Source organism: Tamandua tetradactyla, chromosome 2 (genome assembly GCF_023851605.1).
Source record: "Tamandua tetradactyla isolate mTamTet1 chromosome 2, mTamTet1.pri, whole genome shotgun sequence".
NCBI classification, from domain to species: Eukaryota; Metazoa; Chordata; class Mammalia; order Pilosa; family Myrmecophagidae; genus Tamandua; species Tamandua tetradactyla.
This window is the reverse complement of record NC_135328.1, coordinates 92,789,761-92,841,224: the sequence shown is the minus strand read 5'-3', so window position 1 is coordinate 92,841,224 and position 51,464 is coordinate 92,789,761. Positions and strand designations below refer to the sequence as shown.

At 36.6% G+C, this 51,464-nt stretch overlaps 2 protein-coding genes and 1 pseudogene across 2 annotated transcripts in view; 1 reads left to right on the top strand and 2 right to left on the bottom strand.

The window, feature by feature from the left end:
• The first annotated feature begins 295 nt into the window (after positions 1–295).
• On the top strand, positions 296–795 carry LOC143661099 (dnaJ homolog subfamily C member 15-like; annotated as a pseudogene).
• Positions 796–12,609: 11,814 nt separating this feature from the next.
• Positions 12,610–44,772, bottom strand: INSL6 (insulin like 6). The gene is made up of 2 exons (XM_077148264.1): positions 44,421–44,772; positions 12,610–13,013 (listed from the first exon to the last, which is right to left on the bottom strand). Exons 1-2 carry the CDS (start codon positions 44,692–44,694, stop codon positions 12,655–12,657), a joined length of 633 nt encoding a protein of 210 aa, XP_077004379.1. The 5' UTR covers positions 44,695–44,772; the 3' UTR covers positions 12,610–12,654.
• A 6,539-nt stretch (positions 44,773–51,311) lies between these two features.
• The window catches only part of LOC143657026 (uncharacterized), a 2,667-nt gene continuing 2,514 nt past the window's right edge, over positions 51,312–51,464 (bottom strand). The window contains exon 3 of the mRNA XM_077128932.1: positions 51,312–51,464. This exon is cut by the window's right edge and continues 234 nt beyond it. The gene's annotated coding sequence lies outside the window, so the exon portion shown is untranslated.

Below are 51,464 nucleotides of genomic sequence, written 5' to 3'. Positions count from 1 at the left end.
AAATACAAATGGAAGTACGTATGTGATGAAGACCTTGGCTGACCTTTTTTTTTTTATCCCCTTTCAAGCACAATGGTATACAGATGAAAATGTTTATAGTACTTTTAACAAAAAAAAAAAATCATAAATAAGTGGATAGTATTTTTTTAATGAAAAAGTTTAGAGCCCTTTAAGTATATATGAATCTCAGAGTATGAAATTTCTGGTAGCATGTAGAATAAGACTGTCAGCCAGAATTTACTTAATGAAATTAAAAACAATGGAAATTAAATGGGTCTCCCTAGGCCACATTGTCATGGCTGCCAGGTAAGGCATCCCCGCTGTGGGCGAGGGGCTGCACTACCATGAGTTCTCGGCACCTTGGGCCAAACTGCTCGACACTGACATTGAACAGAGACTGGCAAGACACTTCGTAACTGTAGGATTGGGTGTCACAGCTTTTGCATTTGCAGGTCGCTATACATTTCAGATGCGGAAAACTCTTGGACAAGTAATCACAGAAACCGCAAAGATTTCAACTCCTAGCTTTTCATCCTCCTATAAAGGAGGATTTGAACAGAAAATGAGTAGGCAAGAAGGTAGTCTTACTTTAGATGTAAGCTCATCTGTAACAAGGCCAAGATTAGAACAGTGCACAGAAGAATCATGATCTTGAATCACCCAGATAAAGGTGAATCTCCTTACTTAGCAATGAAAATAAACGAAGTGAAAAACTTGCTAGAATCAAAATACCAGTGAACAATGCTCAAGAACCACACTGAAGAAAAAAAATGGGAACGTTAAAAAAAAAAAAAGTCCTGCAAATTAATTATACTGTGGCCTTTACAATCTCCATACATATATTGACAACAATCATTTCTTCTACCACTATGCTATTTAACAATAAAAGATTGTCTTGCTTTTTATTATACTTTTATAGGACCCCCTTAAAATTATCCCCCTTTTCTTATTTTCTCTGTAATATTCATACATTTTAAGATTTTTCTTGTTAGTCCTAATCCCCCACCACCCCCACCCACACACATAAAGGAATGCAAAATCTGAGTATCAGTAATTCAGTTGGGTTTTGTAAACAACATGCAGAAATTTTTCCTTCTACTGTCATCTATGTCCCTTGTTTCCTTAAACGACTTTGGGGCTCCACCTACGTAAGGTGCTTTCAATGTTGTATGAACTCTGGCAGCTACCCTATGGGAAATCACCTGAAGCTTACTGGAACTCACTAAATGGTATTTTGTTAAGTAGTGGCTGGCACTTGTTAAAGAACTCTACTCTCTAAGACCCTATAGCTGAAGCATGAGAACTTGGAGAGCTGCTAAAAAGATGGAAGATTTACCAAATGTGCACTATGAGGAAAGGTGGAAAACAGCTGGGAGATGTCTAAGTTTGTATTCAATAATAATCTTTCAGTACTGTATGTTTATTCAAATATTCATTCTATTTATTGAATACCTCTGATGTATAAGGTATCGTAGTGGTTCCTTTGAGAATTAGGAATGTGAACCAGTCATGGCTCCTGACTCTTTAAGAACTTTCATTTAAAGAAAAGGTAAATCACATAAATAACATATACTATTAAGATAGGTATAGATTATCTGTTAAGGAAGTTCAAGAGAAGAAAAGAATACTTTAAACTGAATGCTTCAGGGAAGCCTTTGTGGAATAAGTGGCATGGAACTGGGCTTTAAAAAAAAAGTTAATGAGAGATACCATATGACTGATGAATCAGTGTTGTTTCCCTGAGATCAAAATTAGCAGAAACAGAATATATCTAACCAATGTGAATAGAGTGAAATGCTTCCCCAAAACAGTGACAGACAGATGACCTCAAAGAGCCAGCCCTGTGATTTATACTGCATTAATTCATTTCTCCATTAAACAGCCTCTGGTCCATCATCACTTTACTATTCCAGGGGAGGTTAAACAGAATTCAGTACTGTGTATCTGCAACATGACCATTATAACTCCTGGGTTCATTCCCATGAAACCAACCTACTATATTTCATCTAAAACTACATTTTTAAATATTCTAGATATGTCTTTGAATGTATGAATCCCTAAGTAGTTCAGGTGTTCTCCACAATGACACTATTGACATATTGGCCTGAATAATTCTTCTTTGTTGGGGGCCACCCCATGCATTGAAGGATGATGAGCAATATCCCTGGCTAGTACCATCACCTTTGTGATAACCAAAAATGTTCCCAGACATTGATAAATGTCCACAAGACCATCTCCAGTTGAGAGCCACTGTTATAAAGGTTTAATTATTATATTTTTCTTTTGGTGCAGAGAATAAGGGTCTGAATTGACATCAATCAAATCTTAAAGTCAAACACAGTTATCACTTTAAAGTCCTCATGCATGGTCCCATATCCTCCTACTTCAGTGTTTTTCATTTTTCTGCTCAGTTATCTTTCTACCTAGACTGTTCTAATCCCCATATCTAAGCATAATTCAAGCCAAGCGAAAATGTACGGTCCATTTTTGGTGCTTCCAGCAAAAATAATATAATGAGTAATCAGCAATGACCAAATCTGTCTTTTTCACTGCTACAGAGGCAGTGAAATATTTGTTGAATGAATGAAATAAATCACAGACTTTAAGGAAAATGAAAATAAACTGAGAAAGATAAGCCTAACACTCAGCACACTCAACTATGAAAATATTTAGTGGCTGTCTATCTGAAATACACAGGTGACACTTCTTCTTCTGCCTAATTGTTTTGCTGAAGGTTGCTTTAAAATTGAATTTTTATAGATATAGCTATCGTAAGTGTTTTAAGTGTTTATGAGCATATGCTCTTGGTAAATTCAAGAACCCTCAATTTGGGGTTGGAAAGAGAGTAAAAAGAAAGTTATTTGCAGAATCAAAGACCATCTTGATTCTTAAGAAAAAATAATTGAATTCTCTAGTAAAACCAATTAAAATACTTAACTCTGGGAAGATGGCTGACTAGAGCAGCTTGAGATATGTCCTGCTCCATGGAAAAGTTAGAGAAGGGACAAGAGGGTGACTGAGGCAGCAATTTGGGAGTGCGGCTGACCTGGGAGAGCCTTCTCCACCACATGCAGCAGCCCTGGTTGCACAGGCCAAGGAAATGAGAGGCAGAAAGCTGGAGCCTGGTGTGGAGGCACAGAGCCTGTGGGAGTGCACAGACGGGTATGCGGGACTAGAATGTAAACCAGGCCGTGTTCCTTGGGCGTGCTACCCTCACCAGCGGACCCCACACCCCATGCACCTGAACCCTGTCATCTGCTCTCATTCCCCAAGTTCCAGGCGCCCCCACCCCACCAACCCCCAGTGCACGTATTTGCCCCACACCCCCACCCCAAGTGCAGACCAACCCACCTCTTCTACACCTTTCCCAAGCACTACCCCCCCCTCCTTATTTCCTGCAGGCTGTTACCAGTGCATAAAGGTTGCAGGCACTGACCTCCATACCTGGGCTACCGTAGCAGTGCCCCCCGCAGCCACCTCCCCCCACTGCCACCACCACCACCTGATCCCAACTTCGCCACCACCCCCTGCCACCACCCCACCCCATCCCCGCCCTAAGTGTCACACAGCCTCACCCCCCCCCCCCCGAGTGCAGCAAATCCATTTATGGCACCCCCAGACCCACGCATGCGCACAAAGGGCCCTGTGCCTTAGACCAGCTACATCCTCCCTGGCTGCTGGGCGCCCATGTTAACAAGCATAAGAGTAACATCCTCAACCTGCGCGCAAACCTTCCCTGAAAGAAGTCACAGTACTGAGTGCTCCACCCTGTGCCCTGATCCCTGCTGCACAACCATCCCACAAACACAAGACCTTAGACTGCTGAAAGAAATCAACTCCCCAAAGTAAATCAATCAAGATATCTACATATGACAAAGACAGCAGAAAATTACTAAGCATATTGCAATGCAGACATAGCCCTGCCTAAAGACCAAATTAAAACACCTGAGGAGACACAAACACTGGAACAACTAATCAAAGATGTTCATACAACTCTACTTAATAAAATAAGCACGACAGCAAATGACATAAAGGAGACCAAGAAGACAGTAGAAGAGTACAAAGAGGAATTTGAAAGAATAAATAGAAAAATAGTGGAAATCACAGAGATTAAAGACTCTGTTGACCAAATAAAAAACATACAATACCAGATTTGAAGAGACAGAAGAAAGAGTAAGTGATATAGAGGACAGGATAATTCACTTCGAAGACTCAAAACAGCAAATGGCAAAAAAAGATGGAAAAAACTGAATGGTAACTCAGGGAAATGATAGAAAAAATAAAGCATGCAAATATAAGAATCATTGGTATCCCAGAAGGAAAAGAGAGGAGTAAAGGGCTAGGAAGAGTGGCTGAGGATATAATGGGGGAAAACTTCCCAACCATCACAAAGGACATAAATATACAAGTCAAAGAAGCTAAAAAAAACTCCAAACAGAATAAATTCAAATAGGCCTTCCCAAAGGCACATACTAATCAGTTTGTCAAATGCTGAAGAGAAGCAGAAAACCTGAAAGCAGCAAGAGAAAAACAATCTACTACATACAAGGGAAATCAAATAAGACTGAGTTCAGACTACTCAACTAGCACCCTGGAGGCGAGAAGGCAGTGGTATGATATATTCAAGATCCAGAAAGAGAAAGACTTCCAGCCAAGAGTTCTGTACCCAACCAAATTGTCCTTCAAAATTCAGGGAGAGATTAAAGTTTTCACAGACAAGTCCTGAAAGAATTTGTCAACAAGTGACTGGCCCTACAAGAAATACTAAAAGGAGTTCTGCCGGCTGAAAAAAAAAAGACAGGAGAGGGAGGTCTGGAGGAGGGCACAGAATTAAAGAGTACCACTAAGGGTAATTTCAAGAACACAAAAGAAAGAGGGAAAAGAATATATAGATCTGACAAATAAAATTAAAAAGATGGTGGAATCAAGAAATGCCTTTTCAATAATAACTCTAAATGTTAATGGACTAAACTTACCAATTAAAAGATACAGATTGGCAGAATGAATTAAGACACATAATCAAGCTATATGCTGCCTACAAGAGGCTCATTTTAGACACAAGGAGACAAACAGATTGAAAGTGAAAGGATGGAAAAAGATTTCCCACAAAAATGTAACCAAAAGAAAGCATGAGTAGCTATACTAATAAAGGACAAAATAGACTACAAATGTAAGGACCTCATAAGAGTCAAAGAAGGACACTATATACGAATTAAACAGTCAATTCACCAAGAAGATATAACAATCATATTTGTTTATGCGCCCAATCAAGGAGCTCCAAGGTACATGAGACAGACATTGGCAAAACTGAAGGGAGCGATAGATGTTTCAACAATAATAGTAGGAGATGTCAATACACCACTCTCCTCTATAGACAGAAGATCAACAAGGAAATAGAGAAGGTAAATAACTTGATAAATGAATTAGACCTAACAGACATATATAGGTAATTGCACCCCAAAGCACCAGGATATACATTCTTCTCTAGTGCTCATGGAACATTCTCCAGGATAGGTTATATGCTGGGGGACAAAGCAGGTCTTTATAAATTTAAAAATACTGAAATTATTCAAATCCCTTTCTCTGATCACACTGAGATGAAGCTGGATCTCAATAACCACTACAGAATGAGGACATTCACAAATACATGGAGATTAAATAACACACTCTTAAACAACCAGTGGGTCAAAGAAGAAATTGCTAAAGAAATCAGCAGCTACCTGGAGATGAATGAAAATGAGAATACATCTTATCAGAATTTATGGGATGTGGCAAAGGCTGTGCTGAGGGGGAAATTTACTGCCTTAAATGCCTATATTAAAAAATAAAAAGAGCAAAAATCGAGGACTTAGCAGCTAACCTGGAGAAACTTGAGAAAGAACAGCAAACTAACCCCAAAGCAAATAGAAGAGAAATAACAAAGGTTAAAGCAGAGATAAATGAATGGGAGAACAAAAGAACAATAGAAAGAATCAATAAAACCAAAAGTTGGTTCTTTGAGAAAATCAGTAAAATCTATGGATCACCAGCAAGGTTGACAAAGAAAATAGAGAGAGGATGCAAATAAAATAAGAAATGAAAGGGGGGTTCATTATCTCATTAACACAGACCCTGAAGAAATAAAGAAAGGAAAACTCTCTAATGAACACAGATTCAAAGATTCTCAACAAAATACTAGCAAACTGAATCCAACAACACATTAAAAGAACTATATACCATGACCAAGTGGGATTTATACCAGGAATGCAAGGATGGTTCAACACAAAAAAATCAATTAATGTAATACAGCACATTAACAAAACAAAAGGAAAAAATTGCATCATCATCTCGGTTGATGCTGAAAAAGCATCCTTTATGATTTTAAAGATCAAATCAAGGGATCTCCTGGTTCTGTCCTCTAATGCCTTTAGAACCATATTAGCAATGTCAATAAGAGTTTTTATAGCTTTTGGAATATGTTTGATATCTCAATTTTAATTAACAATAAGTAAAAACAAGAAACTACACACATCAATAGCCTGTCTTGCTACCTGGAGGATTACCTGTACATGTCTTTAATATGTTTTGTATGTTCTTATTGTTTGAAGGGAATTTTTTTAGATCTGTGGATTACAGTTTTTTCAATCTTATTTTACAAATTTCTTCTCTATGAATAATAGATTTTTGTAGATTGAGAAACTTAAGGCATTTTGCCATTAGGTAATGAAAAACAATCAATGAAATCCACCATATTAATATGATAAAAATCCTAAAGCTAACATCATATTTAATGGTGACATAATGAACACTTTCCCCTTGGGATCTGAAAAAAGGCAAGGGATGTCCACTCTCTAGTCAACCTTGTACTGGAGGTCCTTGGCAGTGAAATAAGGGGGAAACATACAAAAGAAAGAAAGGACATCATATTGGAAAGGAACAAATAAAGCCATCTTTACTCAAAGATGTCATGACTATGTAGAGAATCCTAAGAAATCTACCAAAAAAAAAGCTACTAGAATAAATGAGTTTACAGTATTGCAGAATGGCCAAAATACAAAAGTTAACTGTTTCTATATATCAGTAACAAACAGGAAAAAAATGAAATTTTTAAAAATATCATTTACAATCACATAAAAAATAAAATAGGGATACCTTTAATAATATATGGCAATACTGTACAATAAACTATAAAATATTGCTGAAATGAAAGATGACCTAAGAAATCCATGTTCTTGGATCAGAAAACTCAACTGTCCTCAAGCTGATCTGTAGATTCAATAGAATTCCAATAATCCCAGCGAAATTTTATGAAAATTACAAGCTGATTCTAAAGTGTATATGGAAACACAAAAGGCCAAAATAGCCAGTAAAATTTTGAAAAACAACAACGCTGGAGGACTTACACCACCTGATATCAAGACTTACAAAAAGCTATAGTAATCAAGATAGTGTGGTACTGATATAAAAACAAACATAAAGATTAATGGAATAGAAGACAGAGTCCAGAAATAAACCCACTTATATATATGGCAAATTGATTTTTGACAAGTGTGCTGAGGTGACTGGAGGAAAGTATAGTCTATACAATAAATGTGCTGGAACAATTAGCCATTTGACTAACAAAACAAAAACCTTGGCTCCTATTTCATGCTACACAAAAGTGAACTCAAAATGGACCACCGATCTATTATAAAAGTGAACACTACAGGGGTGCAATGATAGTTCAATGGTAGAATTCTTGCCTGCCATGAGGGAGACCTGAGTTCGATTCCTGGTCCATGCACGTCCAAAAAACAAAAATTCAACAAATGGTGCTGCAATAACGGGATACTCGCATGGAAAAATAATGAAATGTGACCCCACCACACAGCATACAAAAAAAAAAAAAAGAACACTAAAAAAACTCTAGGAAAAAAACATGGGAGAAAATCTTTACAACCTTGAGGAAGGCAAAGATTTGTTTCATGTAAGACACAAAATCACAAATCATTAAGAAAAAAACTGATAGACTGAATGCCATCAAAATTAAAATTTTCTGCTCTTCTAAAGACAGTTAAGGAAATGAAAGAGCAAGCCATAGAATGGGAGAAAATACCTGCAGTGCATATATCTGATAAAGAACCTATATTCCTGAATATAAAAAGAACTTCTTACAATTCATTAATAAAAGAGCCAATTAAAATGGAAAAATATTTGGACACCTCAAAAAAGAAGATATGTAAATAGCCAATAAGCATATAAAAAGAAGCTCAACATCATTAGTTTTCAGGGAAATACAAACTAAAGTTACAGTGAGATAACAGAACACTCTCACTGGAATGGCTAAAATTTGACAATTCTAAATTTTGATAAGGATGTGAAGCACCTGGAGCTCTCAGACATTATTGGTAGGACAATCAATTTGGTTGAAAATCTCTTATGAAGTTAAACTTATACCTACCATATGCCACAGCAGTGTCACTCCTACATAATTACCCAAGAGAAATACACGTCTACCAAACTAAAAGTTACACACGAATGTTCATAGATGCTTTAGACCTAATATGTGATACTATGACAAAAAAAAAAAAATGAAGGCATAAACTACGGTTTCATGCAACAATCTGGATATATCTCAAAAACATTATGCTAAGTGAAATGATCTAGATTCCATTTACATAAAATTCTAGAAAAGACTTAAGTATAGCGACAACAGTTGCATAGGGCCAGGATTGACTGAAAACGGGCATGAGGAGCTTTTGGGAGTAAGGAAAATATTATACATCTTGATTGTGGTGATGGTGGTTATATGGATGCATTCATTTGTGAAAATTCATCAAACTGGTCCTTAAAATGAGTACATTTATTGCATAAAAATTATACCTCAAATAAAATTAATTTTTAAAACTGAGAATGCAAGATCTACTTGCATTTCTTGCAAACCAGTAAACCAAACTGTAGCTAACTTAAGATGAAATTTATTTTGAAAATGTTTGGAGGAGCTCAAAGAAATGAATAAAAGCTAAAAAAAAAATTTGACCTTGGCATGCAAAAAACAAAAATTAACAAAAACAGTTGTAAAGGGTCTATGTACTTAATGGGTAATCTCTTCTGAATACTTCTGTAAGAATGAGTTCATTCCAACTCTTTCATCAAAATTCCAGAAAGAGTCTGATGACTTAGACTGAATTGAGGACCTCATCTCTGTTCAGAGGAAAACAGGGCCCTTTGATTAGGAATCCAACCAAAATTACATGTGTAGAAAAGTAGCTCCCAAAGGAAAATCAAAGTAGTTTTATACATAGAGCAGGGGAAAACAAAAGATGCGTATTCTGTTATATTTCTTACCTGCCCGACATCCATACACATCTGCTAGACATACATAAAATTTCAAAAATACAATTATCAAATGCAGTAACATTTTATCAGGAAAAATTTAATTCTTTTAACAGCCTGGTCAATAAAACATACATATAAAGCACAGGTTTAGCTGTTTTCATTTCTGTTATTTCTAACCACAGTCATTATTATGAGTTTTATAAAAGGCTAATTGTTCACATTTCTTTCTTAATCAGTCTATGAGATGACTCTAGCAAGTTTTAACAAAATAAACACGATCCTTATTCTCTATGGAGCGCAAAACCTAATAGTGGATACAGTTAAACAGTGTTAATTCTTTGTGAGAGGGCTATGATGAGGGAAATGCAAGATCTATAGGAACACATAAAAGGGATGCAATACAAGCTATAGTCCTGGAAATGTAAGTGTTTCCAACCCCAGAGATGTTTATTTTAAAAATAATAATCATTGATCTGAAGTTGAGAACTTGCAATACAGGATTACTCTTCACTACAAGCTTATTGGGAACTGCTCATTTCTCATTTAAATCACTCATCCCTAGAGCTGTCCTCAGCAATCACTAAGCATCTTCAGCCTATCAGAGGGTTCCAATATTCAAACTCTAAAGAGTGCTCTAATTCAAATACTCCTTGCACACAATTACGTATAACTTCAACAATGATTGGTTATTTATCATCACTGATTAGTCTTCCATATATGGATGCTTGGAGAAAAGAACCATCTCATCAAAATAGCAGGGTCAAACCTCCTCCATCAATCACAGTGCTCTTGCTCCATCTAAAAATCATTCCAAACACATAATTGCAGGTACTTATTAATCATTTTGAGTGCCCAGCTAAGATGAAACCCATTTGTCATCCTTGCCTAAATCAATTAAGGACCACTTTCTGAACCACTGTCAGGTGCTTTATCATTCAACCTTTGTCAAGAACACAGAAACCACAGATTTTTAAAAACAGATTTTAATATAAGAAATTGATTAGGTTTAACCTAAAGGACTGTAAAGGGAAAAGTAGAACGCTGAGGCAAAACAGAGGTAAAAACTTTAGGAAACAGCTACAATGTCTAAACAAAGGAAAGAAGTTGAGATTATCAAGATCAAAAGCTTGGAGGATGGCACCCATGGAGCTGGAACCCAGACCTCTGAGGAAAGGGTACTGCCCAGCTGATGCTTGGATATCAGGAGCTTGGCAGAGCTGGGATTCAGACCTTTGAGGAGGAGGCACCAATCAACTGGTGCTGGTATGTCTGAGGGAAGGTGCTGAGACTGGTTCTGGGAGTTGAGAATAAACCGGAAATCGCTACTACGGTGTGCAGAAATGCTGTTTTAGGTGATGCTGAGAATAGAAGGCAAAAGTGGAAGACTTCTCCCTTTAGTACCCCCTACTGGCAGAACCTAACAGGAAGCCAGCTAGTAAAGGATAAGGTTTACAGAATCCAAATGTGGGCATCATAAAGCAGGGTAAAGACTAGGAGATATGGGGCTGAGAGCCAATAGATTAATAACCAATACATACGCCAAACAAAATAAAGCAGAGGTGAAAAAAAAGAACTCCAAACAAAAATGCAAGGGTAATTTCTGCTCATGATTTTATTGACATATTAAGAGTACTGGGAAAGATAGAGGATTAATATCTTGATCTTCAGCTCTACCACTAATTATCAAGTAACTTAACATTAAAGAGCCTTAACAAGTTCCTTAATAGCAAGGTCTCTCAGCTTTCAGTTATTTTTTTTCTTCCGCTTATGGAATTGCTCTAAGGATTCCATAATATAAATGTGAATTCTATCCAAATGTACAAAATCATTATTAGCATAATTCTATATATCAAAAGACAGACACTAAGCCCTAACATAAAATTATTAAAATATAGGGAAAGTATACAGCTATGCAAATAACATACTTGGTTACTTTTATGACTTCAAATTTGGACTTTTGATGTAGATATATCAACAGTTATAAGGCCAGTGATACACTGACCTAAGTGCATCACTGTATTTTGGCCTAAACATGGGCTATTCTGAATTAATGGTATATTTTCATCTAATTCCTAGGAGATACAATCTGCCATTTTGTATCTAAACAGCTCCTTAGATTTACAAAGATAATGGAAAGTAGACTGCACTTTGGAACAAAAATTTTCAAAACATATTTATACACTGGAAGAGTATATAATGTAGATAATACGTAGAAAAGAAATTGTCCTAAGAATTAACAGGGCCAAAAAGAAATTTAAAAAATTAAGTGAAAGAATGTTACAGCATATATTTGGGAAAGAAACTACAGAAAGAAATTTCAACTGATGCTTACCACTAATATATGGGTGGAAAGTGGGAATAACTTTCTATAGGTTGAATTCTGCTATAACTTATAGCACTTAAAGTAGAAAAATTCACCAAAAATTTAGTGTTTAACATCTACATTGAGTTGAGATATGCAAGTACATAAATAGCAGAATTTCAACAACATCCATACAGTGGTTCTCGAAATTTGGTATACTTCAGAAAGACGTGCAGAGCCTGTAAAAAACATAGATTTCTGGACCCCATACTCAGAGTTTATGATTCAGTAGGTCTGGGGGTGGCATTTCTAAGAAGGCCCTTAGGTGATGCTGATGCTGATGCTGCTGATTTGGTCAAGGACCACACTCTGAGAACCACTGCTAGAGATTTCTGAATAATATTGAGAATTATGCATTGATTCACGTATCAGTATCTTCAAAGTAAAGGCAGGGTGTCTTAGAAAGATTTTACATCTATACCTAAAGATATTCATAGAATTCTCTTTAAGTCCTCAAGAAAATTGTGAAGAAAATCTGACCAATTACTATAATAAAACTCGAGGAACTGACAGTGTACCTATTATTAAAGTACAAGGTCTCTTATCAGAAGTGCTAGTTAGTTAGTTATTTTTAAGTTGGTGGGACAGAGGTATTGGCACACTGACGTAAGCCAGCATATATTTGGGAAAGAAACTACAGAAAGAAATTTCAACTGATGCTTACCCACTAATTGCCAAGGGGCATCAATCTATTTGTCATACAGAGAGAATGCAGAACATTCCATAATCTATTTAAATGCAGCAATGGCAAGAAAGAACAGGTAACTCTTAGATGTACGCACCTCCAATAACATCTGCAAATATAAAAAATATATTTAAAATAAGGATCGCCAAGGAAAATACTAAGATTCCTATGACTACCATATTGTCAAGTGCTTGCAAGTACATTCAGATATTGCTCACAGCACAGAACCTACAAGCACAACTACCAAAAAAAGTAAAAAATAAAATAAATATATTAAGCTTTTATTAAGGTAGTATAATTCCTATGGTGGTTAGTATGACTCAGTCACAACTGATGGTGTGTTTTTCTTTATGTTTTTAGAATCAATATAAGGAATGCACGCAATGCTAAGTTCTCTTTTTGTACATCCTCTAAGACAACATTTTTCTGAATATCCTCTGCGTTTTCTTTGGGGATGATTCCCCCAAAACAAATTGCTTAAGTTTTTTATTTTGTTCATATTTTTCTTCTGAAATTCCACAATCTCATGAATATATGGATTGATATTATGTAATGAGGGAAATTCTCTTGTCTTAGCAGGTGGCAACGTGTCTTTTTTAGACTGATATTCAGGCAGTGACTGCACCTCCACAGTGTTTATTGTTTTGTCCAGAGAGGCAGCATTAGAGACTGTTGAGACAAAGAAAAAAAATCCTACTTTATTAAAATCCTCTTTAGATGAAAATTTAAACAAAACAGTAGAATGCTAAAGTCAGCCAATTATTGAAAAAACAAGAAATCACATTTTAAATAAGGAATAGAGAGAATGGTTATTAAAAAACAGTTTATGTTTATAACCAAAATAGTTGTAGGTAGACTATTTTATACTTTAAAAAACTTAGAAACCTTTGTATATTATTTTGTATTAACATTTTTATTGAGATATAATTGATATGCCTTAAAATTCAGCATTTTAAAGTGTACAATTCAGTAGTTTTTAGTGTATTCACAGGGTTGTGCAATTATCACCACTATCTAACTCCAGGATATCGCCATCAACTCAAAAGAGAAGCACTGTCTCCATCAGCATTCATTCTCATTTCTCCCTTCCCCCAGTCCCGGACAACCACCATTCAGTTTCTGGCTCTATGTCATGGAAATGGAATCATACAATATGTGGATGCTTGTGTCTGGTTTTTATCATTTAATTTATTTTCAAGGTTCAACCATATTGTAGCACCTTCATTCCTTTTTACATCTGAATAATATTCCATTGTATGGATATACTACATTTTGTTTATCCATTCATCAGTTGATAGGCATTTGGCTTGTTTCTACTTTTTGGTTATTGAAAATAATACTGCCATGAACGTTTATGTACAACTTTTCTGAGAATATATGCTTTCACTTCTTTTAGATATACAGCTAGGAGTATAATTGCTGAATCTTATGCTAATTTTATGCTAATTTTATGTTTAACTTTTTAAGGAACCGCCAAACTGTGCTCCCCAGTGTCTGTACAATTGATGTACAAAGGCTTTAACTTCTTTATATGCTGGAGAATACCTGTTATTCTCCACTTTTTGATTACAGCCAAGGATCCCAGTGGGTGTGAAATGGTATCTCATTGTAGTTTTGATTTGCATCTCCCTAATGACTACTAATATTGAACATCTTTTCACATGCTTACTGACTATTTGCATATCATCTTGGCGGAAATGTCTATTCAAATCCTTTGCCCATTTTTTAAACTGGGTTGTCTTTTTATGCATATTCTACAATTAAGTGATTGTAGAAACTATTTTGTTCTTCAATGAAATATAAAAAAAATGGAGGAGTGGTGATATGCTTAAGGTACAGTGAACTGACTTGTTGGTAACATCAGTTAATAGTCAATCTCCTCTTAACTCATTCAGTTATTCTGGAAAGAAAATAACTTCAGAAGGTAATTATTCAGAAACTTGTTAGACTTCCATCATGATCTTTGCCCATCTACAGTCCCTTCTAGGAGAACATACATATTTGTCTACAGCTCCTGCTATAGAAACAACCTCTGGCAGCTATGTTCTGAACCATGTGATTCCAACCTTATACCACAATCAAATAGACCAGAGGTTAGCATCTTACCCCAAAGAAACCAATCTATTACAGTGGCCAACAATCCATGCTATGCGAAAATAATGAATTGACCCAATCAGTTTTCTTCTCTTTGAAATTATAACTAAGAAATAATGAGAAAATGAGGTGTTCGTGAGAACCAAAAGGGTAGAGTACTCTGCAAGGCTTACCACTACAAGCTAAAGTCATAAAGTAACACACATACAGAAAGAAGCAAAAATTCAGAGAGAGGAAGAGAGGTGATTTTTAGTGCTGATATAATTCCTAAGGCTTTGCAGAACCTTTCCAGGTCCATTTCTAAACCTTATTTGTTTTTACAATAACCTTCCCTTCCCCGTTTTCTTCAGGTTATTAAGGCGAATCCTGTCTGTTGCAGTTAAAGAGTTCTATCAGAACACTCTTTAATAACTCTGTATTTAATAAATACCTAAGCTGAACTATGGAACATTAAACATTTGATAGATATTAAAAAACAAGTAGCCAATAAATAGTAGTCATTGAAGACAGATAACTATGTAATCAATTAAAATGTATCATACTGAGTATACCGAAGGGAAAAGGAGAATTGGGTTGTCTTGGCAGGTTGAAGAAAGGGTTTTGTGTATAAAGTATGCCGTGTTCTGTGACTTAAAGGGAAAAATAGGCAGCTGAGAAGGACTTTCATGAATGAAGATGATTAGGGATTAGTTAACTAAAAGCTACATGTTAAAATGGGGAGGCACAACTAAAGCTGTACTTTAAAGCGAAACAAGCTGTACTCATTAGGAAACAAAAAAGGTTAAAAATATGTATTCAATTCAATGAATTTGAAAGAGCAACAGAAAAAACCTAAAGGAAAGAAAACAATGAAATACAGAACCACAATGAAAAATATAAAAAAGGTTAAGAAAATCAAAACTTAGTTCTCTAAAAAGATTAACCGAATAGATAGAACTGTGGGCAGATTACTCATGGAAAAAGAAAGAAAATGAAAATGAAAAAAATACAGTGGATAAGAAAGGAAATAACTACAGATACAACCAAAATTCTTTTTATAAATAATAAGTGCTTAAGCCAGAAGTAAAAACCTAAAATTGTGGAATTGTAACCCAAATCAAATTCTGAAATCTGTTCTACAAATAACTGTTGCAATGTGCTTTGAAATTTCTTGCTTTTTTGTATATGTTATTTTTCACAAAAAGGAAAAAAAGTCGATTGTGATTATAAATGCACAGCTATATGATGATACTGTGAACTACTGATTGTACACTTTGGATGATTACATGGTATGTGAATATATATATATATATATATATCAATAAAAAAATAATTTTTTTAAGAAGATCAAAGGAGAAGGTTGAGTTATAAAAGAGAAGATAGGATTTAACAAATGAGTATGACTCCTTAATTATTATAATATTTCTTTTATTCTCCATTGTCTTGGAGTGGCCAGAAGAAGAAACCTAAAATAGTGGAACTGTAACCCATACCAAACTCTGAAATCTATTCTATATCTAATTGTTGTGGTGTGCTTTGAAATTTATCGCTTTTTTGTACATACGTCATTCATAATAAAAAAAAATCTATTGAGCATTAAAAAGATAGTTATTTAAGTGGGCAAGGGAATAAATGAATAAAAGTGTTTTTTTTTAATTCTGCTGAAAAGTGACAGAATAGTTCTTTTCTATTATGAACACCTCAAAGATCAAAACTTTTTATTTCATCTCTGTGTCTACTGCAACTTGCAAAACCTAACTTACAGAAGTTCTTTGACAAGTGTCCACTAAATTAAAGGGGTCTTCATGCCATTCAGGTTGCACCCTACACTAGGTGTCCACATCAGGGGCACAGTTTTCACAGTAGCATTCTGTTATTTGAAACATTTTTGTCATTTTATTATAATTTGTCAAATCCTCAGTTGGGCCACCTGATATTTAACATGCTAATCTTTTGGTTAAAGGCAATAAAGCAACTTGTTCTAAAAAATTTACATAATTACTAAATCATGACAATTATTCAAAAGATAGGAGAAAGTGTCTTGTTCTAAAAAGGTCAATATATATCACTGCATTTTAACTTATATAAAGAATGAAGTCAATAGTACCAAGGGCTTGTTGGTATAACAAAACATAAAATAACCATGTTTCTCAAGAAGGACTTGTTTTATGACTTCTGAACTATAAGTAGGTAATTTTTAAAAAATGTATCAGTGTTAGAGCACACAAACTAAGTTTACAGTTCTTATGGATTGGTCATTTGTTTATGGTGCCAGAAAGGTAGTGCTGAGCTCCTATGTTAAAGAGAGTTTTTTTTTTTAGTGACACAAATCAACCATGCAATAACTAAAATTCATTTACTAAATGTAATCTATTTGATTTAAATTAAAATTAAATATCCACTTTTATAAAGAAAAAAAGAGTGCTTATACATTTAAAAATCTAGATTAAGTGGATGAATTCCTAAAAAACACAAGATGCTAATACTGGCACATGGAGACACATAAAACTTAAACTCACCAAAAATATTCAAAGAAATGTCTTCGGTAGGCATAGTGATGCCCTCCAAAATCAATCATTATACCTTATCACATTATCAGATACCCATCTCTTTCAACTAATCTTCCCTTTCACTTCATGAGAAAATTGAAGCAATCAAAAAGAACTTGAATTTGCTCCCTTTACCTTTTAAAAACTCATCTCTTAACATCTGTACCATATATTTTGCCTTCCTATCTATTTCCAAAGATGAATCATTCCCTCAACAGCCAATTCTTACACTTATGTACTAGATCTCAACTTCTGCCTACTCAGGAACATCACTCAGCAATCTTTCCTTATACCCTGCAACTTCAGTTTTTCACTTCTGTTGAATAACTCCCCTCAGCAAACAAATTTATTTCTCACTTAAAAGGAGAAACACTTTTCTTGGTCCCACTTATCCTGCCAGCTACAACACTGTTTCTTTTCTCTCCTCTGTAGCAAAACTCCTTGATAGCTTTCTCTATTCATTAATTTCATATCTTTCCTTTCATTTCATCTTAAACCCACTCAAATAAGGCTTTTGGTTCCAGCCCTCCATAAAAACTTTTATCCAGTTCACAAATTATCTCCATGTGGCTAATATTCAACAGCCAACTCTCATTTTTACTTGACTTATCAAAAACACTTCTCCTTGATATACCTTCTTCACTTGGTTTCCAGGACACCACACAGTTGGTTCTTCCTACTTGACTAATTGCTCCTTTTTGCATCCTTTGCAGGTTCTTATCCTTCTCATCAACTTTGTAACACTGGGGTCTGCTTTAGTTTGCTAAAGCTGCTGGAATGCAGCTTTTTAAAGGAGGAAATAGTTAAGCTGCAAGTTAACAGTTTTAAAGCCCTGAAAATGTCCAAATTAAGGCACCAAGAAGAGGTTACCATCACTCAAGAAAGGCTAGTGCCATCTGGAACATCTTTGTCAGCCAGGAAGGAAGACCTGGCTGGCATATGCTGATTCCCTTGCTTCTGGGCTCCACTGCTTTCCACCTCTGTTTCCTGTGGGGGTTCTTCACATGGCTTCTCCAGGGCAAGAGTTCATCTCTTGGCTTCCCTTGACTCTCTCCAGGTTCTGGTTTGTTTAGCATCTCATGGGAAAGCACATGGTGATGCGACCTCTGCTGGGCTCTGCAGCTCCAACATCTGGGCATTTTCATCTGAGGTTTCTCCAAAATATTTTCCCTTTTAAAGGACTCTAGCAAACTAATCCAGGCCCACTTGTAACCCACACATCTCTATCTAATCAAAAGGCCACACCCACAATTGGGTGTGTCACATCTCCACAGAAGTAATCTGACCAAAAGTTTCCCACCCTAAACAGTAGATTTGGTTCCACAAGACTGAATCAGGATGAAAACATGGCTTTTCTGGGGTATATAATAGTTTCAAACTAGCACAGGGTCTCTGAGGGTTCAGTCCTCAGTAATCTTCTTTACCTATACTTAACCTCTTAGTGATCTCATCCAGTAATATAACTTAAAAAATCATCAATATACCTACATCTGTCAAATTTATATAGTCAAACAAGACTTTTCTCACTAACCCTAGATTCACAGTCCTACCTCCTAATCAACATCTCCACTTCGATGTCTCACATTCAACTGGAACATATCAAATGTAACATATGCTTTGGTTTGCTAATGCTGCCAGAATGCAATATACAAGAAATGAAATAGCTTTTGTTCTAGTTTGCTAGCTGCTGGAATGTGATATATCAGAAATGGAATGGCTTTTAAAAGGGGGAATGTATTAAGCTTCCAGTTTATAGTTCTAGGCTGTGAAAATGTCCCAATTAAAGCAAGTCTATAAAAATGTCCAAATTAAGGCACCAACAAGAGGTTACCTTCACTCAAGAAAGGCCGATGAAGTTCAGGGTTCCTGTCTCAAGTGGAAAGGCACATGGCAAACATAGCGACCTCTGCTAGCTTTCTCTCCAGGCTTCTTGTTAAATGAAGCTCCCTTCAGAGGTGTTTTCCTTCTTCATCTCCAAAGGTCTCTAGCTACATGGGCTCTTGTGGTTCTCATGCTCTCTTGGATCTTTCCAAAATGGTTCCCCTTTTAAAGGATTCCCGTAAATGAATCAAGATCCACCTTGGAATGGGTGGAGTCACTTTTCCCTCTAATAAGAGTTGGGCGCATCTCTATGGAGATACTCTAATCAAGTTTCCAAACAACAGTGCTGAATAGGGATTAAAAGAAATGGCTGCCTCCACAAGTGGATCAAGATTAAAACATGGTATTTCTAAGGAACATAATCCTTTCAAACAGGCACAGCTTAAAGAAAGGAAATTTATTAAGTTACCAGTTTACAGTTTTAAGGCTATAAAAATGTACAAACTAAGGCATCCAGAAAAAGATATCTTGATTCAAGAAAGACCAATGTCTGTCACATGGGAAGGGAACAACTTGTTCCTGGTTCAGTTGCTTCCAGCTTCTGATTCTAGTGGTTCCATCTCTGAGTGTCTGTGGGCCTTCACTTAGCTCTTCTGGGGTAAGGTATGGGTCCTGGCTTGCTTAGCATCTGATGGGAAAGAACATGATAAAGTCTGCTGGGCTCTGCATCTCCAAACGTCCTTGTTTAGGGTCTGCTCTGTTGGCATGTTAAGTATTGCATGTCTGCATCTCTGCATGCTCTGAGCTCTTTGCCTTTCCGTGAGCTCTCATAAAGACTCCAGTAAACTAATTAAGTCCCACCTAGAATGGGCAGAGTCACAGCTCCAACTAATCAAAAGGTCCAACCCACAACTGAGAATATCACATCTCCATGGAAACAATCCAATCAAAATTTCCACCCTAACAACTGTTGTTCCCAAACAATATAGGTCTGCTCCCACAAAACTGGATTAGAAAAAGAACATGGCTTTTCTGGGGTATATAGCTTCAAACAGAGCAACATGTTAAAAAGACCACCTGAATTTTTCAAACTCAATATATCTAAAACTGAACTCCTGATAGTCTCCTCCAAACCTGCTCCACCTGAGGCCTTTTCCATTTCAGTGAATAGCCACCCCATCCTTCCATGTGTTCAACACAAAACCTTTTTCTACTTTTAGGAGCCATTCTTGATTCTCTTTTTTTCTCTCATATCTTACCTCAAACTTGTCCAAATATATACAGAATATGATTATAACTTTCTCCACAGTTACTATCCTTGTGCAAGATGCTATCATCTCTAATACTCTCCTCTAACAGGTCTCCCTGCTCCATTCTCACTTCCCTACAGTCTAACCTCAACACAGTAACCAGGGTGATAACTTTAAAGTGTCAATTATGTCACTCCTCTGCTAAAAAATTTGAAATGACTCCCTGTGTCACTCAGTAAAAGCCAAAGTCCATGCATAGCCTAAATTGTACCCTACTGTATCTTCCCTGCCATTTATCTCTCTGAACTTATCTTGTACTACTTCTCCCTCTCTCTCTGCTCCAGCTAAACTTCTTGCTGTTCTCTATGCACACCAGGCAGGAGGACCTTTACTTTACTATTTTCTCTGCCTAAACATCTTCCCCAGATATTCACTTAGCTAGTTCTTTCACCTCCTCCATTCTCAAATCTCACCTGTTCAATAAGGCCTACCCTGACCACACTATTTAACGCCATAACACACCCTCCAACCCCCTGGCACTCTTGATCGCCCTTATCTTGTTTCAATTTATATCTTTCCGTAACTTTCAGCCCTCTAGTATTTACTACTTTACTATGTTTATTATTTATACAAGCCCCATGAGGTCAGCAGTCTTCATCTGTTTTGTTCACTGATATATTCCAAGGATCTAGAATAGAACCTGACAGTTAGCAGGTACCCAATACACATTTGATGAGTCAAATAATAAAAGAGAAAAACCATATGTCATCCAAAAAAGATGGGAAAAAAGGCCTTAATGAAATCCAGCCCTATTATGAGTAAAAGTTATATAGTACAAACCTATGAACATTATACATAATGGAGAAATTTAGATGTATCCTCTTCAAGATTGGGAACAAACAAGACAGTCCATTGTCACTGCTACTTAACAGCACTAGAGGTACTAGCTACTAGGGAAAGAAAAGGAAAAGGAAAGTAAAGACTGGTATAAGGTTTAGAAATGATAAAACTACCATTATTTGTAATAAATGGAAACATCTATAGAATCAACAAACTAAGATAGTTCAGCATGGCTACTGGATAAAAATCAACCTGAAGAAGTGAACTGTATTTCTCAAACCAGTAACTACTCATTAGAAAATCCGATTCACAATATATTTACACAGTAGCACTCACAAAAGCAACAGAAATAAGAAAGCACTATGTATTAACAACACAGAAAATCTCCGTAAAGTTTTATTAAATTAATAAAATTAATTTAATTTTAATTATTAAATTAAAAATTTAATAATAAATTTTTCTATTTATTAAATTCTAATAAATAGAATATGAACACATTCCTTCTGGTTAGGACTTCATATAATAAAGATGTCAATTCTCTTCAAATTAATCTTTATGTTCCATGCATCCAAATTAAAATTCCAGGTGGATATTTTTATAGAAAATTCAGTAAGCTTACTCATATATATGTATATCCATATGTATGTGTATACATACACACAGAAACATACACACAGAAACACACACACACACATATGAAAGAATAAATGTTCAGGATTAACCAATCTTAAGGGGAAAAAAAAACAAAACATGGGGATTTGTCCTTCCATATAAAAATACCCTATAGAAAACAGTGTCTATATTTTAGAACCACACATACTCTTTGACACCAGTGGAAAGGTTTATTTGGTCTGGAACTGAAATTTTCTGTAGTACACAACCTAACTCAACCTATCTGTACAGCTCATTTGAAAACTGAAACACAGGGATCCCAGAATAAGAAAGAGGTCCTTTAATCCTGTATAGATTACTGTAATGCCTGGATACATCCTAGAGTATATGAAGCAGATAATCAAAAAGTATTGGCAAAGTCTCCTGAGGGATGGGAGAAAGAATATAGAACTATTAAAACTCATCATCAGGGAATTCCTTGATACTGTATCAAACTTTAGGGATATCCAAATCAATAGGCCATGCCCTCAATCACGAGGCTTACTTTTGTGAAGTTTATATAGATAGTGGAAAAGCTTTGACACCTATATGCATGCATGAGAGTTACTTCTGGAGGACTTCTTTGGTTGCTCAGATGTGGACTCACTCTCTCTAAACCCAACTCTGCAAGTGAAATCATTGCCCTCCCCATGGGTGGCATGACATCCAGGGGCGAAATCTTCCTGGTGATGTGGGAGATGACGCCCAGGAATGAATCCAGAACTAGCACCATGGGATCAACAATTCCATCCTGACCAAAAGGGGGAAAAGAAGTATAATTAATAAAGTATCAATGGCAGAGAGAGTTCAAATAGAGTTAAGAGGCTACTCAGGAGGTTGCTCTTATGCAAGCTTCAGTTAGACCTTGCTACCCTACCTATCATAACCTGCCAACCCCCAACCAGGACCATTCCAGCCAATCCTAAAGAACACCTAGGGCAATATATAAGATTCCACAAGGTTTCCATGCACTAGAGTACCTTTCCAGAAACCTAAAACCTTCAGATGGATCCCTGGTCCAGATAAGTCCTGAAACCTAGCCCAGCCTCTCCAGGACATCAGATAGTTTCATCTCCCTACCCCATATTAAGTGACAGACTCTTGCAAAATAAAAAATTTAGAATGACCATAGCCCAAACACCCCTAAAGAGAGGGATGGAAAGATCAAAGGTGATGGTGGCGTTATACAGAGAAGATAGGATTTAACAAATGAATATGAACGCTGAATCATTAAATTATTAAATCTTTTAGTTTCCAGTATTTTAGAGCAGCTAGAAGTAAAAACCTAAAATTCTGGAATTGTAACCCATGTCAAACTCTGAAATCTGTTCTACAACTAACTGTGGTTGCTGGGCTTTGAAATTTACAGTTTTGTGCATATGTTATTTTTCCACAAAAAGAAGAAGGAAAAAAAGTCGATTGTGATAATAAAAAAATATTTAAGCCTTTTTTAGTCTCCTATATTCTGGAGCAGCTAGAAGGAAAAATCTGAGAGGATCACATGGTAGCCCATGACAAACTCTGGGATCTGTTCTGTAACTGCTGACGAGTGCTTTGAAAACTATTGCTATTTTATTTCTTTGCTTTGTATATATGCTATACTATACAATAAAAAAAGTAAAAAAAAAAAAATCCTATAAAGTCACAGTATTAAAAAACAGTGCAGAAATGCTACAAGGTCAAACAACTTGTTCAATTAAACAGAACAGGAAGCTCGGAAAGAATTTTTTTCATAAACAATTTAATAAACAATAAAAATGACCCCACAAATTAATGGGAAAAGATAAATTGTTTAGTAGATGTTGGAAAAACTAGCTCCCCATGTAGAGAAACATTAAGACTATTCCTACTTAGAACAGAGTCAAAAATGGGCCCCAAAAGAAGTAAGGACCTAGTGTAAAAAGTAAAACTACAAGAGAGGGACAGATTTTGTCCCTTAAACAAAATCTCAAAAGTATGAACTTTTTTTTTATAAGGCAAAACACTTATTGTCTGATTATATAGAAATTAAGGCTTTGGAACTTCCGGAGAAGATGGTAGCTTAGTAAGGTGCGCGGGTCTTAGTTCCTCCTCCAGAACAACTACTAAAGAACTAGAAACAGTACAGAACAGCTCCCGGAGCCACGACAGAGACCAGAAACACAGCGTACCCCATTCTGGACCGGCTAAGAGACTCCGCTGCGGTGAGGTCCCTGAGAGGCGCACGCTTCCCAGGGCCGTGGCGGCTGGTGGCCGGAGCCCCTCCCTCCCTCCTTCCCAGACCGGCTGGGAGCTTTGGATCAGGTTCCCCAAGCCTCGGCGGCCGGCACCCCTCCCCACACACAGCTTCCCGGGCCGGCTGGGAACCTTGGATCGGCGGTTCCCCAAGCCGCGGTGGCCCTCCCATACGTGGCTTCCCAGGCTGGCTGGGAGCTTTGGATCAGGTTCCCCAAGCCGAGGCGGCCGGCGCCCCTCCCCCACGCATGGCTTCCCGGGCTGGCTGGGAACCTTGCATCGGCGGTTCCCCAAGCCGCGGCAGCCCTCCCACACGCGGGTTCCCGGGCCGGTTGGGAGATTTGGATCGGCGGTTCCCCAAGCCATGGAGGCTGGTGCCCCTCCCCACGCACGGCTTCCCGGGCCGGCTGGGAGCCTCAGAACAGCAGTTCCCCAACCCACGGTGGCCGGCGACCACAGCCCCTTCCACACACGCAGCTTCCCAGGACAGCTGGGAGCACTGGAACAGCGGTTCCCCAAGTCGCGGCAGCTGGTGACCCTCCCCCACAGGTGACTTCCCAGAGGGAAAGGAAAGAGTCTCCAACAGTAGTAGAGACTGAGCCCAACCTAACTCCAATAGTGGCATTAATGAACAACTTCTGACTACTAAAAATAGGCCCTCAGCTCAGGCGAAACTGATCAAGGCGGAAATTGCCGATTGGGCTAACTGAAAAAGAGGAAAGGGGGCGAAACAGAGCCTTCTGCGGCTGTTTCTACGGAGGCTTCGTTGCCTCTGGGCTCAGTGCTGGGATTAAATAGGTTACAACTGCTCTAAACACAGAAAAAGGCTGCTTTCAGGGCTCTCTACCAACTGAACCTTCCCCCCGTGAGGGGTGAAACGCAACTCAGGTGGAGTTCCTCTCTCAAGGAATTCAGATCCCAGGACTTCACAATTTGAAGCCATTAAAACCAACCTACAACCTTTCCTCTGTCTCCACCACACACCCAGAAGCGACAGTCTTCCAAAGTTAAAGGAGACACAACATCTTTTGCTGGTGGGACCCGCAGACAGACAAGCACCACATACTGGGCAGGGTTTAAGAAAAACAGAGCCCAGAGACTTCACAGGAAAGTCTTTCATTCTGCTGGGTCCCACACTCAGGGAAATCTGATTAAATGCCCAGACACCAGCTAAAAATAACAAATCGCACCAAGAAAATTGAAGATATGGCCCAGTCAAAGGAACAAACCAATAGCTCAAATGAGATACAGGAGGTGAGACAAATAATTCTGAATATACGAACAGAAATGGAAAACCTCTTCAAAAACCAAATCAATAAATTGAGTGAGGACATGAAGAAGGCATGGGATCAACAAAAAGAAGAAATGGAAAGTCTGAAAAAACAAATCACAGAACTTATGGGATTGAAAGACAGTAGAAGAGATGAAAAAAAACAATGGAAACCTATAATGGTAGATTTAAAGAGACAGAGGCTAGAATTAGTGAACTGGAGGATAGAACATCTGAAATTCAAAAAGAAACAGAAACTATGGGGAAAAAAATGGAAAAATCTGAGGAGGGGCTCAGGGAATTGAATGATAATATGAAGTGCACAAATATACATGTTGTGGGTGTCCCAGAAGGAGAAGAGAAGGGAAAAGGAGGAGAAAAACTAATGGAAGAAATTATCACTGAAAATTTCCCAACTCTTATGAAAGACCTAAAATTACAGATCCAAGAAGTGCAGCACACCCCAAAGAGAATAGACCTAAATAGTCGTTCTCCAGGACACTTACTAGTTAGAATGTCAGAGGTCAAAGAGAAAGAGAGGATCTTGAAAGCAGCAAGAGAAAAACAATCCATCACATAAAGGGAAACCCAGTAAGACTATGTGTAGATTTCTCAGCAGAAACCATGGAGGCAAGAAGACAGTGGGATGATATATTTAAATTACTAAAAGAGAAAAACTGCCAACCAAGACTCCTATATCCAGCAAAATTCTCCTTCAAAAATGAGGGAGAAATTAAAATATTTTCAGACAAAAAGTCACTGAGAGAATTTGTGACCAAGAGACCAGCTCTGCAAGAAATACTAAAGGGAGCACTAGAGTCAGATACGAAAAGACAGAAGAGGAGGTATGGAGAAGAGTGTAGAAAGAAGGAAAATCAGATATGATATATAAAATACAAAAGGCAAAATGGTAGAGGAAAGTATTACCCAAACAGTAATAACACGAAATGTTAATGGACTGAACTCCCCAATCAAAAGACATAGACTGGCAGAATGGATTAAAAAACAGGATCCTTCTATAGGCTGTCTACAGGAAACACAATTAGCCCCAAAGATAAACATAGGTTGAAAGTGAAAGGTTGGGAAAAGATATTTCATGCAAATAACAACCAGAAAAGAGCAGGAGTAGCTATACTAATATCCAACAAATTAGACTTCAAATGTAAAACAGTTAAAAGAGACAAAGAAGGATACTATCTACTAATAAAAGAAACAATTAAACAAAAAGACATAACAATCATAAATATTTTCGCACCGAATCAGAATGCCCCAAAATACGTGAGGAATACACTGCAATCACTGAAAAGGGAAATAGACACATATACCACAATAGTTGGAGACTTCAATTCACCACTTCATCAATGGACAGAACATCTAGACAGAGGATCAATAAAGAAACAGAGAATTTGAGTATTACAATAAATGAGCTAGACCTAACAGACATTTATAGGACATTATACCCCACAACAGCAGGATACACATTTTTCTCAAGTGCTCATGGATCATTCTCAAAGATAGACCATATGCTGGGTCACAAAGCAAGTCTCAACAAATTTAAAAAGATTGAAATCATACACAACACTTTCTCGGATCATAAAGGAATGAAGTTGGAAATCAATATTAGGCACAGTGCCAGAAAATTCACAAATACGTGGAGGCTCAACAACAAACTCTTAAACAACCAGTGGGTCAAGGAAGAAATTACAAGAGAAATTAGTAAATATCTCGAGGCGAATGAAAATGAAAACACAACATATCAAAACTTATGGGATGCAGCAAAGGCAGTGCTAAGAGGGAAATTTATTGCCCTAAATGCCTATATCAGAAAAGAAGAAAAGGCAAAAATGCAGGAATTAACTGTCCACTTGGAAGAACTGGAGGAAGAACAGCAAACTAACCCCAAAGCAAGCAAAAGGAAAGAAATAACAAAGATTAGAGCAGAAATAAATGAAATTGAGAACATGAAAACAATAGAGAAAATCAATAAGACCAGAAGCTGATTCTATGAGAAAATCAATAAGACTGATGGGCCCTTAGCAAGACTGACAAAAAGAAGAAGAGAGAGGATGCAAATAAATAAGATCAGAAATGGAAGAGGAGACATAACCACTGACCACACAGAAATAAAGGAGGTAATAACAGGATACTATGAACAACTTTACGCTAATAAATACAACAATGTAGAAGAAATGGACAAGTTCCTAGAAAGGCATGAACAACCAACTTTGACTCAAGAAGAAATAGACGACCTCAACAAACCAATCACAAGTAAAGAAATTGAATCAGTCATTCAAAAGCTTCCCAAAAAGAAAAGTCCAGGACCAGATGGCTTCACATGTGAATTCTACCAAACATTCCAGAAAGAATTAGTACCAACTCTCCTCAAACTCTTCAAAAAAATCGAAGTGGAGGGAAAGCTACCTAATTCATTCTATGAAGCCAACATCACCCTCATACCAAAACCAGGCAAAGATATTACAAAAAAAGAAAACTACAGACCAATCTCTCTAATGAATATAGATGCAAAAATCCTCAACAAAATTCTAGCAAATCAAATCCAGCAACACATTAAAAGAATTATACATCATGACCAAGTAGGATTCATCCCAGGTATGAAAGGATGGTTCAACATAAGAAAATCAATTAATGTAATATACCGTATCAACAAATAAAAGCAGAAAAATCACATAATCATCTGAATTGATGCAGAGAAGGCATTTGACAAGATTCAACATCCTTTCCTGTTGAAAACACTTCAAAGGATAGGAATACAAGGGAACTTCCTTAAAATGATAGAGGGAATATATGAAAAACCCACAGCTAATATCATCCTCAATGGGGAAAAATTGAAAACTTTCCCCCTAAGATCAAGAACAAGACAAGGATGTCCATTATCACCACTATTATTCAACATAGTGTTGGAGGTTCTAGCCAGAGCAATTAGACAAGAAAAAGAAATACAAGGCATCAAAATTGGAAAGGAAGAAGTAAAACTATCACTGTTTGCAGACGATATGATACTATACGTCGAAAACCCAGAAAAATCCACAACAAAACTACTACAGCTAATAAATGAGTACAGCAAAGTAGCAGGTTACAAGATCAACATTCAAAAATCTGTAGCGTTTCTATACACTAGCAATGAACAAGCTGAGGGGGAAATCAAGAAACGAATTCCATTTACAATTGCAACTAAAAGAATAAAATACTTAGGAATAAATTTAACTAAAGAGATAAAAGACCTATACAAAGAAAACTACAAAAAACTGTTAAAAGAAATCACAGAAGACCTAAATAGATGGAAGGGCATACTGTGTTCATGGACTGGAAGACTAAATATAGTTAAGATGTCAATCCTACCTAAATTGATTTACAGATTCAATGCAATACCAATCAAAATCCCAACAACTTATTTTTCAGAAATAGAAAAACCAATAAGCAAATTTATCTGGAAGGGCAGAGTGCCCCAAATTGCTAAAAGTATCTTGAGGAAAAAAATGAAGCTGGAGGTCTCAAGCTGCCGGACTTTAAGGCATATTATGAAGCCACAGTGGTCAAAACAGCATGGTATTGGCATAAAGATAGATATATCGACCAATGGAATCGAATAGAGTGCTCAGATATAGACCCTCTCATCTATGGACATTTGATCTTTGATAAGGCAGTCAAGCCAACTCACCTGGGACAGAACAGTCTCTTCAATAAATGGGGCCTAGAGAACTGGATATTCATATGCAAAAGAATGAAAGAAGACCCGTATCTCACACCCTATACAAAAGTTAACTCAAAATGGATCAAAGATCTAAACATTAGGTCTAGGACCATAAAACAGTTAGAGGAAAATGTAGGGAGATATCTTATGAAACTTGCAATTGGAGGCGGTTTTATGGACCTTAAACCTAAAGCAAGAGCACTGAAGAAAGAAAGAAAGAAAGAAATGGGAGCTCCTCAAAATTAAACACTTTTGTCCATCAAAGAACTTCATCAAGAAAGTAGAAAGACAGCCTACACAATGGGAGACAATATTTGGAAACGACATATCAGATAAAGGTCTAGTATCCAGAATTTATAAAGAGATTGTTCAACTCAACAACAAAAAGATAGCCAACCCAATTACAAAATGGGAAAAAGACTTGAACAGACACCTCTCAGAAGAGGAAATACAAATGGCCAAAAGGCACATGAAGAGATGCTCAATGTCCCTGGCCATTAGAGAAATGCAAATCAAAACCACAATGAGATATCATCTCACACCCACCAGAATGGCCATTATCAACAAAACAGAAAATGACAAGTGCTGGAGAGGATGCGGAGAAAGAGGCACACTTATCCACTGTTGGTGGGAATGTCAAATGGTGCAACCACTGTGGAAGGCAGTTTGGCGGTTCCTCAAAAAACTGAATATAGAATTGCCATACGACCCAGGAATACCATTGCCAGGTATCTACTCAAAGGACTTACGGGCAAAGACACAAACGGACATTTGCACACCAATGTTTATAGTAGCATTATTTACAATTGCAAAGAGATGGAAACAGCTAAAATGTCCATCAACAGACGAGTGGCTAAACAAACTGTGGTATATACATACGATGGAATAATATGCAGTTTTAAGACAGAATAAACTTATGAAGCATGTAATAACATGGATGGACCTAGAGAACATTATGCTGAGTGAGACTAGCCAAAAACTAAAGGACAAATACTGTATGGTCCCACTGATGTGAACCAACATTAGAGAATAAACTTGGAATATGTCATTGGTAACAGAGACCATCAGGAGTTAGAAACAGGGTAAGATAATGGGTAATTGGAGCTGAAGGGATACAGACTGTGCAACAGGACTAGATACAAAAACTCAAAAATGGACAGCACAATACTACCTAATTGTAATGTAATTATGTTAAAACACTGAATGAAGCTGCAAAAAAAAAAATTAAGGCTTTCTCTTAAATAACACCGATAGACAAGAGACAGAATGCAAGAAAATATTTTCGACATCAAATCAACTAGAGAATAAAAATTCCAACAAAAATGGGCAAAATACACAAACTAGATATTTTCAGGAAAAGGAAACCTAAGATACATATAATTACATCTCAAACCCAGATGAAATTAATACAAAAATGAAGTATCACTTCATGCCTATCACACTGGCACAAGTTAAGAATGGCATTATGGTAATTACTGGCATTGATATGAGGACACAGAAATCCTCATGCTTTGCTGGTGCAACTATAAATTGGTGCAGCCATTCTGGACAGCAATCTGGCACAATTCAAGCAAATCAAGCCTACATATACGTCCAGACATAGCAATTCCATCCCTGGGTATATATCCTAGAGCAATCCCTACATAGGTGAGTAAAGGAGTAGATGTGATATTCACTGTAGTGTTATTCACAGAGGCAGGGACTTGGATTCTATATAGGTTAGGTGCTCATCACTGTGTTGATGTGAAGCTGTTATATATCCCCAGAAAAGATCATGTTCTTTTAATTCATTCCTGCAGGTAAAGACCCATTGTAGGGAGACCTTTTGATTAGGTTATTTCAACTGTGATGTGACCCTCCTCATTCAAAATGGGTCTTAATTCTCTGACTGGAATCCTTGATAAGAATATAAAAGTCACACAGAAAATCCAGACAAGTTCATGAAAAAAAGCCCCAGAGAAGCTCAGAAAAGCCCCAGAGAAATTTAGAGAAAATCCCAAGATGGAGAAGCCAGAAGCTGGAAGCAGAGAAACCCGAGAGAGAAGGCCCAGCAGACATAACCATGTGCCTTACTATCTGACAGAGGAGCCCAAGCTCGCTGGCAACTGGTCTTCAGAGATGGTATCACCCTGTTGATGCCTTAATATGGACATCTGCACAACTTTAAAATTGTGAATTTATAAGCTAACAAATCCCCATTGTTAAAAGCCATTTCTGGTATGTTGCATTTCATCAGCTTTAGCAACCAGAACAAACAACATCAAGAGAATGAATATGTAAAATGTGGAGAATGCATAGGAGCACTCAGCAGCAGTTAGAAGCAATGGACTAAATGTTCACATATACAACAATAAAATAAAGATCTTAAATACCACTTAGATATATTAAAAGTAATACACAGGAAGAAATATATACTTACAAAAGCATATACAAACAAAATTATATATAATAAACACACAGGAGTGGTTGTCTATGGGGAGGAGAATGGAAGTGGAGAATGGGGTGACATGGGACAAAAAATAAAAGAATTATAGCCACTTAAAGTACTGTAAGATTTGATTATATTTATTGTGTATCTTCACTATTCTGTAAGCTTCATGAAGGTAAGAGATTTTACTGTCCACTATTTTATCCTAAGCACTAAAAAAAAATGCCTGGCACATAACAGACACTCAAATTTTGTTGAATTAATATATAAAGAGAAGGAGCCTTCATGGACCAATTAAATAATGATATACATACAAAAAAACAAATATAAGTGAATGAAGACCAATCAGAATATGGTCATTATTGGTCTTCATTGACCTATACTCGAAAAATAACCAAAATGGGCAGAGCAACTTTCTCAGAAGTCTGGAAAACAGTCAAAAGCGGGTTTCGGGCCAAGATGGTGACTTAGCAATGTGCGCATTTTCATTCATCCTCCAGAACAACTACTAAATAATCAGAAACAGTACAGAATAGCTCCTGGAGCCACATCAGTGACCAGACACACAGTGTACCCCAGTCTGGACAAGCTGGACTGGCTGTAAGCAGCCCCCAGAATCGTGAGTTCCTCAAGTGCAGTGGCTGGCACCCCTCCCCCACAGGCTGCTTCCAGAGGGGAAAGGAAAGAGACTTTACCAGCAGCAGGGGCTCAGGCCAACCAAATGCCAATTGTGGAATTAATTAACAAATTCTGACTACTAAAAATAGGCCCCCAGCTCAGGTGAACCTGGTCACAGCGAAGTCGCTCATTGGGCTGACGGAAAAAGAAAAAAAAAAAGAAAAGAAAACAGAGGTTTCTGTGGCTGTGTTTCTACAAAGACTTGAATGCCTTTGGATACAGTGGCAGGGCTCCTCAGGCTGCAACTGCCCCAGGCATAGGCAGAAACAAGCTCATTTCAGGGCTTGTCTGGAGCCTGTACCTTCCCCAGGGGAGGGGTAAAGCCCAGCTCAGGTGGAATCCCTCCCTCAAGAATTCAGACACCAGGGTTTGGTAATTCGAAGACATTAAGACCAGCCTACAACCTCTCCTCTGTCTCCAACATGCCCCCAGCAGGGAGAGTCTGCCAAAGTTAAAGGTACCACATCATCTTATGCTGGTGGGACCTGCAGGCAGGCAAGTAGCAAGTACTGGAAAGGATAAGAAAAACAGAGCCTAGAGACTTCACAGGAAAGTCTTTCAACCTGCTGGGTCTCACCCTCAGGGAAAACCGATGCAGGTGACTCTTTCCTCCTGATAGGAGGCCAGTTTTGTCTGGGAAAATGCAGCTGGGGTCTATAATACCTAAGTAGACCCTTCTAAGGGTGGGGGGGGGGGAAAGGCACCACACAAGCAGGGCAAGAAACAGGAACTGAAAAATTATCCTTTGTCAAACAAAACCTAAGCCAGAGGTCCAGAAAAAGCTGAACTGAATGTCAAAGAACAGACAGACAACAAATTCTTCCAGCAAGAAAACCCTAGGTAAAAGAAGTGAAAACAATCTCCAGAATAAACTAATTAAGGTAATTAAATGCCTAGACACCAGCAAAAAATAGCAAACCACACCAGGAAAACTGAAAATATGGCCCAGTCAAAGGAACAAACCAACAATTCAAATGAGATACAGGAGCTGAAACAATTAATTCAGAATATACAAAGAGACATGGAAAACCTCATCAAAAACCAAATCAATGAATTGAGGGAGGATATAAAGGCGGCAAAGAATGAACAAAAAGAAGAATGGAAAGTCTGAAAAAACAAATTACAGAACTTACAGGAATGAAAGGCACAGTAGAAGAGATGAGAAAAACAATGGAAACCTACAATGGTAGATTTCAAGAGGCAGAACATAGGATTAGTGAACTGGAGGATGGAACATCTGAAATCTGACAAGAAAAAGAAAATATAGGGAAAAGAATGGAAAAATATGAGCAGGGACTCAGGGAATTGAATGACAATATGAAGCACATGAATATACATGTTGCGGGTGTCCCAGGAGGAGAAGAGAAGGGAAAAGGAGGAGAAAAACTAATGGAGGAAATTATCACTGAAAATTTCCCAACTCTTATGAAAGACTTAAAATTACAAATCCAAGAAGTGCAGTGTACCCCAAAGAAAACAAATCCAAACAGACGTACAACAAGACATTTACTAATCAATATGTCAGAGGTCAAAGAGAAAGGGAGAATCTTGGAAGCAGCAAGAGAAAAGCAATCCATCACATACAAGGGAAGCCCAATAAGACTATGCATAGATTTCTCAGCAAAAACCATGGAGGTGAGAAGACGGTGGGATGATATATTTAAATTACTAAAAGAGAAAAATTGCCAACCAAGAATTCTATATCCAGCAAAATTCTCCTTCAAAAATGAGGGAGAAATTAAAACATTTTCAGACAAAAAATCACTGAGAGAATTTGTGACCAAGAGACCAGCTCTGCAAGAAATACTAAAGGGAGCACTAAAGACAGATATGAAAATACAGAAGAGAGAGGTGTGGAGAAGAGTGCAGAAAGGAAGACTATGAGTAAAAGTAAAAAGAAGTTAAATTAGATATGATATATAAAATCCAAGTCAAAATGGTAGAAGAAAGTACTACCTGTGAAGAAATAACACTAAATGTTAATGGATTAAACTCCCTAATCAAAAGACATAGACTGGCAGAATGGATTCAAAAACAGGACCTATCTATGTGCTGTCTCTACTCAAAGGACATGAGGGCAAGGACACAAACAGATATTTGCACACCAATGTTTATAGCAGCATTATTTACAATTACCAAGAGGTGGAAACAACCAAAATGTCCGTCAACATACGGGTGGCTAAACAAACTGTGGCATATACATACGAAGGACTATTATGCAGCTGTAAGACAGAATAAAGTTATTAAGTATGTAACAATATGGATGGACCTTGAGGACATTATGCTGAGTGAGATTAGCCAAAAACAAAAGGACAAATACTGTATGGTCTCACTCATATGAACTAACATTAGTGAATAAACTTGGAATATTTTGTTGGTAACAGAGACCATCAGGAGATAGAAATAGGGTAAGATATTGGGTAATTGGAGCTAAAGGGATACAGATTGTACAACAGGACTGAATATAAAAACTCAGAAATGGACAGCACAATCCCACCTAACTGTAATACAACTATGTTAAAACACTGAATGAAGCTGCATGTGAGAATGATAGAGGGAAGAGGGCTGGGGGCATAAATGAAATCACAAAGGAAGATAGATGATAAAGATTGAGATGGTGTAATCTAGGAATGCCTAGAGTGCATAATGATAGTGACTAAATGTACAAATTTATAAATGTTTTTGCATGAGGAAGAACAAAAGAATGTCATTACTGCAGGGTGCTAAAAATAGATGGTAATTAATATTTTAAAATTTCACCTTATGTGTGAGACTAAAGTAAAAAATGTTTATTTGGTGAAAAATGTAGATTTTGACTAGTGCATTTCCTAATATAACTTATGTAATAGCTTGATTGAACACCATAAGTACTTAGAATTGGGTATGACATGAGATTTTGTTGGTTTGTCCAGAGTGATGCCTCCATGAATCCCAGAGTGATTCGATCAGTGAGTGGAAAAGTATTTGCAAAGTCCCCTTCGGGGAATGGTGAGAATAGGGGGAAATTCAACTTCCCCAAGTTGAATTCTTGATATTCTCACAAGCAGTGTGGACAACCAAAGCTATAGGCTGAGCTCCCAGTCTTGGGGTTTGTTCATATGAAACTTAACCCTCAAAGGATAGGTTCAGACAGCTTAAAATTTAGGCCTAAGAGCACCCCCAACAGAGCCTCTTTCATTGCTCAGATGTGGCCTCTCTCTCCAGCCAACACAGCAAGCAATCTCACTCCCCTCCCCCTGTCTACGTGGGACATGACTCCCAGGGGTGTGGACCTTCCTGGCAACATGGGACAGAAATCCTAGAATGAGCTGAGACTCAACATCAAGGGATTGAGAAAATCTTCTCGACCAAAAGGGGGAAGAGTGAAATGAGATTAAGTGTCAATGGCCGAGAGATTCCAAACAGAGTCGCGAGGTTATCCTGGAGGTTATTCTTATGCATTAAGTAGATATCCTGGAGGTTATTCTTAAGCATTAAGTAGATATCACCTTGTTATTCAGGATGTAATGGAGAGGCTGGAGGGAACTGCTTGAAAATGTAGAGCTGTGTTCCAGTAGCCATGTTTCTTGATAATGACTGAATAATGATAGAGCTGTGTTCCAGTAGCCATGTTTCTTGATAATGACTGAATAATGATATAGCTTTCACAATGTGACTGTGTGACTGTGAAAACCTTGTGTCTAATGCTCCTTTTATCTACCTTGTCAACAGACAAGTAGAACATATGGAATAAAAATAAATAATAGGGGGAAAAATGTTAAAATAAATTTAGTTTGAAATGCTGGTGGTAAATGAAAGCGAGGGGTAAAGGGTATAGTATGTGTAATCTTTTTTTTTCTTTTTTCGTTTTATTGCTTTTTCTGTTGTCTTTTTATTTCTTTTTCTGAATTGATGCAAATGTTCTAAGAAATGATGAATACGCAATTATGTGATGATATTGTGAGTTACTGTTTATATATGTACAACAGAATGATCATATGTTAATGTTTTTGTTTGTTAATTTTTTTAATTAATAAAAAATATTTATCACATATTTTTATATAATAAAAAATTATTTATATAAGTAGATAAAAAGTTTACAGCAACCAAGAGAATGCTGAATCAAGAAAAAGGCAACTTTAAAACAGTAGGAAAGCTCTGTGGCACTTCTGTTAGTCCTTAGGCCACCCCCTCCCCAGCCCAGTAGCACATTAGAAGCCCACCTTCCCTGTGGGGACCCTGATTCCTGGTTCCAGAGGGACCAGAACACACTTATGTGCAAACTGGTGTGTATGCATGTTCTAACCTGAAGGAATGACCCAAGGCACCTATCTCTGTTTTGCCTATCTTGGAAATCATTCAGGGCAGAGATAAGGGAGGCATTGCTTGAAAACACTGCAGCTTCCCAGAGTGGGAAGATTTCAGCTGAGATATACAATTAAGAATCTAGTGCCCATCTCTCTCTCAGCCAACACGATGAGCAAACTCACTGCCCTCCCCCTCTCTACTTGGGACATGACTCCCAGGGATGTGGACCTTCCTGGCAACATGGGACAGAAATCCTAGAATGAGCTGGGAGTCAGCATCAACGGATTGAGAAAACCTTCTCAACTGAAAGGGGTAAGAGAGAAATGAGACAAAATAAAGTCTTAATGGCTGAGAGATTCCAAACAGAATCGAGAGGTTATCCTGGAGGTTATTCTTATGTATGAAACAGACACCACCTTTTCAGTTAAGGTGTAACAGAGAGGCTGGAGGGAACTGCTTTAAAATGTAGAGCTGTGTTCCAGTAGCCATGTTTCTTGAAAATGATTGTATAATGATATAGCGTTCACAATGTGACTGTGTGATTGTGAAAATCTTGTGTCTAATGCTCCTTTCATCTACCTTATCAACAGATGAGTAAAACACACAGAACAAAAATAAATAGTAGGGGGAACAAATGTTAAAATAAACTTAGCAGACTGAAATGCTGGTGATCAATGAAAGGGAGGGGTAAGGGGTATGGTATGTATGAATTTTTTTCTGTTGTCTTTTTATTTCTTTTTCTGAATTGATGCAAATGTTCTAAGAAATGATAATGATAATGAATATATGTTAAAAAAAAAAAAGAATGTTCATGTTATATGTTGTCTTGGTTTGATAACAAAAAATAAATTAAAAAAAATAAAAGAATCTAGGGCCCAGTAAGAAAAGATGGGGAGAGTCTCCTTGGAAAAATCAAGTCATTCAGAAGCAAAATTTATATAGGGGTATTTAGAAATCCATGTTATAAAGCCTAGGGAATGACGCAGCCTCAGAAAAGACTAGAGAAGACCCTAATCTCACCTTGGGCTGACCTCTAAGCTCAGAGCAAGTCTAGCCAAGTGTTGAAGGCAAGTCCCAGAAAAGAGCTTACCTGCCAAGATTGGTTGGTTTGTTTAGCTGGTTTTTGTTTTCCTGTATTCTGGCTTTCAAGGAAATCTCTGTCAAAACATTAACTAAATATAAGTTAAAGGGAGAGAGACTTCAGTTACCACAGTTGATCAAGAATACAACCTTTGCAAAAATGTTTGGAAAGATCACTAACTACACTCCAGCCTTCAAGAATCAAAGAAAATAAGCAAACTGTTTCTATCAAAACAGAAGGTGGGTGGTATAAGGGTAGTTCAGTGGTAGAATTCTTGCCTGCCATGCAGGAGATCCAGGTTTGATTCCCAGTCCATGTACTTCCCCCAAAACAAACACACACACAAACCAAACAAAAGCAAACAAACAAAAAACTTTAAAAAATGGTGCTGCAATAATGGGATACTCACATAGAAAAATAATGAAATGTGACCCCACCACACAGCATTTAAAAAAAAACAGAAGGAGAGAATATTATTTTCATAGTTATAACATTATAATATACAAATGCTCAGATTTCAACAAAAAAATCACAAGGCTTACAAAGAAACAGAAAAGCATAGCCCATTCAAAGAAACAAAATAAAGCAACAAAAATGATACATGAGGAAACCCAGGCACTGGAATTATGAGTCAAAGACTTTTTAAAAACTGTCTTAAATATGCTCAAAGAGACAAAGGAAAATATGAACAAAAGACTAAAGGAAATCAGGAAAACAATTTATGAACAAAATAAGAATATTAATAAAGAAACAGAAATAAAAAGGAACCAAACAGAAATGCTGGAGCTGAAAAGTACAATAGCTGAAATGAAAAATTCAATAGAGGGGTTGATAGCAGATTTTCAGCAGACAGAACAAAAAATCAAGAAGCTAGGACAACATCTAGCAGACCAACATACACATTACAGGAATCCCAGAAGGCAAAGACAGAGAAGAGGCAGAAAGAATATTTGAAGAAATAATTGCTGAAAACTTCCCAAATGTGATAAAAGACATAAATATACACATCCAACAAGCTTGAAGAACTCCAAACGAGATAAATCCTAACCAAAGAACACTATAATCCCACTTTTCAAAAGACAAAGAGAGAACTTTGAAAATAAGAAAAGACAAGCTACTTGTCACATATAAAGAATCCTCAATAATATTAATAGCCAATTTCTTATCAGAAACCACTGAGATCAGAAGACAATATATGACATATTTAAAGTGCTGAAAGAAAAGGAAATGTCAACCATTAACTCCATATCCTATAAAAACTGGCCCTGAATAATGAGGGGCAGGTTAACATTCCAGGATAAACAAAAACTGAGGGAATTCACCACTATTGGACCTACAAAAAAATACTAAAGGGAGTTTCTCAGGTTGAAATGAATGAATACTAGATAGTAATTCAAAGTCATATGAGAAAATAATCTGGTAACAATAACTACCAGAGATAATTACAAAAAATTAAAGCCAATATTACTGTATTTTTTCACTTAAAACTCCACTTTTTATTTCTTTCATGATCTAAGATGCAAATTCATTAACAATTATTCATTTTATTAGGCATACAATGCATAGGGATGCAATTTGTGACAAAAACAATATAGAGGAGGGCAGAGTGGTATAGGAAGAACAGTGTTTTATGCTATTGCAGTTAAACTGGTATTAATTCAAACTAGACCACTATAAATTTAGGATATTAAATGTAATCCCCAAGAACCACAAAGAAAATAACTAAAATATATATGCAAAAGGAAATGAGAAAGGATTCAAAATAGCTCACTATGAAATATCAATGAAACACAAAAGAAGATAGTAATATAGGAAGTGAAGATAAAAAAGTTTAAGAAATATTTTACAAACAAACAGAAAAATGGCAGAAATCCTGCCATATCAGTAATTATTTTAAATGCAAGTGGATTAAGCTCTCCAATCAAAAGGCAGAATGGATAAAACAGCATGATCCAACTACATGCTGTCTATAAGAGACTTACGTTATCTCCAAATACAAAAGTAACTTGAAAGTGAAAGGAAGAAAAAAAAATTCCATGAAATAGTAACCAAAAGAGAACGACTATTCTAATATCAGGAAAAAAAAAGAGATTTAGTAAAAGATGATACAAGAGACAAAGAAAGGTATATATACTTATAAAAGAGTAAATTCAATTAGAAAAATAACAATTATAAACACAAATGCACTTAACATGGAGCCCCAAAATATATATAACAAACATAAAGAACTGGAGGAAGAAATAGGCAGTTCACAATAAGCATTCGGGACTTCAATACACCACTTTCAGTAATGGATAGAATATTTGGTCAGAAAATCAATAAGGTAACATACAACTGAACAACACTATAAACCAAGTAGACTTTAACAGGCATACAGGACATTCCACCCAACAACAGCAGAACATATATTCTTCTGAAGTGGACATGGATCATTCTCAAGGATAGAACATATGTTAAGTCAACAAAGAGTCTCAATAAATTAAAAAGAATGAAATCATATAAGGTACCTATTCCAACCAGAATGGAATGAAATTAGAAATTAATAAATAGAAGGCAAACAGGGAAACTCACAATACGTGAAAATTAAACAATGAAATCTTAACCAATGGGTCAGAGTAGAAATCACAAGGAAAATTTAAAAATATTTAGATATGAACGGGAAACAAAACATAATGTACCAAAATGTATGGGATGCAGCAAAGGCACTGTTCAGAGGGGCACTTAAAGCTGCAAGCACCTACATTAAAAAAGATTGCAAGTCCATAACCCAACTTCACACTTTGAGGAACTAAAAAAAGAAGAGCAAACTAGACCAAAAGCTAGTACAAGGAAGTACATAATAAATATTCAAGCATAGGTCAATGAAAAGGAGAATAGGAAAATAATAGAGAACATCAGTGAACCCAAACAGTAGTTCTTTGAAAAGATTAATAAAACTGAAAACCTTTAGCTGGACTGACAAAGACAAAAAAAGAGAAAACATACAAATAACTAAAATCAGAAATACAAGTAAGGACATTACTACTGACTTTATAGAAATAAATGGGTTATAAGAATACTATGAACAACTATATGCCAACAAAATTAGACATCCTAGATGAAACAGGTAAATTCTGAGGAACATACAAATTACCTAAATTGAGTCACAAAGAAAAAGAAAATCACAATACCTTTAACAAGCAGAGACTGAATTACTAATAAAGAACCTTTCAACAAAGAAGGTTCCAGGACTGGATGGCTTCACTGGTGAATTCTACCAAACATTTAAAGTATCAACACCAACTCTTCTCAAACACTTTCAAAAAACAGAAGGGAAGGTAGCACACCTAACTTATTCTATGAGGCCAGTATTATCTTGATAACAAAGCCATATAAAGATATCACATGAAAACTACAAACCAATATCCCTTATAAACACAGATGCAAAAATCCTCAATAAAATACTACAAACCAAATCCAACAGCACATTAAAAGGCTTATACACTATTCCCAAATAGGATTTATCCCAGGAATGCAAAGGTAGTTCAACATAATGAAACCAATCAAGGTAATACATCAATACAAAGAAAAAAAATAGATCATCTCAATTAACGTAGCAAAGTTAATTGACAAAATCCAACATCCTTTTATGATTAAAAAAAATACTCAGAGAACTTGAGATAGACGAGAACTTCCTCAACATAAAGGGCATTTATTAAAAACCTACAGCTAACATCATACTCAATGGTGAAAGAATGAAAGCTCTCCCCTTAACATTAGGAATATAACAAAGCTGCCTTGTTTACCACTGCAATTTAACACTGTATTAAATATTGTAGTCAAAATATTTATTTTTCTTGCCGACACTCAGGCAAGAAAAATAAATAAAAGGCATCCAAATTGGAAAGGAAGAAATAAAACTCTCTATTCACAGAGGACATGATCCCTTATATAGAAAATCCCAAAGACTCTGCAGGAAAACTAATATTCCACTCAATTGTGGAGTATGAGATCAACACATAAGAATCAAGTGTGTTGCTATATAGCAGCTATGCACAATCTGAAAGGGAAATTAAGAAAAAAATTCCACCTACAATATAAACTAAAAAAATAAAATATCGAGAAATTAATGTAACAGAAGAGTTGAAAAAACCATAAAACACTGAAATATTTTAAAGAATACCTGCATAAATGGAAAGCCATCTCATCTTCATGGACTGAAAGACGTAATACATTAAGGTATCAACACTACCCAAAGCGATCTACAGATTTAATGCAATCCTGATCAAAATTCCAGCAGCCTTTGTTATAGAAATGTAAATGCCAATCCTATAATTCATACAGAACTGCAAGGGGCTCTGAATATCCAAAATAATTTTGAAAAAGAACAAAATTGAAGAATTCAGGCTTCTGGTTTCAAAACTTACTATAAGGGTACAGTAGTCAATGGAACAGATTTGAGAATTTACAAAATAAACCAAGACATCTACTGCAAATTGATTTTTGACAAGTGTGCCAAGTCTACTCAATGGGGAAAGAATATTCTAATCAACAAACAGTTGAAAAAATGGGATATCTACATACAAAAAACAAAGTTAGACCTCTATCTCACATCATATACAAACGTAACTCAAACGGTAGTTCTCTGAAAAGATTAATAAAACTACATATAAGAACCAAAATCAGAAAACATAGGGGATTTTTCATGACCTTGAATTCGGCTATGAATTTCTAGATATGACACCAAGGGCACAAACAACAAAAGAAAGAAAAAGATAAATTGGACTTCATCAGAATTTTAAAATTTTTGGCATCAAAAGCATTATCATGAAAGTGAAAAGACAACCTATAAAATGGGAGAAAAGAGTTACAAATCATACATCTGACAGGAGTTTAATATTCAGAATATGTAAGTAAATCCTACAGCTTAACAATTAAAAGACAAATAGCCTGATTTAAAAATGGGCAAAGGATTTGAATAGACATTTTTCCAAAAAAAAAGGACATACAAAATGGCCAACAAGCACATGAAAAGATGCTCAATATCATTAGTCATTAGGGAAATGCAAATCAAATCTATAATGAGATACCACTTTACACCATGATGGCTATTATTTAAAAAAAAAAAAAAAAGCAACAAGAATAACAAGAGTTGGTGAGGATGCAGAGAAATTGGAGCCCTGGTGCTTTGCTGGTCTAACTGTAAAATGGTGTGGCCACTGTGGAAAACTGTTTGGTGGCTCCTCAAAAAGTTAAACATAGAATTGCCATATGACCCAGCAATTCCACTTCTAGTGATGTACCCCAAAGAAGTTAAAACAGGGACTCAGATACTTTTATGCCCATGTGCATGGCAGCACTATTCATAACAGGCAAAAGGTGGAAACAACCCAAGTGTCATCAACAGATGAACAGACAAAATGTGGTTATACATACAAGGAATATGTCCTTTTTAGGACATATTCAGTCCTAAAAAGGAATGAAGTTCTGGTACTTGCTACAAGATGCATAAAACTTGAAAACATTATGCTAAATGAAATAAGCCAGACATAAAAGGACAAATATCGTGTGATCCCATTCATATGAAATATCTAGAAGAAGCAAATTCATAGAGATGGAAAGTAGTTTAGAGGCTGCTAGGGGCAGAGGGAGAGATGTCTTGGAATTATTGCTTAATGGATACATAGTTTCTGCTCAGGAAAACAAAATTTTGGTAAACATATGGTGGCAGTGGTTGCAAACACTGCAAATGTAGTTAATGTCACTCTAAGTGTACACCAAAAAAAAAAAAAGGAGGGTAAAAGGGAAAATTCTATGATATATATATATATATATATATATCCACAGTAAAATTAAAAGGAAAAAATGCAAAATCGCAGGCCCCATCCCATTTCTACTGAATTTTTAAATTAACAGGATTCCCCAGGTGGTTCACATGCATATTAAAGTTTGAGAAGCACTGAACTAAAGTACAAGTGGAAAAACTGGAAAAGAGATGATTTTTCAATTGTAAGAGGACAAAATGAGTTTATACATGGGTATGTTTGATGGCAGACCATAATCAGAATTCAGTCTGATGGCTTCTTTTGTTTCTGACTTTAAAATTTTTCATTCCTTTAGCTACAATAACTTTGCATATTGCATTCATTTATTATAAAAAGAGTTAATGTGTGCCTACAATGTACCAGGCACTACTTTAGTTTGCTGCAGTCACCTACAGTAGGGCTTCTCTGGGCCATAGCAGTCCATTCCTTTCCTTAATTTCAGGAATCCTGACTTTTAAAAGATTTATCCAAATCAAATCAATTGAATTACTTTGAAAGGCAGTTACCTCAATGACACTAGGATACCAGTGTATATTCTCTCTATATATATTTATATATAGAGAGAGAGAATATATAAATATATAAATATATTTAGAGGAAATATATTTTCCTCTAAAATGGCAAAACATATTGGGACTAAAATGTGTTAGTCTCAAAACTTAAAAACTCAGTTGGAAGCCACTGACGGATCTGAAACAAGTCAGCTTAAAAGCTTTAAGTATAAATTCAATATATATTAAGCACCTAGTATGTGCTAGGCATTTTGGATAAAAGCAAGCATGAGACAATCTCTATACTACGGTACATGTGGGGCTGACTTTAAGGGAGTGAGTCCTAGCGCAGCCGCAAAGTCTCGGGGCTTAGAATGACCCTATACTTGGTTAATGCTCTGTTGTCGCTGTCTTGAAATCCACAATGATTTTAATTTTGAACTTGTAAGTGCAGTGTAATTCGGTCAACTTTTTACGTGAACTCTAATGGGAGAACGGACCTACTGGTCCTACACAATACGTACAAGAAAGGAAAAAGCTTTGTATTTTAGCTCTTTCACGCTTTTCTGAACAGGCCTTTGCATTTTTTATTTGCATTGGGCATGGCAAATTACATAGGGGGTCCTGAGGCCAGTCCCTATAGGTTAGGTACTGTGAAAGAAAGGAAGGAGTGATTAGCTCTGAAAGAGTAAATGATGCTTCAGAGAGAAAATAGAATGAAAGCTGAGTTTTGAAGGACAAAAAAAAAAAAAGAAAAATGCCAGTTAACAAGGGCACTCCATAAGGGGAAACTAGAGAAGGAATCTCTGGGCAATACAATGGCTTGTCTGTTGTTGTTCTTAACCTGTGTAGTAGGCACAAAGCTGGAAGAGCAAATTCAAGAATAAGAAACGTACATAGACAAACATTCCTTTGGTTAGAGTTTACCTAGGTTTGAGCCTGTCCCCTCGACCGAAGAAGGAATTGGAGAGTTTTCAAATTCGTCCGGGAGCAAAGTTTCAACCTTCTCTGTAGGCTGGGAACTCAGCTGTGTGAAACTGGGTTCTTCCCCGAACCGGCTCCAGTCATCATGGCCACAGAGTTTTACTATTTCTTTCAGCAGGTGCCTTCCACATAGCTTCTTAGACTTTCTGACGTCGCCCTGTTCAAGAGATAATCCAAGCAGGAGCCACAGAAGACAAACGCAGAGTAACCGTGGCATCGCTAGGCCTCGGGCGAAGGCCGCGGCACCCACTAACGTTCACCCCGCGCCGTCTTGCGTCTGCGCAGGACAGAGCCACGTGCGCCCGCTCCCCGCCGACTTCTGAACGCGTGCGGGTATCGCGAGAACAGCGCCGGCCACGACGGCGGGGCTGGGCGGTTGACTTGGTTGAGTCTCAGACGATTGAGAGTAGTGGACTCTGGTTTTTCAGATGGCAGCTACAAGTGTCCCCTACAAGTGTGACTAACTTTTCTTGCCTTCCACGAGTAGGGAGACACATAAAATGAAACGTGTGACCTGTTCTAATTGTTAATGTAGCTATGAAAAAATAGTGCCCCCACTAGGTGGCATGCATTTCCCACCCTTTTTGCCTGGTGGTTAACGAGGCTTCGCTTTCTGAGAAGCTTCCTCTCAACCTCTTTCATGATATTTATGACGGTAGGTCAGTTTACATTTATTTCTGTGCTGTGTATTGCATCTTCCCCCAAACCGCCAAGATTCGTGAAGGCAGGGCCTGTGTCTGTTCTTGCTTCCCCTGTGTCCCTGGCGCCTGTCAAGTAGTTTACAACAATATATAGAATCAACGTTGGGGTAGCTACGTGCTAGATAGAGTATGCGTACGTGCATTTCAAAGTCAGATCCAAAGTTTCTTTTAAAAATTCCTGCCAGATCTGCAGGTAGGAATCTAGCCTCAGTCCCCAGAACGAAGAGGAAGGTATGCTGTCCTAAAGCTCTTGGGACGAAATTCTGGTTCCTGGAGTTATAGAATACAGAGCATTGCCTATTGCCGAATTATGACTAGTTTGCCAGGGACCCCCTAAAGGATTTGTTTTCTAAGAATAGCAGCTAGAAAAATTTAAAAAAGAACAGCAGCATGTATGACTAAGGTAAATCAGAATACAGGTTAAAGGATGATATGGTCCATATTTTAAAACTTTAACTTCTGTGGGAGACCAAAGGGAGTGATGTTTGTTTGGTGCAAAATTTGTATTTTGGGTAGTACGTTTCCTAATTTAACTTGTATAGTCAGTTTAGTTCAACACGATAAGTACATGGAATCTTGAATAGCAGGTGAGACTGTTGGTTTGTCCAGGTTAGTGTGATGCCCCCTGAGAGATCCCAGAGTAATTTGTGCAGTGAATAAAGAAGTAATTGCAAGGTCCCCTTGGGGCACTGGGGAGAAAGGAGGAAATATTCACCTTCCCCATTTGGAGAATTGCTGATATTCTCATGAGCAGTGTAGACAACCAAATCAATAGGCCGAGCCCTTGATCTTGAGAGTCACCCCTATGAAACATTCTTGCAAAGAATAGGCTAAGTCCACTTAAAATTAGGCTTGTCTCACCTCCAGAAAACCTCTTTTGTTGCTTAGAGATGTCCTCTCTCTCTAAGCCAACTTAACAGGTGAACTCACTGCTCTCCCCACTATGTGGGGCATGACTCCCAGGGGTGTAAATTTCCCTGGCAACGTGGGATCAGACTCCTGGGGATGATCTGGGACCCAGCAACATGGGATTGAGAAAGCATTCTTGACTAAAAGGGGGGAAAAAGAAATGAGACAAAATAAAGTTTCAATGGTTGAGAGATTTCAGAGTTGAGAGGTTATCCTGGAGGTTAGTCTTATGCATTGTATAGCTATCCCTTTTTAATAACAATGGTGTGTGTGTTGGAGTGGCTGGAGGGAAGTACCTGAAACTGTTGAGCTGTGTTTCAATAGCCTTGATTCTTGAAGATAATTGTGTAACGATATATCTTTTACAATGTGACTGTGTGATTGTGAAAACCTTGTGTCTGATGTTCCTTTTATCCAGGGTATGGACAGATGAGTAAGAAATATGGATTAAAAATAAACAAATAATAGGAGGGACAAAGGTTAAAATAAATTGAGTAGATGAAAATACTTGTGGTCAGTGACAGGGAGGGGTAAGGGATTTCATATTATGAGTTCTTTCTTCTTTTTATTTCTTTTTCTGGAGTGATGCAAGTGTTCTAAAAAATGATCATGGTGATGAATACACAACTATGTGATGCTATTGTGAGCCATTGATTTTAAACCATGTATGGATTGTTTGTATGTTAAGTTTTATCAATAAAAATGTTTAAAAAAGGAAAAGAATAGCAGCATGAAGTCCACTTTTAGATGGGATAATTTTGCTAGGTTTGGAGGGAGAGGTTAGGGGAGTACAGCACACTTGTATAGATCACTTTGTCTTTTTTTCCTATTGGCAGGTACTGGGAATCGAACCTGAGTCTCCCGCATGGCAGGCAAGAACTCTGCCACTGAGACACCATGGCCCACCCTCACTGTCAATTTTTTTTTTTTTTTTTTTTGCTTTGTCATTTTAAATTAAATTTTGTTTTATTGTAAAGTGTGTTGGCTCGGAAAAATCTATTACTAGCCACCAGGGGGCAGGCAGGGGCTGTCTAAGGATAAACGAATTTTAGGATGCCAAAGCCGCAGAGTGATGCTACCTTGTCAGCAATACACTCACCACTTCCTTTTACATTATTTTTCTCCCTCTCCTCTCTTACTCTATGTCTTTTTCCCTTTTTCATTCTCCCAACTTTGCCCAGCTTCCCAGTGACATCCATGAGTGCTGTTAAATTACTGGCAATCAGATTTTTTTTGAGGTTGATATATTGTGGGTTAGTACAATTTCATCGACTTTCTTGAAAAACAACTAATGTCCGAACTGTAGTGGTCCATCAGTTCTATTAACACTCTTATCAGGAAAACCTTGTGAGGAAGGAAAAGCTCATCATACTTTAAAGGGAAAATTAAAAAACCTCTCAAGCAGTATGTCAGAACTCAGCAAATTTGATTTAGACTCCCATTCTCTTTGTATTCTCCATACTCTCACCCTCCTTGTATTAGCATACTATATATCTTATTTCTCTGTATGTTTAAGGTCTGTCTCCCCCTACCAGAAAATAAGCTTCATGTAGCCAGGGATTTTTGTCTTTTTTGTTTATTGTGTTATCCTTTTGCTTTGAATATGTCTGCACATAGTAGGTTCTCAATAATTTAATGTTAGTTATAATTAGTAATAGTAAATGATGTTAATGATGTCAACAATCATTATATTTAGTGAATGTATGAATAAATAGATAAACTCCTTGAGACTTGACTATCTTTCCTTTATACCCTAATTCACACTTCTGTCTTATAGTACCTTGTTGTAGTATGGTGTATTTTATTTTAAATCATGTCATTATCTCTTCTCTACTTAGTCCTAAGCTCATTAAAAAGTGGAAACACTTTTGATTCATATTGTTATCTAATATCTAGGACAGTACCTCCTAAATTGACCCATAATAAATGTTTATTGAATGAATGAACACATTATTAACTACTAATCCTACTTATTCTTAGTATTAACTAGAATAAATGAACTTACTGCATTGAATACATTATTATTGAAATGACTATTTTGAATGAATCAATTATTTTTACTGAATGAATTCCTAACTTATTAGTATCCTGTCTTAGTTACCATATGCCAAAACATTCTCATAAAATGGGAGCTGTGCAAGAAACTTTGAGTATTTATAAATATTAATTTCAGTCATGCAAAATAGGATCTGTGGGATCGTTATGAATTATACTAGAATATTCTTTTCTCAAGTTATTTTAGCATTTCCTCTCGATTTCTTGATATGGCTATTAGGATCCCCATGGTTTACTCCTTTAAAATTTTAGTTTAGCAATATTAATTAAGGATACAAAAATTAGTTATAGCTACTTGATTATAATACAAATAATACCTTCTTTTTTTTAACTTTTTGTTTCACTACTCTTTATGGTCTGTCTACCCCACTGTAATGTTGGTCTTGTTAGCCCTTTATATTTGGTTCTTGTCAACAGAGTAGATATTTTTAAAATATACTTTGAAATAATGATAATAACTTATCTGTTTGGTGATTATTGTATCAGGGATTGTTCTTAGTGCTTGTATATGTTTTATCCCATTTAATCCCTATAGCAATCATCTGAAAATTATCCCCATTCTATAGATAAGGGACCTCAGATTTAGTGAAATTAAAAACTTGCCCAAGATGACAGAGCTAATCAGGCAGAAACCTGATTAGAAAAGGGCAGTCTGTCACTAGAACCCAAATCCTTAATCTGTTTATATGATCATAGTAAAAGATTGCAAAACAAAGAATCTAGTTTGATGATGATGGTACATGACATCATAATGTTAAAACAGATCTTTTGAGGCCAAAGCCCTAAAGTAGAGGAAGCAATAATCTGGACTATAGAAAAAATAAGCACAGAAAAAAAAAACTAAGGTGGTAGCCTCAGAATGGATTTCAAAATTTATACCACTTGTAGTAAAGGAACTTAGAAGCTGATCCCAGCTGTAAGGCTAAATAGCTATGTAAACTTGTAGAAATCATATACTCCAGTTTACTGATTTGTGTCATGAATGTATAATGTGTCATAAGTTAAAGGTAGATAATAATAGCACTTTTTAATAAAGCTGCTACATGTATTAAATAAGATAATACATGAAAAGCCCAGTGCCTGATATGTATTAAATAAGATAATACATGAAAAGCCCAGTGCCTGATACATAAGAAATGCCCAATAAGTTTTAGCTGTTATTGCCATCTTTATTTTTTAGAATGTGAGAAATAATAGGTAGTATGTGCTTTGAAATAAATATTGTTTTCTTTTATATATCATTTAAATAACTTAATTTGGCAAGAGTTTGAGAAAGTACATTTAAAATCTCTTTCGGGTGGGCCACGATGGCTCAGCTGGCAGAGTTCTTCGCCTGCCATGCCGGAGACCCAGGTTTGATTCCTGGTGCCTGCCCATGCAAAAAAAAAAAAAAAAAAAAGCTCTTTCGTCTTTTAATTTCTAGCCCCCTCCTAAAGGGAGAGATTTTTCCATTAATTCAATTCTTAAAAAAAAAAATTGAATTTGTCCAAAAATACTGCATTTTTCCATTAATTCTTTGAGGTTTAGGAGATCTAAACAAAAAAAGTGAAATATCCCTAAATCCGAGAAGTTTCAGCTTTTTTATTCTGTGTTGAAAATTATTCTAATTATTTATTCTTCTCTTACTAATTATGTTGAAAACATAATTGAATAAACCCATTACTGGTTAAATGTTGAATGAATTGTGGGGAATTTAAATAAAATAATTTAGGGAAAGGTGAAATTGGTTCGGATTGCAGTGGTGTTAGAAGGTTTCATCTAGAGATAGGTCTTAACATGATGGACAAGTAGGTAATAGAGAAGCAGGGCTGACATTTCAGGAATAAGACATGGCATGAACAACGGCATAGAGGCAAGTGAGCAAGACATTCTAGGGCTATGATGTGTTAGAGATTAACAGCTAACAGTTGTATTAGACATTAGTAGAAGATGACGTATGTGCAGAGAATAAAGAGAACTTTAAAATTCAGACTAAGGCATTTGTATTATGTCCTACTTATCTTATCCCACAGGAACTAGGGATTATAAAACAGTTTATGGATAAGGTATGGCACAAAATGCATTTGAAGCTTAAGGTAAATACCTTACCTCTAAGGTATACATAAGAGGAAGGGAGAAGGATTGAAAGAGGTAAAATCAGCTAGAATTCCATATCATTAGATATATAAGAGATAAGAGCCAAGAGTAGAATGGAAGGGATAGGAATAAACAGAAACAGATATAAGTGATTTTTAAACGAAGCCTTATAGGATTTGGTGACTGCATGTAAGCTGGAGGGGGAGGGGAAAGAAAAATCTTTAAGGATGAGGGTTTTCAGTTGTAGAGGATGAAAATGCCTATGACATTAAGGGAAATTGTAAGGGGAATTTGATCCCAAGCTAAAGTTTTAGACATGATGAATTTGAGATGACTGAGACCTTCAAGAGGAATTGCTTATAAAGCAATGGAAATATGGGGCTGGAGGTATGCTGAGATATCAGTCCTAGAGGTCCAGATTTAGAAGTCAACAGTAAAGAGTTTTGCATTATAGCCATGATAATTAATTCTTTGATTGATGAAGAGATTTTACAGTTTCAACACAGAAAAGAGAGAATTTCATTTGGGAAGAAGAAGAGTAGATATAATAAGAAATGATGTAAACAGAATGATGTAAGTTTCTCTTCCTTACACAAATGCCTTGGAAATTCTAAAACTGCAAATATGAACCTGTTCCTTTATCAGCCAAGTTCCTTTCTGAGAGAAAACACTGAGTTATTTATCCTTTTTTCTATATGACTACTCATTTATGTCACATATCTCTTAGAGGCATGAAAGAACCCTAGATTGAAAAATAATTAAATTTATTTGGCACAAATGTCAAAATAAAATTGATTTAGTGTCTACTCAGATTGTTCGCAAAGCACGCTTCAATGAGGCAAAAAGCACACTTTAACTCATAAAGAAAATCACAGGTTTTCTGGTTTTATGTTCATATTCTCGAAAGTGACCTTGTCAACATAAAATTTTTACCCCTTTTGTATGTACCTGTTGTTAGGCAGTGTATAAAGTGAGTCATTATATTTTCTGAATAGTGATAAATCCTTTAAAAATTTCAAAGTTAATAAGTTAAAACACAATTTATATCATTATATTAGTAAAAAAGACAAAAAAAGACCTTTTTAGCAGAAAAAATGATCAATTATTGACACAGGTGACAGTGGGAAGACCAGTTTCTTACAGACCAATTGAAAAATGTTAACAGTAAAGATTTCTCAAATTCTAATAGAAGTGGACATCAGGAAATGTGCCATTGAGGATAAATATGAAGATTTGATGACAAACA

What these genes read in the sequence shown, in the direction of transcription:
- INSL6 (XM_077148264.1), bottom strand. Translation starts at nt 44,694, where the DNA reads ATGCCACGGTTACTCTGCGTTTGTCTTCTGTGGCTCCTGCTTGGATTA. An exon ending in GGGGACAGGCTCAAACCTAG is followed by an intron (nt 13,014 to 44,420) that starts GTAAACTCTAAC and finishes TTGTCTCAACAG; the next exon opens with TCTCTAATGCTGCCTCTCTG.